We start from the raw sequence: 71475 nt of genomic DNA on the forward strand, positions 1-71475 counted from the left end.
AATAAAGAGTTGGATATGCTGTTATTGCTATTAGCACATAAGATTGTTCGAAGCACAAAGCAGTATATATTTACATAATGTACAACTGCACTATGACTGACATGATAATTAGCCTATAGTGGCACATGTGCTTTTAAAACAAGTGTTTTATTAATTTCAGTGAGTAAGCAAAGCTGACTGAATTTGTCTGAAAGTAGATGCTACATGTGTCAACCTTTAAAAAAAAAAGGGGGGGGGGATGCTCTTTTAGAGTTCAGAGCTCCATTGAAGAAAGTGTTTTGCTGTCTTCACATATCAGCCTTCATTTTCAATCTCTTTGTTCATGTTGCACCTCTTATTATCTGTGACAAGCTGGGCTGTCACTCTAAGGTACTCAGCGGCTGTGATCAGCCGTCATTAGCAGCTGCAGCACTTACAGTATACAAGTCGGCCACTAATGGAAGACACTGCTCCTCTCTTTGTGGCTTTTTATTAGCATTTGCATTTTGCACCTCAATCTGAGTGTACCACACCTACATCTAGACGTGTTCTTCACACATTACAAAAACTGAGTGCTGGTGTGTTCCTTCTCCGCCATGAAGAAGAAACAAATTCCATTACGTTACTTACTTTTGTGTGTTGAGAAACATATTCATTGGCAATTTATATTAGTGTTTACAGGTCCTATCTTTTTCGAGACGGCTTTTAATTTGACAGAGACGGAGCACTCCTTTCAGCAGTGACATGGTTCACACTCACTGGGAAGCATAATCTGTCTATGAAAAAAAGGATTCTGTCATTTTACTTAATAAAAATTCAAATTTGAACATAGATCTGTATTGAACGCCCTGGGAAACCATATCAGTGATATTTTCCAAACCCAAACATCACAGGAATCAAAACCACAGGAAACATTTTTTTTTTAAACCTTTAACCTATGTTCATTACTTTAACAAGTCAATTAGAAGCGCTGCATGTGTGAAAGGAATAACACACATCATAAATACACGTTTGTTATGTTTTCAGCAGATTCATAACCGAATGAAATGAAAAGTAGGCTACCAACCATAACACGTGCCAATCAAGCAAAAGCATATGACTATATTATTTTTAAACAAATCACTTTACAGTTGAGCTTTAAAAGCAGCTACCTGAGCTTCTGCACAAATTACAATGTTCACAAATGACAAGCCTTGTCAATAGGTGGCTGAATAATTGATAGCCTGGTATGCAGATCCTCAGCGGCCTCTGTACCTCACCTGTTAACTCTGTCACCAATAGCTGCTCCAGTGTCCAGGCAAACAAGTAAAGACATCAGTTTTAGTCAAGCAGAGACAGACAGACGGACAGGGATATCTGACTCACTGTATCAGACGCTGAAGTCCAGTTTATTTTCTTTCTTTGAGGAGAACGTGTAAATCTAGGCGCCATTTTTTTGAATATTAAGCTTGAACTTTCTTCAACGTTCACTGTGTAATATTTTAACAAAGTCCCAACTGTTTGATACTGTTTGTTTGTTTAACTTCAGCTGGCGTCCCGTCAGTTTCCTCGAAAGGTGCAATACTCTCTTTGGCCACACTATATGACTAAAACACACTTCCTATTTCCGCTCAGAGAGGCGCTGTTTCACAACTTTCACAACCTGGGACAATAAACTACATAGCCTACAAATACATCACAGTCAAGGAATAACAAAACTTTTTTTTTTGCTTTAAATAATAATTTCGGTAAAGCTAACTTGATTCTATTATATATATGAAAAGTTTGTAGTACTGTTAAGTGCAGAGTATGTCCTACATATGTATTGAGATTATATATTTAAATTGTAGTGTACTTATTAACAAGATACCATTAGACGACTATGGGCAGGGGGACTTACTGTCTGAGATGAATGCCTTGTCGATTTAATTTATTTTTATTAGGGTCAAAATTCTCAGGTTTATAGTTCTGAAATGTAAATTAGAAGATTTTAGTAGCATAATTGAGTAATTGCACTTACAGTAAGCAAAATCCTCAGTAAATTTTTATTTTTATTTTACTATATTGTTTCATGTTCAAGTCTTTTGAAACTTCTACTTCACTCGATTTCAAAATGCTGACATGGATCCTTTATTCTCCATTATATGAAGCTATATTTTAAATGGCTGAATAAACCTCAAATTAGTGATTTTAGCAATCTCTCTAAAAAGAAAAATGTTTTTTGCATTTGTAATAATATCTTCCCAGGCCTATCTAAATTGAGAATTGTGAAGGAGCTTTCAATCAAACAGTTTTAACATACCAACAGCGTCCTAGGTGGAGGTCTAATGAGGCCACAGAAGTGAAAAAAACATTTGTGGTTGGGGACTTAATTTTACATAAAAATGATAAAATAATGATAACCTCATGAAATATGTTCCATCAATATCGACACTATCCTCAAACAGTATAATAAGTAAGAATTTCTTGTACCTTTGCAGCTACAACATTGAAATGCTGCAGGCATGTACAAATCAATAATCTAAAATGTTAACAGAGTGCAAATACCGTGATGAGGATCGTTAATTTAGATGCACGAGAGAACATCCTAATATCTAATTTGGTCTTCATCAGCAATGATCACATTGTTGATTTCAATCATCTCAAGGAGGAAACCTGTTATCTAAAGTGAGAAAAAGAGTCCAAAGAATTAAGTTAGATTACAGAAATGACTGATGTTCAAATGGTGGCATTTGATGTTACTGTCAGCAGAACTCGGGAGATCAGTTGTCTTGCAAGTCAAATCTTGGCCTGAGTTTAGTCGTAAGTCACAACTGTCTGCTTTAGATCTAAAACCATAATTTTGTGACCCAGCCATGAAGCATCAATGGTGGTGGCACATATCTGACCTTTTACTGGTGTCAGCACAGCTTAAGCTATAAGTTAATTATTTCTCACTTTGATTTAAATGTATATAACCCATGATTTGCGCTGTACTGCCTGTCACCCCTACACTAAAGACATCGTTTCCAAGGCTTTTCAGTGTACAGAGAGTGGTAAGAACCCTTATCTGTGCTGTGGTTAGATTGATGTTCAGCAGGTTTATCAGTCTGCCCTTAATTTTCACCTCATGAAGGAGCTTGGACAGAAAACACCTTTTATCATCTGCTTTAGTGCAACGTGTGAGGTCAGAGTAACGGATGTAAGTCAATCAATAACACAAAATGTGGACACACACACCCACACACACACACACACACACACACACACACACACACACACACACACACACACACACACACACACACACACACACACTCCTGAATGCTCGCACAGATAAAGACTGAACTGAGAACATATACTGGAAGACATTGATACATGCGGTCCCACATACATTACACAGACGATCAATGAAGAAGTACACATTCTCATACATGCCAGCATGCAGACACACATACACACGCATACACACACAAACTGAACTGAGTGGGTTTTATCGGCCCTCTATGTCAAATCAGTGCATTCCTTATTAACGGTCTTTTTCTTCTCTTCTCTTCCTTTTTTCCTCTTTTTCTCTGCCTTCTTGCCTCCTCTTCCTCTCATTTTCTCTGTCCCTCTCTCCCACTTTCCCTTCCTCTGCTCTCCTCATCTCCCTCCCTCCCACTCCTCTGTCAGAGAGCAGATCTGCCTGAATAATTTCTTCCCCCTGGACCAGCTCTGCTCTTTAATTCATGAGCCAGAGTGCAACAGAGAGAGGATGTGTGTGTGTGTGTGTGTGTGTGTGTGTGTGTGTGTGTGTGTGTGTGTGTGTGTGTGTGTGTGTGTGTGTGTGTGAAGGAGTGGGATTGTGTCAGAGAACATGTGTGTGTGTGTATTTGTGTGTCAGCAAGTGAGAGAACAAAAAAGGGAGCTAGTGACAGAAAGTGTGACTCCGTCTGCGTGTCTGTAAGTTCAGAAAACCTAATTGTGGGGTTTCTTAGTTCCCTGCTTTCCCACTTATGTGTGTATTTTAATGTGTGTGTGTGTATACATGGATGGTGACAGAATGTGTACCAACAAACATACAAGGCTCTGTGCAAGTGTCTGTGTGTGTGTGTGTGTGTGTGTGTGTGTGTGTGTCTGTGTGTGTCTGTGTGTGTATGTGATCTTCTTCAACCACAGAAAGTCTATTTTTAACTTCGGGATGAAACTGGCTCACTCTCATAGAGAACTGACTCCTCTGAATGAATCACTTGCTTCCATTCAACATTAAGCGCCTTCCACTTCTGCTCAGATGAATCATTTACTTCTCTGCCACTCTCAAAATTAATCTTTTAGCGCTTTTTCACAGTTTCCAAATTAATTATTGGGTTTATTTCAGTTGTTCTAAATTGAGTCATTTAGCTGATTGCAAATCCTAACTGAAACGCTCAGATCATTAAAGCAGAGTTCATTTCAACTCCAATCAAAATAGTTTGAGCGGCGCTGCACGCTGCTAGCTCAGGACGTGACTGGACTTCAAAAAGAGGACGATTCCCTTTTGTTTCATTGAAAGTTTGAACAAACAGTTTATGAGTATAATCATCTTCCGTGTTACGTTAATAAAAACAAAAGATTATTAAAATGCAGGCATGCCCGCAAGGCTCCTACAAGCTGTGAATGACAGCAGGTTAAATGTTCATCTGTAACGTTTTATTGGCAATAACAAGAGCCTCAGTCATGGATCCGAAACTGATTTACAGGTTTCATTTCAAGCTGCAGTAAATTTGTCTTTACTGTCTGAAATTCATCTGTTAATATTTCAGAATCATAGTTTATTAAGTCCTTAAATTGTGACAATTTGTCAAGGAAACGTGACATGACTCTTAACTCTTATAGAACTGAGCTTTACTGCGAGCTAATATCTGCTGGTAGTAGAAAAACACGTATATATTTTTATATATTCTTCTTTCTGACTAGTGTCCAATGTCTAATTTAAGAATAGAAGTCTTCATCTTTTATTTAGGAGAAGTCTAGTCATTTGATTTCTATGAAATCTCTGCTGTCATAATCTGGTCGAAGATCTGAGTCAAACAGAAACACAAGCTTCTTACAGAGATTAATTTAATGATGAGTCTCCTGTTTTCCTGCAGCATTTAATTAACGGATCCTTCATCTGCAGGAAGGTGCTCAGCAGTTTTCAGTGCATGATCCTTAGCTGTCTTTTGGTTTCAATAGAAGTGCTGCATTCAAATGTGGGACAACACATATTTAATGAAAAGACATAAAACTATCTAACTGACATAACAATTAAGGGGATGTCGAATAAGTGAAATTTAACACATCTTCCATTATTAAAATGTGTGTCATTATGTTCATTTTCACTTTCTTTTTGGCCTAGCAGCTTACACCTAAATAACTTCTTCATCATTTTGGATCATGAAACATGGATGACCAAAAGTCCTCCTGCTCATTCAACCCCACAGCTCATTTGTTTCTACAATGGTGAGTTCAGACATTACGAATAAAGTCATAATAAAGGATCGAAATATGTTCTGAGACACACAGAGTCCAAAATGATTGGCCAGTAGTCTGTTTCCATGTGTGTGAGTAAAGATTGACATACTTGCATTATATAGCTTGAAATGAGTCAGTGCTAATAATAATAATAATAATAAATGTTCAAATCAATCAAGTTACAAAGCACTTTACATACAATTAAAAGCCAATAGGCAACAGTTGGTAGGATATAACATATGGAGATAAAACAATAATAAAACTAAGGGACTTTAAGTGGCAGTAATGTTAATCCAGATGAAGTATCTCGAGAAGGGTGAGCAGCGCTGTTATGGCTCTAGCTGATGTAATGACTCCTGATGCATCAGCATTCAGTTTACCGACATATCAGGAGGATCTAATATTTGCAGGTCATTTAGACTAATGCAAAAATCAAAAAGGAAAAATGCACCTTTACTTGCAGAAAAACTGCAAAGCAAATATAGCCTATATTTTCTGTTGTTAAAACCGATCTTTTTAGTAGCCTCTCTGACAGTTTTACCATTGCATAACTTAACTAAGCCTCAATGATATTGTTTGTTTGATCCATTTACCCTGACCTCCTCCCTATGTGGAGTCTCTGGCAGTCTACCTATGTTATTTGAATCAAAGTTCCTGTTTGCTTCCATCTCAATTTCTACAGCCTCTTTAAGTCACCACTAAAATAAACGCCCGTTTTTGTTATGATAAGTAGTTTGCGCAGTTTAACATTTTGTTTTAAGAGGACAGTTTTGTTGGACCTCAGCGGACTGAACTGGAATGTTAGACATGTTTTATTTTTTTGCAGAGCAATTTCATTTTTTGTCCATAAAAGCATGTTACACATTTCCTTGACCCTTGAAACAGCAGTTGAGGGAAATTCTCACCACAAGAAGTATGAATATGGCTATTCTGGATCTTGAATTAACATGTTTGTTAATCCAATTAAAACAACCTGCACAGCTGCTTTGAATGTATTACAACTTTTTAAAAATGATTCCCACTGTGTTTGAATTATAAAATAAATACAACTTCAGTGTGTGCCAAGTCCACTGCTTGTGGATATGATCAACTTTCACACTTCCCAACATCTCTGTAAGGCAATCAAAGTAACACACATTAATTTCACATGGATTGACATGGCTGACCCTGAGTGAAACTTTACTGTGCCAACAGCTGAGACCAAAGTTAACCACAACATGTCGATCACCTGTTATTTGAGTATCAGATGATGATACATGTTGCCTTCTATCCCCTGTTCAATGAGTTTCTACTCGCTTGACGCTGTGTTTCAAGCGACTCATCAACACAGCCAAATAGCGCTCAGACATAGTGGTCTCTGAGTACCACACTTGCCATCTTCAATTAAATAATTAAAGATAAAGATGATCTGATGAAGTTGAAGTCAACTCAAGATCCATTTGGTAGCAGCCCGGGAGCTTTTCATCATACTATCTTATCATCATCAAAACATGGTATTGGACGTTTGTTCGTTTTAACTGATGACCTTAAGGACTTGCCAATGTGGATTTCATCCAGTGATGAAAATAACTCTATGTTCAAACAGAACAGCTACAAAATGGACTAACACCTGGTATTTCATTACCTTATTAATGTTCCAATTGCTTCCAGTGTTCTGCCAGTAAAACCCACCATCCATTTCACAGTGTGGTTCAATTCAATCTTTACTGTCCCATGAGATGAATAAGTCTTGCAGATGGACTAAAAAACACAACATTGAAATAGAAAAACACCATAAAAACCTAGAAGAAGAGCAATTAAAATTAAAGAACCAAAGTAAAGCATAAAAACAAAACACATTTTATGCTTGACAGACAAACATGAGCTAATAAAACCTGCAGGGAGTCAATGGATGAATATACAGCAATAACAAATGAAATAAAAAATAGCCATCAGTGCCGCTGGTGCATCCAACAAAAAAGAATTGGTGGAAGCTCTTGTGACTGACAGTAATAAGGTTTACAAACAGCCCCAGTCACTTGTGAGAAGGAGTCTAGACTTTTTTGTTTTGCAGGAAGTGAATAATGGGACAGCCAGTTAAAGAAAAGTCCTCCTGAGAACAGTTTAATGTCATTTAAAAATAGCAAGAGTATATCTGTGGATACACTAGATGTGTCCTTTGCAGATAGAAATGTATATGAAGTAAAAAAGACAGCAAATGCAATGGTAAATTTCTATTAAACAGCAACAGTAGGCTAAACATTCTGTTTTGGTGTCAGTCTCTTAGGATTATTGAGCAAAGTGCTCCTTTCTACCGTCTTTCAACTGTCACACAAGGAGAAAGGAATCCACCGACAGAGGAGGAATACACAACAATCTCTCCACCTACAGAACCCTCCAGGGAGCGGAGTACAATACAGCCAGCAGACGAACTGTGTTATCAGTAAAAGGATACGATACTCCTTTTTTTCTCAGATGAAAAAAACATGCTCTCTTGGTGTCACAATCACGACTGCTTCTGCTATCGCTCATTACCTGAGCATAAGACACAAAGCTAACTGCAACAAGTTCACACCTGTCAGCCAAGGCTTGTGGGAAATGATGGAAAGCATCATAAATGTAGACAAGCAAGGGTTGCAGGGCACACAAAAGAAAACATTTTTACAAGTTCAACACAAAGCATGGACTGTATATAATTGACTAAGTGTCTTTTTTTACTGCATATAGTTCTGTTTACATCTGGTCACTACTGCACATAGTTCTGTATATATATATTTATTTCTCGTTTACTGCATATAGTTCTGTTTACATCTGGTCACTACTGCACATAGTTATGGTTACATCTGTTTACATCTGTTAGTCCGATCACTGTCCACTTATATCTACTCTTTTATATTTTGTAGTTTTAAGTTAAGTTTAAGCTTTAAGTTGTATTTAAATTGACACTTTCTATTCAGGTTAAAATGTTTTGTTTACTTGCACTGTTGTTAATTTACTGCTCTGTGTGCCTTTGAATTGCCCCCCCGGGGACAAATAAAGTTTTCTGAATTGAATTGAATTGATTTTTTTTTAAATAGAGAAGCAAATGCATAAGTGCTATAAACTGGCATTCCTTCCAAAGGCCGACAGTGGCAACTATTTGGTTGAAAAAAGAAGTCTGAGTGTTAAAATCATCAATAGTCTACGAGAAAATGTAATTATTTCACACTTGATTTATTCCCTCAGTAAACATTTTTAAGATTAGTTTATGATCTCAACCCCTAGTGTCAAGCTTTTTTAAAATCCAGCGGGATGTTCCATTAGTTATTGTTCCATTAAGAGGGAAAAAGAGAATAAAGCAGGGTATTTTTTGTGCGTTGCAGCCTGTTATTGGAAAGTTCTTACTATGTAAGCATGTCAACCAGGAATGAAACATTACAATTACAATCCCATATGAATTACAAAATTGGCCAAATCCTCCTCCGAAGGTCCAAGATGGAGACGGCCAATGTCACGGTGGAGATCTGCACTTCCTTATGAACATTCTATAAGAGTCAAATAATGTGTTCTTGTGCAATCATCTCAATATGTTTTTTTTAATGCACTATGGGTGCTGTCCTGCCTCAGTTCAGGTATTCAAGACAGGGAGATCATTGTCAAGGTCAGTTGTGATTCCTAGCTGCTTTCAAACATACACAACACTTCCGAAAATGTCCTGAGAGTTTCTGAGTGAGCTGCATTTAAGTGCAAAATGGACACATTTTACACCCCAACTCAACTCAGGATTTTTCCTGCCAGACTCCTAGAATAATTTCTAGGTAGAATCGGTGTGAGTGCAGCAGGAAATATTCAGGAAAATTCCCTACAAGCGCGTAAAGGTGTAAATGATGACATTCGCCCAACTGGTGAAAAACTGGTGCGATCATGGTGAATCTTATGAAGCTGCTTCATACACTTTTCTGATTTCAAATATGTTCTATGCCACTCGTCTCTTGATACTGTGAATAGATACAATCACACGAAGCATTAATAAAAAGGCACAAACTGTCACCAAAGCATCAGACTCTGTTTTCACGACCGCCACTTCTGCATTATCCTTTTTTACATCATGTGCTGCCTCCTGAGAACACTATCGCCTACGTACGATAGGGGAAGTCTCCTCTGTGAGGTGTATGTGTGAACCGACAACTCAGAAAGATATAAGGGGCAGCCTGTCCTGACATTTTTCAAGAAATGATCAGGAGTGCATACGTGAAAAAAGGCTTTAGTCTTTTAGTTTCGATGGATCTTCTCTGCCATGGATTTTTGTTCACATTGTTGCACGATGGATTAATAACAGAACCGTCTTTCAATGCAAACCAGTTTAGCTGACTATCTTTGCTTTTGTTGAAATGCAAACTATGGCGACGCACATCAGCTAAGTCAGGAAGTCTTGGTCTGTTCTCTTAAAGTCTTGAATTAGTTAATTCATAAATTAAAGAATAAATGAATTAAAACATGAATTAATCCTTTATTGCCCCTGGGGTTGGTTTGCCTTGCAGTGACACTAAAAGAGATATAAGTATTGCTGGTTATTCTCTGAACCCATTGGTTGTCGTTGCATGACAATATAGATTCATGGAGTTGTGGCCAGTTTTTCAATTCTTCCAGTGAAGTTAAAGGTGTTAAAATAATTGTTAAGAATATTGCAGGTAAACACTTCCTTTACAGTGAACTGCTTGCATATGATCTGACTAGCTTCTGGGGGGCCGAGAAATGACTTTGAAGTAAGAGATGACATGAAGCACCAGATGGTCAACAGAAGTTTAATGCAGATGTCAGTGCATAGACTAGAGGTTAACTAAATTGTAACTTGCTGTACGACGATAGCCAATGGTGTGGTTGATGTAGAGATAACATTAAGGCGACTGTGTTCAATCACAAACTGCGCAGGTAAATGCAGGTAAGATGATGGGAGGTCTGTGTCCTTTTTCAGTTGGTCACTCTTTTTTTCTTCCACTGTAAAGCTTTTTTGTTCCCTTTCTGCAGCAGGTATAGTCACCTGGGTGGGCCCGGCTGGAGGCAATCTCTTCTGCCCTTTTCTTCGCCCCTGGTGTCCTGCAGCTGCTTGACGGGGAGCAGCTGACAGCCGATGACCCACTCAGCAGTCAGCGGTGCAGACAAGGTGCTGCAGTTTGTCCTTGGAAGCAGGAGGAGGCCGAGCCAGACTGAAACCCAGGATGCCTTCTATTACCGCCTCAGAAAAATTGCGCTGCGATAGGTTGTGTGGTGTCAAGTGTTCTCAGGTGCCACGGGAAGAGGATCGACTTGTGCTTTTCTAATTAGGCAGGAGATGTTTTCTTTCCGTCTGCAAGCGGACTCAAGTGCATTCATGTGTGTGCGCGTTGGGTTTGTGTGTGTACGTGACACTCATGGCCCTTTGTAGAAAAGATCGATGTTTGTATGAATATGAAGAAGGCTGTTATAGGGAAGGGGGAAAACAGTCCTGTAGCACATGTAGTGATTTATGGTACTGCTCTCACACACACAAAGATCCTCACAGAGAGAGGGGGAGGGAAAATGAAATAGAGAGAAAGTTTGCTCCAGGCAATATTTCCCGCCTCTGTTGTCTTTATATCTAGCCTTCAGCCATGTTGTAAGGAGTTGTGTCGATATAGATTTATACAGGCATTCTTCAGCTGCATGGTGGAAGGGTGCCATGCATGACAACCATGTTATCAATAAAGATCTCCACATGATCTGAAATAAAGTCATATCAGAACGGACACACAGAGAGGATGCTAATATAGGGCTCAACGACATGTTTTTGCAGGCGAGGATGGTGTTACAAGAGTAATTTCATTGTCTCACTCTGGGACTCATTAAAGCAAACCACTAGTACTGTCATTATGTGGGCACCCAAACTGAGTTAATGTTGTCCTTTACTCTCAGAAAAACCAAGGCTCATTAAAACACAAAGGAACAAATGAGAGCCCAAAAAGAGCATGCATGTGTGACCCATTTCAGCTCACGAGTGCATGTGCCATATTCCACACAGACACACACACACACACACACACACACACACACACACACACACACACACACACACACACACACACACACACACACACACACACACACACACACGCACGCGCGCACAAACTGGCTGAGTAGTGAACTGGTCGATGAACTGAGACAGGATGTGGACGAAAGCCTCGCATGTCAAATGTGCCAAATGAAATCACATTAGTAACTTAAGTGAAATCTAATTAAATCAAGTTGAATCAGCAGATGAGGCGGTAAATCCACTGCTGGTCGGCTCTTCCACCCTGCAGCCATGACACAACCTCACGCTTGTGGTTACAAAAACTGGGTTTTCTTCATACCATTGGTTAAAAGACACCAAACAAATATTCCTCTTTTTCTGCTTTGTCCTACCCCTACCCCCCCCCCCCCCCCCCCCCCCCCCCTCCACACACACACACACACACACACACACACAAACACAAACACACACACGCCCCATTTAAAAAGGCCACAAGGAGCTCAGAGACAATTAAAAAAAACAATAGTTTGCAAATAGGAGAAAATTTGTCATCAAATACTGTGCCAGTTAAAGTCTTACTAAGAGGGTCTTAATTGACCTGCAGTATATGTAATTCAACTACAAAAAAAGGGAAGGCAAGAAAGAGCTAATAAAACAGTGTATATCAAGCCAGATGGTGGCTAAGTAACAGAGTAGCAGCCGTTTCATGCTCAGGACAATTATTTGTAAATCATTCTGGAAGAAACACATTTTCCACTATAATTACTCAGTCCGATGTTAATCAACTGAAAACACAATATTCTGCACCATACTGTTTTTCTTAATAGTGTATTTGTGTAAACTTGGTCTAATCATTCCCCCATTCATGGTTTACTTAAGCATTTTCCTTTCTGAGTTCAAACCTTGATTTTTGATTCACTGCCTTGATCACAAATTGTTTCTTAAACAAAGTACCATTGCATTACATAAACGTGACATAGTTTATTTTATCAGAATAGCTCTGCAGACACCTGCCTATTATTAACTTTAAATTGTAAAGTAGGAAGGCGAGTCTGTGATCATCAACCTTTTCAAACTAAAAATGAAACATTTCTTTTAATTTAACCCGTTCATCAGAGTTTATGCATTAGCTCAAAGTCAGGCAGTTGCTATAGAGGATTTAATTTCCTATTCTTGCTCTTAATGTAATTCCAGTTGTGTGCTCTCTAAAGATATGTACACATTTTTGATAGTACTTGACCACTAAACTAGCCAGTACCTTCCCCAGTCATCAGTTACCACTTACCTCAACTTGCACATATTGCAACACTGTCACCTAGCGGTTAAATACTTAAACTGCAATTTAAACACATATAACAGTTGTCCACGAGTGAATCCCGAATCCCCGTTATTCCTCAGAGCATGGAGTTGACAAAAAGTAATATGAATAAAAAAAAGTGGAATGCACATTCTTTACTTTTTCGGATGCTATTCTAGTAGACCAGTAATTTTCGAACAATCTACCACCTCATCTCATAGGACTATAAGAAAGAGGAAACTTTTCTGAAGTTCAGTATAGTTTAGTAATAGCGTTTGAATGTTCTTTTGGTGCCCTGCAACATAATTGGCCTGCATGTTGCCTGTCATGGAGGTCATGATATGTCTTGATTGAGAGTTTTAAAATGAAAACACACTTTCAGTTTGACCTCAAGGCATTCATGTGTAATTTGTTTGCTGCAACTACTCCATAAGAGCAGATAGTTTTGTTTAGCAGGAAAGAATGAGAGATAAACCAACTCCATTCTCTCTGCTTCAATTAACAGCTCCTCATTCAAAGTATGTATTAGACATTTTCAACATAGATGAGTTGCTACATGGTGAAAATAAATGCAACTATGCGACCTGCATTGTACTTCTGATCTCATTGTGAATAAATAGGGGAATAACATGTTATTTTTTTGTAAACAAGGTATGGCAGCTCATTTCTTCTTTTTCTTCAAAAATGTCTCATCAGTGATCCTGCTAAAACCAATACAACATGCAAGCATGGCCATTCTCAGCTTTTATACTAGTTAAAGGTGTAAAAAAAAATACCATTGTTAAAAATAGTGGACTGTTTGTTACTAAACTAGAAGTTGAACAAACATTTTGTTGCATCTTTCTGGTCGTTGATCAGTATTCATAAGCCTATGTAGAAATTTAAGTAATTCAACTGCGAGCACACTGAAAACGTAATTACATTTTAGGTGCACGACCGCAAAAAGGTAAAAACGAAAACAGAAAAGACAACACATCACATGTGATTTATACAGTGTATAGGCAGACTAGTATTTGCACATCCAAAGAAACATTTCACAGGTGCTGGAATATATCAAACTGAAGGCGAGAATCAAAAAGGATCCGCACACTGTGTTAAAACTCCCAAAAACTGGAATTGCGACAGCGCTTCAGTCTCAGACATGTTTTTCAAGCATTGTCAAAGACACGACTACAGTACCCATAGTTCCTCTCGGGATACGTGATGACGTCACGTCACACCAACAACGCACATGTGGCCTAGGCGCGCCGTTGCGGTGCTATTAGCAACAACAGGGTAATGTGGAGCTGTCTTTCCATTTGAATCACCGAATAAGAAGAACTTTTAATCAGCTATACGTATAATATACATAGCTGTATCTGAGCCAACATGCCTCCGAAGAAAGTCGCCCCACCTGCGGCAAATAAAAAGACTCAAGAGAAGAAAAAGGAAAAGATTATTGAGGTAATACTTTCACGAGTTAGCATGTCGGCGTCCTGCGATGGCAGAGCAGCTAACGCACCGCACTGGCTGGTTGTCAGTGCTAACTGCGGCTAACACAAGTGTAACCTCTTAAAGTTGAACTAGCCTACTGGTTGTTGTCATCACTACCTAATTGTTTATTGGCAGTTTGGATGAAGTAAGAAACGCTCTTACAGAAATGATCATTACCGTGAACAGTTCTCAAGTGAGTTAGCAAGCTGTCATGAGGCTCCCTGCATTTTGACAAAAGTCTGACGCGGTCAAGATGCTAGTCGGGCCGTGCTGCCTCAGTTTAGTCTGAACACTGGTCTTTGTAAGGTTGATATTTGCCCCTGAAGTCGGTAGTTAAAATAGGGGTCTTTCAAATAATGTCTTTATGGCATAAGAAACGATTGGCTTGCTTTGTTTTCATACTTGAAGAGGCATATATGGGCCCATGAGAGGCCCGGCTTTGGTCGGCCCGCAGGACATACGAGGGACCCGTTTTGTAGCCGTTTCGGTGGCTGAAAAGTAGGTAATGTCGAAGCAGGTTTTGGGATGAGTCAAAGCTTAGAGCACTTCTAATGTCGATGCTCTAAAAGCAGATGGAGATTCCCATAGTAATAAAACCACACAGGATTGATCTGTGTAAAGGTTTACGTCATGCCAGGGTTAGCCGCCTCCTGTTGTTCATGGCACAGATTGAACTGCAACGTGTTCATGTGCCGGCCTGCCGGGTGTGTGTTTTTTTTTTTTTTTGTTATGTCAAATTAGTTCACTTTTAGGGTATGTCAAAAATAAAGAATCTGTTTTCGCGAATGTCTTTATCACCTGTATTGTTACACAACAGGTTGTGATACTGATGAAGCTCAAGTTGTTACAGTGCTGAGTGTGCCACTTGTGGTATGATGGCATTTAGAAGAATGTGTTTTAATAGCCTGCAATCCAAATGAAAATACCAGAATCATCTATCATTTAATGAGCTACTTAGTATTGTGTAGGTAACTAAAAGCCTCATAAAGGTTATTCCCCCAGTGTTGTTGGGAAACAGTTGGAAATTTAGCACACATCTGAACAGGGCTATAATCTGTGGTGGCTGAATATAGTCCCTGAAAACTCATTAGTTATTGTTCATTAATGATAAATGATTGCTAAATACTATAAAGCCCAATATGTGGTTAAACTACTGAGCTCTTTTTAACAATCATCCTGTGTATTTAAATCGTTCTTTACTTTGAATCGACGGTCCTGTGGCTGAGCAGCACAGATCAGGAAGTCAAATGATTGAGAGTCAAATTAAATAGATGCTTATTGGCAGACGATTCCTTTAATTTTAACACTTTTTTCTCTTAATATTAAGATTTGTCTGAGTCTTACCACATTGTGTGGAGGCAAATTCAGGTAGAATAACTCCATATATTTTTGCTGAATTACTGCGAGAGGAAACCTTTTCCCTATGAGCACTGCAGCCTGGGCAGACAAGTTGGTGTCCTGAGAAGAGTGGTACAGATGTGTTGAACATAGGGCTGGGAAATTAATCCAAAACCGACATTCAGAAGAACCTCTAACCGACTTAATCTTTCCCAATGTCGTTTATTTCAATTGCTTTCAGAGCAGAGTCACGTTGCGACACATCCAATCCACGACATGGAAGCAATGTCCGTCGTTTGAACACATTTTGTGTTTAGGGAAGACGACGCAGAACAAAAACAAGTCAAATGTAAACACTGCGGAAAAACTGTTTGCAAGAAATGCAGGTTATTTATTTTCTACTGTTTTAGAGAAGTTCATTTACAACACAGAATAGTTCATCAGATATGCTGTATGATATACCCATAGGGCCGGTAAAATGGGAACAATCATTTTGGAACAGACTATGAATGTGCATTGTTGGCGGCATCTGTCGCAATGTCAAAACACTGGATCAACCACCAAAGATTTAGACTTCAAATACCAAAACCTCAAGTTGTCTGAAACTCACAGTGTGTATTGTAGCCATTATAACTCGCTTTCTGAGTTTCCTCAGTGATCTTTTGTGTTCTGTGGATTTGTACACAAAAAAACGTACTTATTGGATGTTAATTATGTAACTATTTCCTTTTTTTTTAGGACAAGACTTTTGGCTTGAAAAACAAAAAAGGGGCCAAGCAGCAGAAGTTCATCAAGAACGTCACTCATCAAGTCAAACAACAAGGCACCAAACCGGTTAGGAGACCACTCTTTTTCCCCTTTTTGTTATTTTCTACACCAGTCTCCATCAACTCAAACATTCTTCTCTCACTGTTTTTTTTTTCTTTTCTTTTTTTCCCCCCATTTTAAATTTCAGCTGTGAAATTGCCATATTTGTAAGAGACATAGAAGAAAACATTTTTTTTTTCACCGCCAGTCAGTAGTTTCTCATCATCTGGCTGTGGGGGTCCTGCTCTGTGTGCCATGATGTTTTCAATACATACAAAATATGGCCACCCATTGAAATATGTGTATGTGTTTGTGCAGGGTGAAACAGACAAGACCGGTAAGAAGATTGATAAGAAGAAGGAGTTGGATGAACTCAACGAGCTGTTTAAACCTGTAGTAGCTGCCCAGAAAGTCGCCAAAGGTAACCCACACACAGTCTGTGAAAATGGATGAAGGTTAATCCATTACGGGAATTACAATACACCAAAAAGTTGCTTCTTATTCTGTGTGTCAGTTCATGAAATGTGAGCAGTACAATGATTGTTTCTTTCTTTTCTCTTTTTTGAAGGTGTTGACCCAAAGTCGGTGCTGTGTGCATTCTTTAAGCAAGGCCAGTGTACTAAAGGTGACAAGTGCAAGTTCAGCCATGATTTGTCAATGGAGAGGAAATGTGAGAAGAGAAGTCTTTATGTGGACGAAAGAGATGAAGAGCTGGAGAAAGGTCAGTTTATTGTGCAGGGGACTGTGTAGTGTTGAGCAATGTTTCTGGATGACAGTTTCTCAGTTTTTTTCCTGTTTGTAAATTTCTATACATTTTTTAAACACATTTGTTGTCTGAAATGATGGTTCAGCAAAAGTAATAAGCAAATGATGTTGATATATTTTTTTTTCTCCAAGTAAAACATGTTTACACCTGACTCCCCCGAAGCAAATTGTTCGATTTCTTGCCCAAATCAATCCTGCTGTGTTCCCTTGCAGACACTATGGATAACTGGGACGAGAAGAAGCTGGAGGAGGTGGTCAACAAAAAACACGGAGGAGAGAACGAGAAGAAGAAAGCCAAAACACAAATTGTAAGTCTGTTACATAAGTCGCATTAAATAGTCAATCAAAAGTTTCCAAAAGTGTGTAAAGAATGTCTCAGTCTTGATCAAGCGGCAGCCTCCAGTGTTGAAAAAAATGAGCCTTGAGTGTCCACTTAAAGCTGGCTCCAAAAAACCCAGAAGTCCCATACACATCCCTAGGGTAGTACCCAGCTGTTCAAAACAACCCAACAGGCCTTGTGGGCGTGCTTAACATTTGTTTACCGCCGTGGTGAGAAGCAGCACAAGAGCCATGGCTTCTAACGTCTCAGATGCTAGTCTTGCCGGCTGTCCATGGCTTGTTGCCAAAGCAATAATTATATTCCTGTTTTCTTGAGCTGTTGTAATGAAAAAATGTCCCCCATGGGGGATCAATAAAGTTTATCTTTATCTTTAGACAACAGAGCGAAATATGGCATTATTTCACTTACACAGCTGATCGTCAGGGTAACCCTCGGGACACTGCAAAGCCCCTGTGTAAAAAATGTTATAAACCCACTCAGACCAAGGGAGCTAACAGGTCCAATATTGCACAGCATCTCGCAGACCGACCTTCAGACTTGTTTAAGGAACTCAAAGTGTGACGGGTTGATAAAATGAAACTGACCTGTTTTGATTTCATGAAGGACACATGTTGCATGATTAGCGGCGTGGTCTATCTGCAATCGTCCACGTTGTGGAACCCTAACCCTTAACTTCCCCTCTTTTGTAAGGTTGACCAAAAGTTTGACATAGTCAGTGATTCCAATATGGCAACCGCAATAAATGGGCTTTTCCAAAGGGCCCTTCAGAAACCAATGGGTGACGTCCCGAAGACTTTGTCCATGTTTCTATACAGTCTATAGTGGTGACCTAAAATTGAGTTAAAAGGAGCACATGAAGCTGATGAAAGGATTGGAGAGAGCCAAATCCATGGAGGCGATTAAGGGCATCATGGAGAGATCTGATCTGATCAGTCTTTCCATAAATTTGATCTCTGGTGTATTCCTGTTATCACTTTAAGCATTAGATGAGTCAGCTGAGTACGCACTGATCTCATGGTAGTTTTTCACCAAATATATGGAGTGATTTTTCAGTAATTTGAAGACGCAAAAATGGAGTCAGTCACATGCATAGATATTACTTGATACTATTTCCCCCCCCCCTGTCTGTTCTTTATGTTTCATGATCTACTCGTGTCTTCTTGTCTGCAGGTGTGCAAGCACTTCCTGGACGCCATAGAGAATAATAAGTACGGCTGGTTTTGGGTGTGTCCAGGAGGTGCCGATGTCTGTATGTACCGGCACGCCCTGCCGCCTGGCTTTGTACTGAAGAAAGACAAGAAGAAGGAAGAGAAGGAGGAGGAAATTTCGCTGGAGGAGCTGATAGAGAACGAGGTAAAGATGAGGTTTTCAGATATTCTATTCAGAAACAAAAAAGCTTCAATACAACAGCTACATGTTGTTGTGTGATGAATAAGAGTTGGATGGGGCTTCGGTAAGGGCTCGTCTCTTGTTCCACATATGTTTAAAGCATGTGGAAAATGTTTTCACTCAATAAATTCAAATCTCATAGTTTCAATACTTATTAACAACTGCTAACCACACTTAGCTTTGAGTAGAAATGTTGATGTTTAAATCAGATGAAAAGGTGAGGACAGCAGTGAACAAACAGCTGACACACAAGTCATTATTAAGTAAACAAACTATATTTGTGTTGCGTCTCTAAATAAACACACATAGTGTTTTACACATACAAATTAAAGTATAACCACAGAAAATGTGTAATTAATAAAAGACATTTGAACTGATTTGACTCTGTACTGTCCACATGCTGATGACTGTCTCTATCCCTGCAGCGTGCCGCTCTAGGACCTGATGTGACCCGAATCACCCTGGAGACTTTCCTGGCATGGAAGAAGAGGAAAAGGCAGGAGAAGGTTGGAATGTGTTTCATCATTTTATAAACAACATTTATCAGATAAGCAACAACACATTGTGTATACCCCTTGTATGAACCTCTGGAAATGTCTATTGATTTAGGACTTTGTCACACAATGTTTTATTACACGACTAAATCAGAGTTAGAAAGTTTTTGTGGGTGTTTTTGACTGATTTCTGTTTTGTTAACAGATAGATAAAGCGCGTGAGGAGATGGAGAAGAAGAAGGCGGACTATAAGGCTGGAAGATCGTTAGTGGTAAGTCTGGCCTTAGCTGGGTGTGTATGTGGACAAAGGTTTCTAGATAGCGTGTTTGTGGGGAATGTTCTCTCCTGGTTGGGAGTAAGTTGGTGCCCCAGGCTAGGAGTTAAAGGTTTCAGGATCTTATATTGTCCTGAAAGACAGATGGGCAGATCTTTTGTATATGCATCTCTTTCTTTATATACTTCATTGTTCACTTTACAGTATATGTTTGCACCTCAACAATAATACAGGATTGAATTCAAATCATGTGTATCTCTGCAGGTGAGCGGCCGTGAGGTGTTCGAATTCCGCCCAGAGTTGGTTGATGAGGACGATGCTGAAGCCACCGACACGCAATACGTCAGCAGTGAGGAAGAAGATAATGAGGAGGAGGTAATTATTTAAAAAAAAAAAGATGAAAACTCTACTGACACAAATGATGTGAGACTGTCTTCTGAGCAGAGCAGACCCAGAGTTTCTACTTGTGAGCTGGCTGCACAAAGCCTGACATTGCTATCCTGTATCACTCGACTGCTGTGTTATCTATACTTTCTGCTTTAGCTCACAGAAAAGAAGAGATTTAGGGCTTCATTTGATGCTTCTAGTGCACAGTATGGAACAATTGCTTGTTGTCTGTTTCAGTTAGACTGATATAATAGAAGATGAATAAATGGTGAATGGACTTGAGCTTGTATAGAGCTTTTCTGGTCTTCTGACTACTCAAAGCGCCTTTACACCACAGATCACACGTACCCATTCACACAGTGATGGCAGAGGCTGCTATGTGAAGTGTCCATCAGTATTACCTCATTTTTTAACTCAACTAGTTAACTAAGTGTCTTACCAAAGGACACATCGCACATGTGGCTGCAGGAGATGGGGATCAAACCCCCAACCCTCTGGTTAAGAGATCAAACTACCACTGAACCACAGCCATAGGCCAATAGGCCTCTATAGAAGTTGTTACGGAAAAAACAATACTGCTTCTCCATGAAACAGATGGTTGCTACTAGGGCTGGGAAATATATTGAGTTTTTAAGATATATCGATATATTTTCAAACAAGATATAGGGTAAGACAATATCGTTAATATCTATATAGTTTAAGTTGCATTAAAATAACGTTACAGAGGTGCCAGTTCACCTTTTTCTCATCTCACTGATGATGACTGACTGTCCCTCTTAACCCTGCTCCTCCTCTTTCTCTCTTTTATTGTATTTAAGGAACATTTTTATTTTAGAATATTACTTTTTAAATTCACAAACAGGTAGTTTATTTTCATTGTGTTTTCACTGTTAATAAAATACATATTGATGCATATCGAGTATCGCCATTCAGCTAATCAAGATCAAGAGAAGAGTTTTGGTCCATATCGCCCAGCCCTAGTTGCTACTGAAATTTGGGGGGCGGGCGGGGGGGATTTTGTACATCTGAGAAATGTAAGCTAAAGATTACTTTTCCTAGTGTGAGTGAGCCCCAAGTCTTTTTCTTGTGGATCATATCTTCAGAGTCCATGATTATTTCATTTGGCTTTGTGTTACTACATATTGTTTTTTGTTCCATTCAGTGTCTCAGCACAATAACTGCCCTCGTGTTGTCTGATACAGTTTGCTAATACACTCTATCTGCAGCATGATAAGGTTTTTAATGTCAGCACTTAAGTCTTTTACTGTTGGCCAGTTTAAGTGAATCACTTCAGTTGTGCTGTGGGGTCAGTGTTGTAAGGCTGTGGGGCCTGAAATATTCTGAAATTGTTACCCTATTTAGACAGACAAAAAATGTCTTCCTGTGCTCATGGCTGCTTTACAGTGAAAATTATAATCACTATAACAAGCTGTTATATTACTGCATGAATGACTAACAAGAGGACAAACAAAGTTGATCATTATTAGCCTAAACAGACATCAATGCCCTGGACGGCCTGGACATTACATAACCTCTTTATCTTTTACAAACAAAAAATAATGAACCATATTTTAGTACACTATAAACCCTGATCGATAAAGCAGTGATGCAGCATTCTTTGGTGTAGAATTAGTGTTTTTCAGTATTTAAATGCTTCATCGCTGCTGTCTGGCCTTCTCACATATCAAACTGTTTTGACGTTAACTGCACCTGTTGTAAAGTTATGCTGAGTAGATCCAGGCTGTAAATGTGATTTAACTACAATCAAACCTTTCTCACTTTATCCCTCTAATTGTTGTAAACCTGATGAATCCTTTTGGTGATACATTTCTGGTCGATGCGTTTTTCTCAGCTAATAAGACATTTTTGTGCCTGTGAGTTACTTCATGTAGTTAAACTACTCTGTTGTGTCACTTCTAATTTAAATCTTGTTTTCAATTTTCATTTCAGATCAATACCGCTGAGGTCCAGGACATAGACTTGTCCCGTTTTGTCCCGCAAGAGGTCGACAACACCGGCATCACCGTAGCAGCCACAGACCGTTTCAAATCTAGGAGCAAGACTAAGCCAAAGGAATCAGATAAAGGTAAGAAAGCACTTTGGAATATCTAACTAATTGTCTTAATGAAGATGAATACTTGGTGGACTGAACACAAATCTGTAACCATCACATACATTTTGATCACCCTAAAATGAGCACATTACGAGCACTTTTAAACACAAATAAACAAAACTTGATCAATTCAATTGTCCCTCTCTCCTTCCTGCCTCTGCTCACCTTCAGAGGAGCAGCTGAATGGAGCCTGCGGTGGCGCCGAGGCCAATGGGCTGTCTGGAGCAGAAGGAGGCGGGGAGGACGGAGAAGGGGAGGATGCATATGAGGAGGAGGAAGATGAGGAGGAGGTGGTGGAGGTACCGGTGGATGAGAACCTGTTCACAGGAGAAGATCTGGAAGAGCTGGATGAGGAGCTCAACACACTGGCGCTGGAGGACTGAGAGCGAGCGTGCGTGCGGAGTGAGGAACGGCGGACGTAAGATGGACTTAGTGACAAAGGAGGGACTGATGGATGCATGGAGTTTAACAACCAGGTGTTTGATTGATTTTAATTTCAGAGACTCCAGTAATAAAGCCTGACAATATCATCACATCACTGCCCATTCTGTTTTCTGTATCATCCTTCACGTCATCTGCTGTCTTTCCATTGGGTGTTCAAATTTCTACAAAAGGGCCAATCAAAGTTCACCAGGGCCAACTCCACATGAATGTTGCTTCTCAGTTTTTTTCTTGAAAGAGAATTTGGCTGCTGTTGTGCACTTTTTGTCGCTTAAAATAATGGAGACTGTCGAAACTGAAATTGTATTTGAGAAATTGGGCTTCTATACTAATTCACAAGTAAAATATTGACCATGGTGATTTTTAGAGTGAGACATTGTTAGGGCTTACAGATTAAAGCACTAAACAAGTTAGATGGGACTGTGAGAAGACTTGATCAGCATTATTGATGGATGTTTGAAGGAGCTGTTGTAAGCTTAAGTGAAACAATGTGTCAAATGAACAGGAATGATTCTGTTGTAGGAAACTGAATCTGTTCAGAGTCTCACCTGCACTCATACCAAAATAAAAAAAAAGCTTCAGGTTGTACTGTTATCATTATGGACAAGATTGTTTTATCACAATAAATCCATTTAATTTAGCTCAAGTTAAAGCCCTGTTCATGAATATTTTGTGTTGGCCCTGGATCCAAAATCAGATTTATACTATAATTTCACCCCAGCAGGGAAACCAAATGGTTCCATTGCCAGCCCAGTACTGTAAATAAAGTTCTCATGAGATGCCTCCTGAAGAAATAAAATATTATTGTACTTCCAGTTTGTGTCTCTTGGCTGATGTAGAGTCACACATGAGATTATACACCCCTTTCTGTAAAGATTTTTTTGTCCTGCACCCCACTGTTTTGGTTGTCTGTCAAGGCTTTCAGTGTGTTTTATTTTTTTCCAATAGCAACTGACCCCCCCCCCCCCCTTCAAAAAAAGCTTTAAAAAAAAAAAACAGTTCCTGACCGGCTAAACATCCAACATCAGATTGAGATAATTGGTTTGTATTTAATAGGAGTTTGTAGAAACCAAAAAACAGCACAAGTAATAACTTAAAGTTGATAAAGAATTAATAATTCTGACTTCCCAAACTCCTGAAGGCTCTGGTAAAAAAAAAAAAAAAAAAGCCATTTTCAAATTCATGCACTCTGCAATTGTTTTTCTAAATTGTGCCCAGTGATTTAACTGAACAATGTTTCAAACTGGGTATGGTTTCATAAACTGCCCACGGATTTGTACTGCAGATACAACCACTACTAACCTGTTTGTGCTAGCCCTGAGTTGTAGGCGGAAAAATGATACCAGGTTTAAAGGTAAAGACATTGGTATCATCAACTGTGTTTAAGAAAGTGTATACTTTCTTCCTCAAGCCGTGTTACGGTGTGTTCAACATCTGCCACAGTTGGCCATCTTTCCAAACTGATTATCTAGTCCAAGTGATGTTTCATTTCAGAATTAATTTGAACTACATATTTACAAAAATGTCAATGAGTTCATGGTAAGTATCCACAATGCTCAATTCATCTAAAGATATTTTAAGTGTCCGTTGAGTGTTGAAAGGCACAGTATGTTGATTCTGCCGCGAGGGGGCTCTATATCAATACAATGACGTTGATGCTGGCAGGAAATGATGGGAGTGATTCTCTGCTGCTGATAAGACACTTCCTGTTACAAATCTAAAATTAGGGATTTATCTGGCAATGATAAGTTTTTTTTTTTTACTCAATTCAGATATTTTAATACAAAGCTACATATAGTAATGAACACATTTACCATTAAAGTTTGCAAACTGAAACATTGGTTTGTTCCATAAGCTATTAATCTCACACTAATGCATCACATGAAAAACAGATAGGCTTGTTGAGCAGCATGTCATTATTCTATATTTGAGTAATTAAACTTAGAAACATTTTTTTCATTTTAAATGTCCACAGTAGTTTCTACTGGTTACAAATGTATATTAATTAACACTTGGTATGTCACTGTATGCAAACTGGATCCATGCCTGATTTTAACTTTATTGAAAATGCAGAAGTTGCAAAGCCTTTAACCATGGTTTTTATGAACCAGTCATGTGAAACATAATTATTGTCAACTGTAAAGTCATTCATCAGGTAGGTCCAGGAGAAGAAAAGACAAGACAGGCTGAATGTGCAGTTGAGCTTTATTTTTACTGAGACAAGAAAATAAAAGTTCACAGTATGATGAACACATTTGATCTTTAATCAACATGTGATAACAAGACATACCATAAAGAAAAACAAGAGACAGATCCTGAAGAAAAACAAGGTTGATCAGATCCAACTTTACAAATCCTGTGTTACTCCCCACACTCTTTAAGGAGGAAGATGCTGTCTACATCTTGAACCAAAACTCTTTAGAATCATCTAACTTAAAAAAAAAAAGAAGGTTTCTTCAGAAGTCTCCAGCAGTGTTGGGGAAGAATTTATATACTTACAATAAGCAGAAAAGCAGGACATTGAGCACAAACTACACATGACATTGTCATTGCTGCTCACAAACTGTACTTAAGACTCCATTTGAGTATAAGATGCTACTGTGCACTCAATACTGTTTATCAGAGAGTACCAGCATGGTCACTGACCAGAAGGGTTCTGTCAGACAGGTGTCAAAGGTCGTGTCAGAGGTCTGGAGATGGTCTTGATGTCGGTCGGTCTGTATGTCAGGTCAGGTGTCATTGTGTCGTGACAACAGTCGCCTAGGGAACAAGAAGCTACAGTGTTATTCACAGGAGCAGAAACAACTCTACTGTCATCAGACACTTGTTAACATGTCAGTCAGTGGTGCTTTCCAACCAAACAAGTGTGGAAGACTGCAGGTGAACTCGTCCAAAGAATGTACACTTAAGGAGGTAAACATTTTAGATTGTGTTTTGTAAAGGAAAGGTTATGTAGTATTTGAGGACTACTAACTATTCTAAAATGGAAGTGGATATTCCACAACCTCCGCTAAGAACATGCAGCGTGAACTGTGGAATGGATCAACTCCACTACTAGAAAACAATCATTTTTAGATAACTTTCGAATTTTACCTTCTTACCAAACATCTTATAATAACTAATGATTCCCTTTGAGAAAATTATGGAACTCTTATGGTTTATGCAGACTGCAGTTCCATCATCACCCGACTGTCAGAATTTCATAAACATGTGGCTGTTCATGGAAACCACTGTACAAGACTGTCAAGCAAGAGTCTGTACCTGAAGTATACTGTACTATAACATGCCATATCAAAACAAATGGCTTCATATTTTTAAGTAAGTTTGTTATAAATGTATCTGAGATGCTTGCACAAACCCCATAACAAGCTTAGCACAGAGTACAGTTACACTATACTGTGTATATACTCCTTGGCCCATCATTATACAAAATACTACTGTAGCAGAAAACTTGGTACTTACCGGTCTTTCTGTCTTGCAGGTCCCTAAGTGGTCCGAGGCCGTTTGTGAGACTCTTCTCTGGGAGGATCAGCCAGCATAACCTTCATCTTCACTCCGTTGACAACCCGACCGTGGAGCACTGCCATGGCTTCGTCTGCACACTGAGAGAAGGACGTGATCATACAGAGGGACGTTTATTGAGGGAGAAATCACTATCAGTCCCATTTCTTCTCCTGTAAACATCCAAACTTTTCATCTAACCCCCATCCATGTCCTTATTCTGAAATCAAATTTTGAGTTATTTCAACTTCACATCCTTAATTTGAAGTTTCACCTGGCATTGCTTCAGAGTCTCACCTGTTTGTCTGCATACTTCATGTATCCAACTTTCCTCCCAGGAACCAAGTGCACCTCGATCAGGGAACCAAAGCGACTATAGTGAGACAAGCACAGAGAGACAGAAGAAAAATAGAGGTTTAAAGCAGGAACCAAAGTTAATGCTGCCTATCTAGAGAATGATTCGAACAGCAACTTGACTCAGTATTAAGATTAATGCTCTTCTCCAGAGTCATTTGTCATAACACTAGACTTTAATGCAAAGAGGGGAGAGAGAGTGGTGAATAACATGCAGGAAAGGAGCCATAGGTCGGATTCAAACCCCCGCTGCCCACTTGTAGGACTACAGCCTGGGGTGCGCACGAACCACTAGGCTACCGATGCCCCATTTGAATTCATTTTTGACAGACATAGAAAATACACATTTACAGTTTCATACTTAATATAATATGTGTAAAATTTACCAGAAAACATCCTCCAGCACATCCAGCGGCAGCGGAGAGGGGCTGAACACGACAAACAAGCGCTCCTTGGACTTGCTGTCTGGTGGAGCAAGCTTCTTCAGAGGGGGCAGGTTGACGTCCGTCTGAACCCGGGACATGTTGGAGACGGCAGAGTAGCCCTGCTGTTTACAGACAAACACACCCAGGATCAGTGACTCACCTTAAAAACTTTTTTTCTAACTGCAAAAAAAGTAATGGGTGAGATGACGTGTTGATTATTGTGTTATTACCAGCTTTAATTACATTAATTATTCAAACTGTAAAAAGCCAAGGGTGGCAGAGGAGTCCTGGAAGAATAATTACCCAGAACAGTAATTAACCATGGGGGTTATTTACAGGAGGAATAGAAGGCATGAAAGGTTACAGTGTGTGTCTCTAATGTAAATCCACAGCACGGAATCATTTAAATACATTAGGATTTAACCAATAATTCAAATGTGTATGACCATTTTCTACGTGATTTCATCATCGGTTCCACTGTGTGAGTTCAGACATATTAAACACTTTTCACAGACATTAACAGATTGTACTCACGTGAGGTTTCATGACTTGGTTGGTGGCGGGTCCGTTCCACACTGCAGACATCATCTGGGCTGCAACCAACTGCATTGCCATCCGACTTACAGGACTAGAAACATAAAAAAGGAGGCAGGTGGTTGCAAACTGATCATCATATCAAAACGAATATGTTGTTGCTGTGCGACCAAATTAGCTTAATGTGAGGCTGTATACAGACAACCCCTTAAAGTTAACCAATGTCTAATTACATGACTTTCAAACCGTTTATGGGGTACTCAACATATGTCTTCCAAATGTGCAGATAAGAACTCCATTTGTACAAAGACATATCTTAAAGTGTTACATCTTTTTTCTGACAAGATCTGGACCAGGACCAACACCCTGAGCACAACTTAACAGGGGGTTAAGGGTTTTTGTGTGTATTAGATAGGACAGCTGAAAAGAGACAGGAGACGCTGGGAGGAGAGAGTAGGGAATGACATGCAGCAAAGGGCTGAGGTCGGACATCCACTGCGACGAGGACTAAAGCCTCTGTACATGGGGCGCACAACATAACCGCAAGGCTATCGGCACACCCAGGGTGTTTTTTTTAAAACCATGATGGCTCCGGGTTGTTATTGTCTTTCCATCTCAACTGTTTGTTGCCAACAACTTTTACTGCTTCATACGAGGAGCTTAGCTTTTCAGTAAACAAACAGCGTGCTCTTTTTGTTCTTCATCAGGGCTCCAAACTAAACAACTGCCTGGTCACTGAGGCCCACAGGGGGCAATACTCATTTTATCCCATGAATATTAAACAACCAATAAAACGTAACTCTGAAGGCGTACAAAGAAGGTTGATGTTAAATATCCGTGGCATTTTGTTGGAAGTAACTTTAAAGGGCATTTCAGCTCCATGTGCTCATTAATTGTGACCCATTAGCAAACACAGAATGAGTGTTTGCTGTGCGCATTAAAATGTTACTTCATCCCTCAGGTCTGAGCCCAAGTCCACCAGCTGCAAAATTTAGAAGAATACTAAAGCAAGCGATGGTGAGGAGATGACTGGAGGGGGTCAGCATGCATAAGTCAAAAAGTGCATTAATTAGACAGTTTAAACATTTTATGACCGATGTGTGTCAGCAATTGCCTTCCAATAGCTGATTTCAAACAGTAGATGGCGTGTCAAGTCATTTTAATTCACATGCTTTTGGTAATAAATCAGGCTCTTATCATTTAGATCACAGCTCCGAAAACACTTTTCACTGTGCAGTACCGCTTCACTAGTATACATAGATGTGTGTGTGTACCTGCTGCGGTCCTCTCCGTCATCAACAAAGTTTACCGCCAGTCTGTTTCCAGGCGGATATTCAAATCCATTGAGCTTCTCCTTTGCGTAAACAGCTGATCCCAGGTTATTATAGCGGACCAAAGCATGACCTAAAAGGCAGATGAAAGAAAACTGTTAAATATCACAAAGTAAACTAAGTAAGAAGTTGGGTTGCATCACTCATGCTGACTCATTTTGCTTTGATTAAGGCAAGATCCCCAGTGGGGAAATTCAAGTGCTGCAGCAATAAAACACAACAAGAAGAACACACAGGAATAAAAAGATATTACATATTTACAACTATAATTAAGTAAACTCTACACCAATTAAAATCTTAACTATACACTTCCTAATGTACAGCAAAATAAAGCACATCCTTTGTGTTTTTTTAGAACCCACCTTTACTCATCCCATAATTGTCTCTCTGAAGCTCACAGTATTCCATGCCAGGAATGAGGTCAAACAGAGAAAAAATCTGCTCCTGGCTAAGTGCAGCCCGTGTTGATATCATCAGGCACCGTGTGAAATCACCAGAGCGGTAGTCCATCCCCTGATAGTTTACAGGTTCAGCTGTTTAGGGAGAAATACCAACGTCCATTAAAAAGAAAAAAGGGTCAACTGAAGGAAGCAAACACCAAAACATATCTTTACAACACACATCTGCAGCTTTGAGCTGTCCATTTCAACAAGAAATATCACGTAGGGGGAGAAAAAAAAAAAAAAAAAAAGCAGAAATTAGTTTTTAAATGCAGCTTGAAGAAATCGTTCATCACATTATCTAAACCTGAGGGAATTTGATAAAAACAACATTTCTGCCCCATCAAGCGCTTCTATCTTTCTGTTTCTCTACTTAAAAAGACGACGCAGGAGCTATAATCTGCTTCCTGTCTGTACTTGGGTAAATGGCTCACGATATTATTGCAATTCATTTTTCAGAGTACCAATGCGAATCTTGACACCTTCGAATCGATTTTACAATTAATCTTTACATCCCTAGTATCCATGGTTACTTGGTAGCTGTCGTCCTCCTTCCTATGCTGCTGTATTGATATGTCATGTACATCAGAGGGACAATGTCAAAGCATTGACATATGATTGGGCACCGACTCAGAAATATTGGTTCACAGTGCTACTTAATGTAAAAGAATAATACATAAAACAGAGCAAAATTTTATACTTGCAGCTTAGTCTGAACAATGCAACAATAATCTGTACCACTTTGAGTATTAAAATTACATCATAATAACTTGAATAAATAACCTGGCCGATTACAATATTGAATATGGAAGAGAAAACAGTGCCATGGAAAAAACATTCCCAAAAGCAGCTAATAGGAGCAACATTTAATCTATTAAACACAGAGACTTCATTTTTTAGCCATATAGTCAAGCCCTTTGTCTGACTGAATGATGCAAAACAAGAACGTACCCATAGGGAAGGCATACTGGTTCATCGAGTCATTCCCGCCCATGTATTCACCTCTGGACATTCCTCCACTGTACTCTTCTGTTACAGTGGTCTTAGTGCGAGGTTCAGCTAGGATGGCCCTGTAAGCTACCAACATAATCACCATCATTAATGTGCCTGTTCTGAGTGACAAAAAAAAGGGTTAAGAAAAAAAAAAAACTACAGAATTTGTCACCCATCTTACTTTTGTCACAGTTCTCAATAGCGTGGGCAGCTTGGGAAGGTTTGTGGTATCTCACATAGCCCAGTCCTTTACTTTCACCAGTGGACTTATTCTTGATGATCACACAGTACTCGATTTCCCCATATTCCTGTAAGACATTGACAGAGGCAACAGGATAAGGAAAGGATTTTAAATGTTCAATAAAAGCTGGTTATTTGGGACTGTATATCATTTAATGTCTCCATTCGCATATTAGAGACAAAAAAAAAATAATATAGAGCTTGTACATAATTAAGATAGACTTCTATTCATGTGTGGATTGTTTTTAACCAATTTAAAATAATGTATAGCCATGAAGTACGGTAAAATCCAGTTTACAAGACGCGCTTTTAATTCCTATTTGAAACGTTGGCTGCGTCTTGTATTCAAGATTTTAAAATGGTACATCCTTTAAGTTTTGGTACAACATGCACACAAAAAATTAATACAATTGATGTGGTACATTGAACCTGCAAATCTTCATCTGAGTTCCCTGACATGTTCTGTCTTTCTTTGTAATCTGTGTTATTAATACAGGCAATACATAAAGACAGGAGAACACAGAAACACAACGTTTTAAAGCAGAAACAAGGGACACAGTTTAGAGCGAGGATACTTACTTTGAAAGTATCTTTAAGGTCCTCCTCTGTAAAGGTTTTGGGGATCATGACGAAGATCCTGGTGAGCTCCTCATCCTCCACATCTCTGTGTCTGTTTGAGGAACGTGACTGGGCAATAAAAACCTACAAAACCAAGCAGAAAATAAAAAAAAGGAAAATGGTTACAAATGCAAAATGACACAGTTTGTGCTTTTAAATTTAAATACCATTTGTAATCCCAGCCATTATGCTGCTTCTATGTAAACATGACAGCTCAATAATTAATATTTATTACATTAAATTCCTGTGTTCCTTATAAGCTCTCTCATACACACATTTTTCTATACTATATTTGATATTTACAATCCAATGACAACACAGCTTTTTAATTTCAGCACAAACTGAATTCACAAATTCATAAACATTAAGTCTACGTATTCAGCTAATGCTAACATGCTAACTGTTGCTGACCAGAACTTTGTTTTGTTTTTTTTGTATTTCTTATTGATTGTTTTACGTCGTTTTTTTTATATATTTAAACTTCACTAGCTCCGCGATCTCAAAAGCTAACTTTACCTTGATAGGTTTGGTCCCGTCCATCAAAACCTTGCCGTGCATTTCCTCCATAGCCAAACAGGCCTGCGACGACTTGGCGAACTTCACGTAGGCGATTCCTTTGGACTCCTTTGTCTGCTTGTCTTTGACAACCCAAACCCCCTGGACGTCCCCAAACACAGAAAAACTGTCCCGTAGCTCATCTTCGGTTATGGACCGACTTGTGACCGCGAAAAGCCGGCTGTTTGGGGGGTCGTCGAGGTTTTCAGTGGATTGTTTGGAGGGGTACTCCTCCATCTTGATCACCGCTCAAGTAAATGGTGCTGGATTTGCCGTTGGTGCTGCCTTCAAATGCTCCTCGGAACTACAACGATTCTATCAGTTATCCGTTCGGTTTTAATCTATTTTGACACTTTAACTTTTCAAAAGTCGATGCCCTTTAATTGAATTCAGTCATTAATCTTGTGGGGTTTTTTTTTTATGAGCTTACCCCGGGTTGTTTGTTGAGTAAGATCTACTGTTATCTTGGCAGAGAGTAGTAGGTTAATGAGGTAAATTCCTACAGTCTTGAAGCTATCAATGCAGACGAAGAAAGGTGCTCAAAACGCCACCTACTGCGCTGGAGTGCCAATTCACTAACGACGCACTTAACATACAGTCTATAGTTACTAAAGACTTTTGAAATTCATCAATAATGAGCAAGGTGTTTCTCATATTGTGCCGGCCTCGAGGTTGGCCTCGTCCTGTTTGTCTCCCTTTGCTGGCTGTGTTCTCTTTATTGCAGGTAGATGTGGGTGGAGTCAGAGAGGACTCTAATGCAGCACACCTGTGCAGGCTGGTTTGGGAGTCTAAAAAGCAGACCTGCTCAATCTACTCGCTCTCTTCTCCCCTGCATACTGCTGTTAACATTTGTTTGTTTGTGCGTTGGTTGGAGTTTCTGATACTCATTTATTAATCCACACACACACACACTCTCATCACTGCATACACACTGACCTCCGCACAGATCTAACACTGTTTAACTTAATAAGTTAATTAAACTCCTTTGAATAGTGTTGCCGACTATGTGTGGTCTCCCTCTTGTGTCACTGCTCTGTTGAGCCAGGTTGTGACAATATCCGCAAGAAAGGGAAATGATCAAATGATGTACAAACAGTGTCCTTTAGGTATATTTACAAGTAATTATATTTCAAAGAAAAATGTCAAATAACCATGAAAGGGAATGCCACACAAAAAAAAGTAAAAAGAAAACGCCAATGTAAGGCTACAGGAGTTATCCCTTCGAAGATGTATTTTGTATAACGAAAATCAAAGCAACCTTATTTTCCTTTGATTGATTACACAACTTTTAATATATATATATATATATATATGTCTTTGAGTCACCATTAAGTTGGCCTGTCAAATAGAGCAGAGGGCTTCATTGTGAAGTATATGTGTGATCCATGATATTCAACAGACATTGAATATTATATAGGCTCTAAACGGGCTATCACAAATATATATTTTTATCTTTTAAAAAACTGACCACGTAACACACACTGAGTTTACGACAGTCAGCTGATGATGGGACGTCAGAGGGACGTGTGACTTGTATGTCATGTCATGTTGGGGTATGAGGGTCTCATGAATAATTTACAGCCGTGGCACTTGTGTTGTGTGCTGCTCGAACCCCATGAGGACAAATGTTTGGATTAGAATAGCTTTGTCGTCGTAGCATACCAGTGTATATATAGGCCTACAACTTATATTCGTATATTAGTGGGCGAAATTAAGTGTGGAAATGAGGTGATCCTATTCAATTTCTCACGTCTATTTTGAATAAACACACGTGTGTGCCCCAGAAGAACCAGAACATTGAGCTATAGGTCTATGAAAGCACACACGTCTTAACTCTAAACAGTTTAAATGCAATACAGCACAATATATGATGATGTGTAAAACTGCCTGCAAGTTCACAATTCTGTGAGTGAAACTCTAACCTGACGGATACTTTTCTTGTGATAAAGACATTTTAAATCTAATGTAGGCGTTTCCAATATGTCCTTAAAAGGCTTCTCAATGAAAGCGAGGGAATGCGACAAGTTGCTGGGACCAGTCCTAAAACAGTATTCTGGCTTCCTTTGTTAGTTCCTTGTCCCATCTGCTACAACAAACCAGCGACATTATCTTGTTTTTTTTATTATACGTGTTTTAATTGTGTATATATATATATATATATATTTTTTTTTACATGTATAACCCACGAAACAAGCGATTTAAAAAAAAACAATTTGAAGATAATAAATCAGCGAAGGACACTTACATGTTGCGAAATGAGACTAGGGCCATATTGTAGAGGGACCACGTCACGATTCAGAGGAACTCGCGCAGCACGTGATTGGATGATGACGTCAAAAGCCGGTGCCTCTAAAGTGAAGTGACCTTCTTACCGACCGTCAGAAACCGTTCACCGGCCGCGAGAAGCATCTTAACGCCACACCGGAGGCAGTTTAGCTCCGTATATTTTCATCAAAAAGGTAAACTTCTACACATCATTTGTGTGTTTATACCAATTACAGGTGGATTTATTTATTTATGATGCTTAAATAAAGGACAAAAGGACACAATGTAGCTAACGGGATCTCCAATGTGAACAGCTCGGTTTCTCTCTTGGCGTAAACTGTAAGCGCTATCCAAGACGATTTGCGTTGATAGTAGGCTATGTTGTGTTGAATACTTACTTGAAGGATGTATGAAGGGGGGTTTCCAGACGTGCTCGGTGCTTCATTGGTTGTGTAATGTGTTAGACAATAAGCAGGACTGTAGGGCGATATAAGGACGCCGACATTGAAGCATCCTTGACAGAGCCTGGGTGGGTAACACATCCCGTAGATAATCTAACTAGTAGGATGTCCAGGGGTTTGCTTCTGCTCACGCTGTTAATCATGCGGATTATCTTCTTATCAAACGAATATGGCCATACTTTTTATATTGTTATGGAAATTGCTAAAAAAGGCTTTGTCCTTGATGCCTTACGAAAGGATGTGTGGCCATGTTTCTGTCTGCCCAAGCTGAAGCCTTTAAAGCTACTTCAAATTGTCCGATGTGCAGTCTGTAGGCCTACTGGGCTCTTTTAAGATATACAAGAGACATTTTCCGTCATAGGCTATATTATGTCATTTGAAATCAGCATTTTATTGACACGCTTAGAGACGATAAGCAGCCATTGTTCTTGTTACACTATTAGTTTATTTAATTCAGATAAGACTGTTGTTAATTGCTGTAGGCTCGAAGCATATCTAAGCAATAAATGTCACATTTTGGCAAGCAGACTCTCTCTCGCCCTCACTACTGAGGGTTTACACAGAGGTCACGTCAGTTCAGCGCAGCCCTCCTCGTCTGTTATTTGAGGACATAAACGGGGAAGGTAACACATGTTTGGAGATATGTCTCACCTGCTTTTAGTCACCTTTTTTAAGTGCATTAACGTCGGATAGCTTCGCACTCCACAGAAGCGATACGAGCTTAACCCTTGAACTGGACGCGATCATGACAAACCTTTTAATTACCGTGTCATCCGGAGAGTTACCTGAGAGGTGTCAGTCTGTCTGTCTGTCTGTCTGTCTGTCTGTGCTCGGAAAGAATGAGCCTCTGTTACAGAGACTTAACGGGAGCTAGGCTAACGCTGCATTGTAAAGGTGTATTCATGAGTATGTATGTGGGGTCAGGCTACCAGTGTACAGGTGGATGTCACGAATGCAATGTTAGATAAGAGCGAAACTGAACGCTGCAAAAAAAAAAAGTTACCACCTTAGACGACCTTCGCAAAGATGGCGTCCGTCGGGGGGGGGGGGGGGGGGGGGGGCTGCAGAGGAGCCTCCTCCCATAACCATGGGCTATGAATAGATCCTGTAGATGGGCAGTTGTATTTAAGGATCAACATTCACACATGGAGTTAAAGTCATGGTGTGTACAGTTTAACGTAGCTGTATATGTGACTTATTGTCTGTCCTGTCTCCACTCTGTGTTCTCGCAGCTCACCATGGGAGACATTGCCAAGGGAAAGAAGGCTTTTGTCCAGAAGTGTGCTCAGTGTCACACAGTAGAAGAGGGGGGCAAGCACAAGGTGGGCCCCAACCTCTGGGGTCTGTTCGGGCGTAAGACCGGACAGGCAGAGGGCTACTCGTACACAGACGCCAACAAGAGTAAAGGTCAGTTCTGTAGTGGTTAACTGAAGTTTACAAGAACTCACAACGATGTCTTTTCTGTGTTATAAGGCCACATATCCATAGTATGTCACACTTCTTAGTAATACTTGTCGAAGAAATTGAGTATAAAGTTATAACAGGGTCTAAACTGTTTTAAACTACTCTGTTAACAGAATCTATTATTACAAATATGCAAAAAAAATAATTAACTTAAGTGAATATTCATTTATTTACACTTTGTTTTATACAAGTTGAAGTTACTTAGAGCTGCATTTATAGTTATTCCTTTATCAGTAAATATGTTTATAACATTGTTAAGTATAATCACATCGTCAAATGTATTTTCTCTCGAACAAACATGTCAAGATCTGTTGAGATTCCATTAAGATGATAACACGTAAATAACAGCAGATCCCCTTAAAGGATACACTGAAACCAGAACATGTTTGTTATGTATTCTATTTATAATGAGTGTTATCAGCTGTTTGTCAGCCTCCTGTGGTGAACCCTTTGAGCTCTAATGACATTAGCAGCTCATACTGAAGGTTTAAAAGGTTGAACTTGGGCCCTCTGATATCTGGAGTGTTATCCACCTAACTTCGGGATCCTTCTTAGTTTCCTTGATCAGATTGTTCAAGTCTGTCTTTAATCACCAATTATGTGTCTGGTCTCAGGTATTGTTTGGGGAGAGGCCACCTTGATGGAATACCTGGAGAACCCTAAGAAGTACATTCCAGGAACCAAAATGATCTTTGCTGGCATCAAGAAGAAGGGAGAGCGCGGAGACCTTGTTGCATACCTGAAATCTGCAACATCATGAGCCAGTCATCAAAACCTGAATATTTAATGTCATTTTACTGTATTTGTTTGCTTTGTTTTTAGGCATGCACATTCTTAACATGGTTTTATGTTGAGTCACTTTTTCACATGGTTACTTAATGTTGTGTACGGTACGAAAGGTGCCACTTGCGATCAAGAAAACCCAAGTGTCACTTTCTCTGTATGGTGCTGAAGTGGCTAAACATAAAACCACAGTCTGTTCTTCTTCGGCTAAGCTGTTCTTTTACTGCAACAAGAGGAACAAACGAATCATTATTTAAAATGTCTAACAATGAGAGATTTCCTGTCCGTTATTCTGTTTTTCAAAACAACACTAGTTTGGTACATTCTGTTTGCAGAGCCATGCCTTTACCCTCCTTTTTTTAAAGTTATTGAGTTTAAATATCATACCATCGATCACATCAAAGTGATACAGGGTGGAAAATGGAGACTTTAGGTGGCTGACAGATGCTTGTTCTCTAACTTTGACCAGTTTTCATGCCAACTGGAGTTTCTGACCTTTGACCTGGGGGATGCTGCAGTGTTAACATTCTGCACTCCCTCTCGTCTACCCATATTTATCTGTGTTGAGAAACAATCACTTGCCATGAAAGCTCTTAAGCAGAATAACTATTTGTCTTTTAAAATGTTCAACAAAACCTCATATTGCATTTTAGTACTCTTAAGCCGAGCCTGATCTGTACGGTTGCTGAAGCAGCCCCTTTTTGAGCTTCTGTTTGTATCCCCTACCTGCCATCACACTCTGTATGAGTTTTTAAAAAAGGTTTTAGGGTCACACACTGTTTTCTGCCTTCTTACAGCTAAGAATTGTGGGTTGTTACTTGCATATTGAAGCTGTAGAGCTGCTGCACTGGGTACCATCTGCAGCGAGGGAAGATGTTATTTACCTGGTTTCACAGGCCCGAGAGATGTTTTAACTTATTTTACTGTAACCTGAGAGACTAAGTCTGTAACATATTATGAAGGGGCTGCTTGCTGTCTTCATGTACAGCAATATTGTATGCGAAGAGACAATATAATGTGGAAGCTATGGTGTGTAGTTGTAGACAGGATGGATGAAGGATCAATAAAAAAAAACATCTTCAATGTGAACATGTCTCTTCATTTTAAGGTGTTCCAAATTCTGTGAAAGTCAAAACATGATATTACAAGTATTTAATGACAATATTGGTGAATATTTTACACTTGATAAGGTTTATGAGATTAAATCCAGTTACTTAGTTGTTATAACAATGAAGACCCAATGCTGTATATTATTTAGCTGGAAAAAAAAAATCTGTCAAAATAGTGTATAAGCAAAGAAACAGTATAAATTGATACCTCTAAAAAAAAAAAAAAAAAAACAGAAATCCAATCTAATTTGCTCAATTTGATCTTGTTAAACAATTGAATACTATGTCTCTGCAGATGAAGTGAAGTTAAAGAGGTTTTGCTGAGGGTAAATGAGCTTTAATGCTGAATATTCTTCACACAAACCATGAAATCCTCCAAGAGCACAGTTTATCCTGTAAGTATGACTTCAGACCGGCCTTAATCGATTATTAGAGTGTTGTCTTCAGTCTCTTGAAGTGAAGCTCATCCTCTTAATGATGAGGGCAAACACTTTAATTTTGGTTTTCCCTGTTTAAATAAGTCAAACAAGGTCTATTCTACAACCAAGTTAAATGTAATGTTCTGTCACTTTGTCCTGTGCTTACACAAATCATCACTTCAGGCTGAGTATGAATGACATACTGTGAGAGCCACGCCCACTCATACACTGCTGATGTTATATAACCCTGCACTTGATGATTTCTTTCTAGGAACTGAGCCAGCTGAGGACAGCTCGAGCTCTGCTGTGCGACCTGTCACGTTTCGATCAAAGCTCAGCTGACAGCAGTGGTGTACAGTAACTGGATCAATCTGGATCTGTCTTCATAAAACCTGATAAAACACTGCCTGGCAACAGAAGGCTGAGTGAAGGTGGCTGTGTTGCTAGATCTGTACACTCATAAAAGATGAGAATAAAGTTTGCAATAAACTATAATTAAGATTAACAGCTGTTGGGGTTATTCCTCTAAAATACGGCAGGTATACTTGCAGTTATTCAACAAGATGTAATTCTTATGTGTAGTTGTAGCTATCACTTAAAAGTCTCTGGTATTTCAATAGAGAAGAATCTAGAATAATGTCAAAGACAGATTCATGGAGAATTAGTAACACCTAGTGGTCAAAGTTGGCATTACAAATTATCGAGTATTTCGTAACACCAACTCTTTTACAGGGAAAGACAAAAGAGCACAGCTCCCATACCGGGCAAGGACAGTATTACTTACATGAAGTTCATTTAAGTTCCAGGGCAACAGGAGAAGGGAAGCAGGGACAAACATGTAGACCTACTGGTACACATAAATCATGGCAGGAATGGCAAGACTGTACAGCTGCATGGCAAAGCAGACAACCTTAAAGAAGAGGGTAACCAAGGACAAAAGTCAGGTTACTGGCACAAGCAGGACTGCATGACGAATGTCAATAGCAACCATAAAGGTACAAATATGCGTTAGACAAACATTTGATATCAGAATAAAGACGTTTTATATCTGCAACATATCAGATCACAACATTGTTACAATTACAACTTCGGCACAGGAAATATCACAGGAGAAAATGATCTATTAATCAATCAGTCTTTATTTGCATAGCGCTAATTCATAACAATGTTATCTCAAGACACTTTAAGAGCAGGTAAAATACCTTACACATTGTTATATAATGTTACTAAAGACCTTACTCAGTGTTACAATATCATAAGATTAAAAGGAAATATGCGTGATAGTTTGACTGAAAACACATGAAAACATGGTCAATGGTAGGAGTTAACATTTTAAAATTAGTTTTGAATTTGCCTTTTTTTTCCAGGTCAAAGAAGCCCCTGAAAACGTTTTTCAATGTGCATTGAGACTAAATAATAGGTTTTATGCAGTAATCAAATGAAGAAGGTAAATGTACAAAAATATAAACAGGGGTGATTAATTTTCATTGGTATCTGAACACAAAACAGAACACAGTCCAAGACTTGAAAATGTTCAATGAATTGAGAACTGAAGATAAATAACTAGACAACTAGATAAACCCAACTAGACAAATCAGGCTGGCAGGGATCCTGTGAGGACAGTGGATTTATAGTACAGGTAAATGGGATTACATAGGAGTAAAGCACCAGGATTAGTCTTACAACATTTTATATTGTTGGCAAAGTGAACAATCTGGCCGAGTTACTAGCGCTGCAAAGGCTCCAACATGAGTAAAATAATTGCAGGTGCCAAGTTTGGCAGAATGAGTGTAATTGATTGCCAAATCCGGAAAACTCTTACAGACTGAGAAAGGACAAACAGGAATTGTTTATGTTTGAAAGAGGGACACACTTTTTTGGCCTGGTTTATATTTAGGAGCTTGGATCTGTTGAAGGTTAGGGTCAACATGTTGACCCAGTAAAGCAGGGCAGAGAAGGTGTCCTTCTTGACCAAGAGATGCCTTTGTACCAAGGAGAAAGCTGGTTCATTTGAAGGGGAACAGCGGTGACTGGCAAACCCACTGAGATTTAAAAAAAATGTTCAATCAGTTCAGAAAGTTGTTGGCATATTTATTACAGGTAGACTAAGAGCTCCAAGAGGTTTGGTTAGTGCACCAAGAGCTTGACAGAATGCTTTAGAAAACTGTGATTTTGGCTGGATTCCCATATGATGGAAGTAAACCAGTGACAGATCAATATGAAACCGGTGAAATGGAACAAAGAGAGACAACTGCACAGCTAAGTATGGGATAACGCAGGATTCAATCAAACATGAGGATTACTCTCTGACATGAGTTTAATTTGACCTTGATGTCAGCAACATGTTGGCAAACTGACCATTCTGTCAAAGAGGTGTGTAAATCCGGGGTTTAAATACTGCGGAGACTGGATAAGCGGATGAATTGCAGGTGATTGGTTTGATTGGGTTGATGGGTGGAATTGATTGCATGACAAACACACAGACAGAGAGGACAAACAGGACATGCATGGAACTAGAGGGAGGCACATTTAAGACAGTGAAAGTCATGAGTCATTCCAACTCATGGAGATATTCTGACCCCTGGTGGTCAAAGATTGTATTTCACAACATAATTCATGACAGTCATGTCACGTTTAGGGCAAAAGGACGAAGCACAGATTATGTTGTGTTGTGAGTTACGCCAAAGTTTTAAGCGCATAAAAAAATGGTCATGTTAAGAGTGAGCTCTGCTTTATTATTCTGTGATTATCTGTACATTTAAGGGCCAAATACACTAGTGATTTGTGCCACCAAGATATGATGATTTATTGATGTATTGCTGATGATGTATTTTAAGCATATTGTGAAATGCAGTTCATGCTATTTTTTAAATAGAAATAATACTTGTAGTTAATGGTGACATTAATAGTACATGGTAAATAAAGATAACAAAATATAAATATACTTCCCCAGAGCCAGTTGTAAATGATGGCCGTCCTTTTGAGATAAAATAACAGTAGACACATGACAAGATTATGGATGACTAACTGGTGTGTTGGTAGGGGCGATTTTAGGATAAGACCGTTAGGGGTGCTCAGCTCCTAAAGAAATTGTGACAGAGAGTTCCTGTTAAATCCTCCTGCTAAACCACACACTTCTAAAACAAGAAAGATTTTACTACATGATGAAGTACTGTGATTTGTATTAAAAACAATATGAAGTAACATGAAGTAGCATGAGTTTTACTCCACAAAACAGTTTGTAAGGAGAGAAAAAGATGGAATATTTAATGTTTCCCAAAGTAGGCTATAAATTAATACCGTACAGGTATTATTATTATTAAATTATTATTTGTATGTTATTTTGTAAGAGAAAACAGGTGTGCAGACATTCAAGCAAAATGCATAAAGCTGCAGGACAAACAAATGTATTAACTGCAGAAAGAAGAGAAAAGTCTGCACCTCCTATGAGCAACTTTTATTTTAAACAGGGCAACATTTCCATCCAAAAGATCTTTCTCAGGCAAATGTGGCTGAAGACGAAAAGTATTTTCTAAAGTGAGGCAATCAGCAAAAAATCATTATAACCTTTTAAAGATTTATGAATGGCATTAGTGACGGATTACATTTGACTTAAAATGTTATTGATTATTACTACACATTATTCAAAATGATCGCAAATTTGGACAATTTCTGTAAAATGTCAAAAATCCCCTGTTAATGTTTTAAGGGTGCTGAGATGAAATAAAGAGTTGCTGAAGCACCTCTAAAAGGTCACATGAGGCCTTTTTATGTCGCAATATCATAGTCCGCAATGAAGATGGATTATAAAGCACTAAAACCGGATTTGACAGTAAACTGTAAACAGTAAACTGCTTTGGCTACAAACATGCACACACACCGTTTGTTTCTAAGGACACTCCTTGACATTACTCGTTTTTCTTTACCTAGCTCCTGATCATAAAGCACCTTTAATCAATGCTTTATAAAACAAAGGATCAAATGATAATTTGGAAAGGGGTGCTTGGCTTGGCGTGATGATGTATAGGAAGTTAATTCATAAATCTGCTGCTACTCTCAAGCTTCAGATATTTAGAGTTTCCTGCAATTTCTTTTTTTTACCTGGGTTCAACCTGTTTAGGTTCCCTCTGAATGCTTCCTCGGCACTTATTCCGTCTCCAGTGAAAAGCTCTGATAACCAAGTGTATATTAAATGCTCACTACAAAAATAGTACACAGTTTAAGTTAATGTCTATGCTAAAAGCTCATTACTTCCTCCAGGTTGGATTAGACCACAAACAGAGCTAAAGGGTGTGTACTTTTTTTTACATTTAGTTATCATCATTACAGAGAAGACTCCAAATGATTATTATTGTATATTCAGATGGACATTTAATAAGCAGCTGTTGGCTAACTTGTCATTTCTTCATGCTTAAAGGGCAATAGTGTCACAAGGTGTTAACACTCTTTTCATGTGGGCCCAAAACATAAAAAATACTTCTGGCACTTCAGGGTTAATAATCATAAATGTCAACCCCCAGGCAGAATCTTAACCCTTTATAGGCTAGAGCTTAAACACAATCAACATGACTAAGGTGTTTTTAAAAGACATTTGTTCTGTCACTGACCTGGACGTACATTTACCTCAGCTGAGTTAACTCTTATTTCATGCTATTTATGGGCTATAATGTCCTTTGTAATTATTGTTTCAGATTGTAAACAACAAACTATCGAACCTCTTCAACATCACACAAAGAATAATTAATTCAATGTTTTTATGCTGTGATACTAAAAAACAGTTTCATCGCACAGAACGTGTTCATTTGAGCACTGAAGTTATATATTTGGTCACAAGAGGGCACCCTTGTCCACCGACGACATTTGACTTTACAGCATATTTTTTGGAGGAACTGTGATTTACAGACCGCAGCAAAGATGCCAATTTTTGCATATCAAATTTAACTTTGTCTCTATACTATTACTACTAAATATGACTACTATACTATTACCACTCATAGTTTTTATGTTTTTATTATTTTATTATAAAAATCTTTTGCATTCAAGTTCAAGCAAAGGTTTTCATTTTGACCCTATACCAAATTGCCATTTCACAAGGTCAAGCTTAAATAGCAGATCAATCAATTATAATTATATTATTATCAGTGATATCCTCTGTAAATGTGTCTCTGAGTCATCACTGTCTACAATGAGGTACAAGCCCGAGTCCCGTCGGCTGTACCATTGTCGAAGCTGTGTTTACATGGATATATACCTTGGTTATAAAGCTGTTTTAGTCAAGAACTAGAGAAAAGAAGAATAACATAGCTTACTCACTGCTTATTTGGATGTCATATAAGTGTCTTTAGATCACGGTCATTCTGTGTAAATGTATGTGCAATGTGAAGCTACGAGCTAACTAAAATGTGCTAGCATTAGCCTGCTAACACGACAATGCAGGCCACAGGAAATTGCAGCTCGAGCAAAGGACACTTTTGTCCACCGCTTGCGCTTAATATTGCTTAATTATGGTGCATTCTAATTGATAAATCCTTCGTATGAACACGAGGAGAGAGGGGTTGGAGGTGTGTTGCTGGAGGAGAGCTGAGGCTTCAGTATGAAGGAGGTGTCACCTAACAGCAATTTGTTTAATGTAGGTGCCCAAAGATGACGTCTACTGGATCAAAAAGTTGTACATTCTTGTATTAAATATGAAATGATTATCTCAAATAGTAGAGTCAAAAATAATGTTTGACAACAGATAACCATTATTTGTTTACCATCTTTTCCTGACCTCAAACATTTGACTTATTGGTTAAATGATTGTCAAGATACAATATTAATAACTTACTGCCGTTTTATTTTTAGTAATCTATTTAAATAATCATTACCTATCAAAAATAGTAATCGCCTCTGTTTTAAAATTAATTAGCTTATAGTTTTCCATTCAACACTGTAATATAAATATGGCTGCATCAGATGGGAAAGAAAACAGAACCCCTTCAGTGTTACAGTTCCCAAACATTCCTGAAGTGAACCAAGCTGGACGTTTGCCATGGGAATCAAGCAGTATTTAAAGAAATTTCCCAGAGTGCCCCCTTTTATTTTTACTATTTTGCATCTCTCAGCAGTCAACTGTCTGGTAGGATGTTTGTCTGTCCTTCACTAAAGTTCTGCCATGTCCAGCTCTCATTGCAGTCTAATTTGGATATATGAAGGTGCTTCATACATTTCAATCTCTAGTGGACATAAAGATGGTTCACAGCAACAGTGGCTGAGCAGTTCTTAACATACACAACTGGAGTGAATTGTATCTTAATGTGGGGACTCAAATTATTAATGTGTTACAATAGTAACTTTGAAGTCACAGATTGTTGTTGAAGAGGAGAGTAATTCCCTTCAAATATAATTATTTTGTCATTTCATCAAAAGATTTCAATTCCATGTCTTTTTTAACTTACATGATCAACAAGAGCAGTGTTTTATTGTATTAAAGTTTACACATTAATCACTGTAATCAACAGAATAACTGTGATACTGCTGGGACAAAAATATTAGAAAGAATAAATTGCTCAGAAAAGGAAAATCAAATGTAGGCCCACAATTAACAGGGGAGGTCACACCACTATCGTTTTGTGATGTAAGATGCTTGAAAATGCTATTTAATAGGTTCATTATATTTCTTTTATGTGATCAGACCAGGAATGGTAGCACAGGTACGACTACCCCGATGAGCCTACAAGTAGCCTACGCCATATAAAAGTCTTGCATTCAAACCTGTATGTCGGTGTTTTCTTCAATTTAAAGTTCTTAATGTTCTGATTATATAGAAAACTAATTCCTGTGAGTGTTTCACTCTTATATTAAAGGGGACATAATGAAAAATCCACTTTTACGTACAGGGATTTTGAACATATATTTGGGTAGCCTGAGTATCTACCGACCCACAAAATGGGAAATAAACCCATCCAGTCTTTTGTCTGCATTTTACAACAAAGAGAAAAGTGCTCTGTTTCAAATTTGCTCTCCTTGTGATGTCACAGTTGGATTCTGGTAAAAAAAAAAAAAAATCCCCTCCCCTCCCCTGATATCTCCACAGATGGACTCCTAGAGCAAAAACGTTTGCACTGGTCTGCCATTTTTATTCTCGCTAGTTAATGAGTGATTTCTAATGGGAAAACTCAGGGGGGGCTCATTGCATTTAAAGAGACACACACACCAAAACGGAGCATTCTGAGAGAGCTGGTTTAAACAGGGTCACAAACCTCCTCTGGTGCTTGATTCATGTTATATTTTGACCAAAGCACAGCACAGATGTTTCATTTAGACCACAGGGGACTGTTTGAAAAGGTGAAAAGGGGATTTATTATGTCCTCTTTGATATCACAGGTCAAATATTTGGATTTTATTACTTTTGATGTTTATGGTTTTGTTTGTGTTCATGAGTTAAAAAAAAGACAACCTGGCATAAAAAGTACAGTATTTACTTGAGTATAAAGTTTATAAAGTGCCAAAAAATTTAAAACCTCAAGTAAAGTATTTAAATTAGTTATTAAACACAGTGTTTGAGTGTATTTACCTTATTACATTAAATTGTGTCAATGCTTATTAAATGTTAAAATCTTATAATGAATTCTAGCTGAGTTTTTATTTTTTGTATACTTAACTTACTCCTTATTCTGCTCGAGAAAGGACTCAAAACTCATCACTGACCCATGAAGTCAGTAGAGGGAGAGTGAATTAACTCTGTGCATGTGTCTATGGCATGGTGTACTGGTGTGACATGTTTGAAGATGTTCCCTCCAGGGGTTACTAAACTTAAAATTCCCAAGAATGGGATGTACTTTATGATGAAATTGCGGATAGACACACAGATAAATAGACAACCCAAAAGCGAAAATTGTAGAGGCGTAACAACATCAGGGGAGTTCATTTTTTGACAGCAGTCATGTGGGACATCACACTGTGAAGCTGCTCAAACCGCAGCCCATCTGATCACTTTATTATACCCATAACTGCATGACCAATGAAACACTTATCTAGAAGAATCTCTTCCTGATTCTGATGTGAGTCTGCTAGCCATTCAGATTGTGATTTCAAGCTTTGCCTACAACAAAAGTGGAAATATGTGCAGTAAAAAATACCAATTAAAGTAGTGACAAGCGCTGGGGGGATATGTTTTATCATGCCCCATGTTTAGCAGTCACATCACTGAAACAGCATCTTAAATATGAAACTACAAAAGAGGAAATATCCAACAATTTTTAATTACCATTAACAGTAGCAATCACATAATGATACCTGGCAAAATGTGCCATCTTCCTGTAACCACAATGTTGAAAAACTGTCTCGAAACACTCAACCTCCATTCAAAATAGCAGAGATTGCAATACACACAATGGATGTAAAATTGAAATAATGTGAAATCCTAAAACAGTGCAGAAATTCATGAGTCTATCTAAGAAAATCATTGTCACAAGAAATACCTTTAAAAAAAATTAAAACATAGATTGTGTAAAGTGAATAAATTGTAAGAACAAGGTGGTGTGAAGGTGTAATATAGGCAAACTCACTCAAGCCCAAAACACGGTAGACTCTTTGATATAAAGTCAAATGACAATGACAAAAAAAGTGTTCATGTTCCTGTTAATTCACTTGATAATGAAGAAGTCATCTTGTCCAATAAAAATTCCTTTAAGCCAGCAAATCAGTGAGTTCAGACTCAGTCCACAGGTCAAACTTTCATGGCTTTAGCTGTCAAAGTATTTCCAACATGACCAGCGTTGGGACTTTCACAGGCTTAGGATTCGATTTCTTTGGTAGATTCAAGTACTGCCAATCAGTCGGACATAGAGAAGAACCGTTTGCTTAACAAGACGCTAAATAGTATAAAAGATCCACCAAAATGTGCCATTGAAACTGTATCAATAACTGTAATATTAAATCACTTATATTTTGAATATATTGCAGGTTTTTATCTCAGGTTTGTAGGCATTCGACTTGCAGATAATGGGTGATCGATTTCTGCAGTTTCTTCTTTCTGATTAAAATAAGTTCTACAGCAGGAAGTCTTAAATTGGAAAAGTCAAATAGAAGAAACAATGTAACATTTTGATAATGTAAAACAGAATTTTACAGATGTGCACTTAATCTCAACGTACAGTTTCCCATGTTGACTTAAACACCTGAACTTCACATTATTGTCTGATTACTGTCAGTCAGGGGAAAAGTACAATCTTAAAGCCTGCTGTTTTCCCCCCATTTAATGAAAGCTCAACAAGGACAAATCTCCTCATCTAGTCATAGAGTGGATTTCACTCATTTTAATGCAGTCAAGACAAACCAGAAAGAAATTCATATGTAACGGGTAGGCTCAGATTCATCCTGCTGGCTTCTGTTAGAATTCAGAATTTATATAGCCGGTATGTGAATACGTTTTTTCCTACACGGAGAGGTCGCCTGCTCTTGTTCTGCTGCTCGTCCCGCTCGTTTTGCTCAATCTTCTTTTGTCCTTTTGACAGAGCCCTACATTCGAGCAAAGCAACAACCCGTCCGGGCTGCCATTTTGGATCTTAGGACAGCTAATCTCCCTGCTCCCGGGGCTGAAGCAGTTAGTGTCAGTCCTCAGGTATCCACCATCTTGCATCTGGGTGTTACTTCTCTCCTGCCATCCTGGGGAGTAACAACTCATCTGAAGAAGGTTGACTTCTTCCACAGCGGCGGCCATTTTGTGCTTCTCGGTTGCCATATTCTCAGAGTTTTGTTGGTTAGCCAGGCGGTGGTTGGGGAAAGGGAGGGGCAGGAAGTGTGAGGGTCCAATCACGCACTGGTTGAAGTCCGGAGGTGGGGTTGATGGTGGTGGAGGAGATAGAGAAAGCTGTCTGGCTAGTGAGGGATGAGGGGGAGCGACAACCTTCCCTTTGATTAAGAAATGCCTGCAACAAGAGTTACATCAGTTAGCAGATTTGATACAATCGCTCCTTTAGAAAAAGAAAAGTGATAAAAATCTGTAACTGTGCCAAGACCTTCAGCGAGATGTTTTGAAGACAGAAATGGTCTATTAATCTATTTCTGTTTATAAGCCTGACTGCAGTGAGACTCTCTGAAAAAACAAGCTTGATTTCTCTGATTTACTGCTTTGTTCTCACTTACATCACTCTACCTCTTCAGTTAACTCCGAAGCTCTCCCAACCACTAGCCACAACTGACGCATCCTTCTCATTCTGCGTCTTATGTTCTTGCTATTGGCTTTTTTATGAGCGGCATTTCAGATCTTCAGTGCTTCCTTTTCTCATGCAGTTGGCCTTTAAGATATCATTTTTTTGGTCTGAATTAATAAAGGGTTTAAAAAAGTTAATCTTAACCATAATGTCAGAGATATTTTTCAGCTGTTTATTTTTGATTGAACAGAAGTGAATGTACTTGAACAAGTACATTCACAGTACAAGTGGTTTACTCGAGAGGATGAGTTCAGCGACTCAATTTACCCAAGGTGACGCGTAGCAGACCGACCTGTCACTCAAAATAACTACACTATTACCAACAATCCAGTGGGGCAAAGACAATAAGTGGGGGGGGGGTTTGTACCAGGCTAAAAGCATTTTAATTTCTTCTGTAAAATATAGGTGTTTATGGGGAATGACTCACTTTAGGAATCAACCTCTAGTGGCAATTTAAAGGAACCGTAAATGTACGTGTGGCTATGTTGTTCTGATTGATCAGCTTCAGAGATATCTGCTTGGTTGTCAACTTTTTTTCTGCAGGCACAGTGGCGTCCACCCAGGATGACTTGGTTTGTTGACCACTAAATTGGATGCCGAATACTCTGAACTATGAATGAAGTATCTAGACGAGAGAAGATGGTCAGGTGATCAACACACACGCATAAAAGACACAAATACTCCCAAATGTCTTACTGAAGGTTTTGCCCTTAGGTTCAAGCCGAAAAACTTTAACAGTGTCTTTTTGTTCGACCCTATCCTGTCTGCTAAATAGCCATGTCATTCCAACTCTGTGCCCCAAGGTCTCAACACAGACTTCCTATTGGAGTTTTGAAGTCAACAAGCCCAACCCGAGCCTAACATCATCTGATTTAGCTAATAGATTTAGACTCCAAGCCACACACAACACTTAACAACTTTTTCAAACTATAAACAGTACTTTTTGTGATTAGAAATCTACATTGCCCCATAAAAAGGATATTTATCACATATGACGTTTATTTGACACTTTATGAAAAGCAGCCACATTTTCTTAACTTGTAAATCAAGTCACAATCAGCTCGAGTTTTTCATTAAAAGAGATCATCTTTATTTATTCAGCTAACAAATAGACCTTTAATACTTTCTACGCACAACCTCTGAGACTTCTGCAAAACTTGAAATATTGAAGAAGCAAATTTAAAGCATTTGTTGCCAGTCAGTCAGTCTTATTAGTTTTAAGTGTGACACTCAACTTGTTTTTCATGAACTCATGTTTGTGCTTCCTACCTGCAGCAGTGCCTCCATGCCAGGTGATGCAGCTCGAGCACGCTGAGGACCAGAGAGACTGCAGACACGGCCAACATGAACACTATGAAGACGTTTTTCTCTGTTGGTCGGGACACGTAGCAGTTGACCGGATGTGGACACGGCCAGGCCTGAGAGATACGAGGAGAATATTATTGTAGATCTAAAAGTCATGTTTTCTACATAAAATGTATGTAAATGTGATTGTATGTCTGTTTTACCTTGCAGACATACAGAGGATGGAGGAAGATCCCATACAGAAAGTACTGGAGACACAGAAACACCACCTGTATGGGTGTGCAATCAAAGTCACTTTAATAAAAACAGTAGAAGGAGTATTCAGATTACTTATTCCTGATACTCCGCTACAATTCATTTGGAATTACAATGGAAACAACACCAGGTATTCTAAGGGCCATTGAGCATGAGTCACTAAAATAATATGTCTGTCAAGGCAAAGGCTTAGCAATGTATATCCTCCCTATCTCTCTGCAGCAACTAAGAAACATAAAGGCAACTGCAAAAACCCAAACTGGATTCTTCTAAAAGCTAGTACACAAGCCAACTGGTAAAGTCAGGATGGCAAAAACGTCTTTAAATAAAAAGAACAATATTTACCTATACAGTGTAATAGAGTCGAAGTAAGAAGTTTTACATAATATAAATACTAAAGCTCAAGTATTGTAAAACTTTAGTTTATAGGAGTCAATGACAGATTTTTACAAGTGGAAATACAAATTGACAGTTTTTCTTTTCGTCTTTTACTTTATCTCCTTCCTGCTCCGTCTTGTGTGCAACAATAAAGTGATTTAAAGGGTTTTGTAATAAAAAGATATCAGCATACATCAGGAGCTTATCTATCACAAGACCAACAGGAATCAGCAGAGACGGAGAGAATACGGCCGACCGCTCCTACCCCTAATATAAACTGCTTAAAAACACTCCCCTCAAGCAAGCTGCTGCGGTTCATTGAGTCCAAAACTTCACAGTTTATTCTAGACTCTCCTCATCAGCAAGGCCTGGGGCACCCACTGACTGACTCTAGTCCTAAACCAACGGACTCTGCATGTTAGGGTGACTTAAAAGCTCTCCTTGTTTTTTTTTGTTTTTTACACCGAACATAAATATTTCATTTCAAGTGTTTGATGAAGCATGTTGTTCCTTCAAAAGAGTTATGAGGTGTAAATAACAGTGTTGGCGTATTATTCACAAAATACTCGCACAGAGTGATGTACAGTCCTGTTAGCTCCGCCATTTACACAGACACAGATTTGGCTTTGATGCCACCTCTGATGCCAGAAAAACATCCTGCCTTTGAACCTTTTATACCCAGCAGCACTGTGGAATAACAGGGCAACAGCCAGCCTTGAACAGGCTTTGTAAAAAAGGTACTTCAGTCTCCATGACTAACTCGATGTCATGTATTAAAACAAATCGTTATAGGTCAAATTGTTGCATTCTTTCTTTCGTTCTTTGGGGGGGCTTTTTTTTTACGCCTTTATTTAGATATAGGACAGTAGAGAAATCCGGGAGAGAGAGAGAGAGACAGTGGGGAATCTTGCCTCTGATGAGTGTAAATCAAATCTCACAGCACCGACTGTTCAATGAAATGTCTTGCTTTATGCTCTTCTTTGCTGTCCAGCTTCTCTGGAGGGAAACATCTGGCTGTTCAGATGAAGTTTTATTACAGGAGCAAAGAAGTCAGATGGTGTAGTGTAAAGAACAAAAAAGTCGGCCTTATGAGGAGGTAAAGGTAGATGGATATGTGTAATAAAACCAGAAGACGCTATTTTGTGTCCCATGTGTAAACCAAACATAAGTCACATTCTTCAAATCAATTATTAACCTTATAGCTACTACACTAACTCACTTTTTTGTGAGATTACTTGGCTGGTTGTGTACAGGAGATTCAATTTTAATTATTTGCAAACAACAGCTGCTAGTGCTGGTTAAGTGCAATAAAACTGAACCAAACCGTTCATGTTCATGAATTAGATAAACCCAAAACAATTTACTGAAAGATGCTGAAAGCTTCATTAAAAGTGAAGCGGTGCTCAGTACCTCCATGATGCTTCGTATCAGTATACTCAGTACGTAGGTCTGTAGCAGCGCCCCCCTCAAATGGATTCGACCTGCTGATAGGCCCTCTCTTTTTTCCTTTTCTTCATCTTTCTCTCCTTTTCTCCCTCGTTTCTCTGCTCCTCCTCCTCCTTCACCTCCACCTGGGTCTGCCTCTCTTCCTGCCCCCTCTCCTGCCTCCTCCTCTTGGCTCCTCCTTTTCTCCTCTCTGCGGACAGTGTGCATGGCATGTCCCATGTAGATCAGACTGGGAGTGGAAACAAAAACGATCTGGAGCACCTGCAGGGACATCGGTAACATTAACGTTAAAGAACAGGCGGTATTAAGAATATTGTGAACACATTAGCAAAACCACATCACAAAAGATGAGCTTATTTATACTCCTCCCCAGATATTTTGGATAATTTCCAGTCTTGCACATTTGTGTTATTTTGTGTGTTCCATTTTGCGTTGTTCACTGAATGTGGCTCCACACCGCCTCGTGTTTGGAAATGTTTTTATAACAACCAGTCTGTCATTCTAAACAGTTAGTATTAACCACAATTGACACATTTCCCCAAAGTCATCACATCACATGACATACTGTAAGTCATTCACATTACCCAGTATCGTATGTGTGCGATAGGAAAAGCCCGGTCATAACAAACGTTCTCGCAGCCCGGCTGTATAGTGTCACAGTCGAAATCTTCCTGTTCGTCCCCCCATGAAGACTCAGCAGCAGTCCCCAGCACCAGGATACGGAAGATAAACAGGATGGTCAGCCACACCTGTGGAGCAGACAGACAACAAACAAGATACACAGACAGACATGACACCATCAGAAACAATAATGTGGTGAATCTTTGTTCTGGGATTTTTTGAACCGTATAAAGTTGTTTAAGTGTGTATAATTATATAAAGACTGACTGCAAGAATTTAGGACATGCCTGCAGGACAAATATTTTCTTAGTGTATCTATTTGTACTTGTAATATTTCTATTTGTATTTCCTTAATTATTTTTATTTTATGAATCTTTTGACCTGGGAAATTCCTAATACGTTAAACTTCATTGAAACATGTCTACCACAAAATTTGACGTGCCCATTACTGCGTGACACATTTTCAGTCATTTGTCTCACATAGGAAGTCAAGGCTCTAAAACAAGTGAATATGATGATAATTAATGCAATCCTGAAGGAGTTTTAGATCTATTAAGTAAACTTTCCATATGAAAATGTCTAAACTTAATGTCAAATTGAACTAACGTTGTAAGAGCAGATTAATGCTTGCGTTAAATAGATTTTGTCATTGAAATGGTGTTTGTTTAACAATGGTGAGATCCAACGCTACTTCATGACATCTTCAGATTACGTCTTCTATTATTGTTGTTGGATTGAGAGACCTCTAGGGACAGAAGCTACAAACTGATTTCTTCAGTGGTTGTAAGATGCAAACAAACCAACATGACCTGAGATTAACTTTATGTCTCTTCAAGATATTCCAAGAAAGAAACCAGGAAACCATATAAACAGAAAGATCGGGAAATAAATCAATGTGTTATTTTGAGCGCAAATAAAACGTCTGTTTACCTTTTTTTTCCCAGAGGAAGTTAGTTTGGTGGTCTGCGAGCTGGTATGTAATGGGCAGTGTGTACATGTATGTGTGTGTTTTTCTGTGTGAGTTTGTGCGTCACTACCTTGCCAATAGAGGTAGAATGCTCCTGTACTTCCTCCAGGAAGTTTCCCAATAGGCTCCAGTCTGCCATGACCTATCACAAGTTCAGCACTGACTTTTCAACGCACCCAAAGATTGTCTCTCAGCTATCGGATTGTAGATTCAAGATTCACCTGAAAAACATGTGCAGGTTGAACATTTCAGGTTTATTTGAACAAAATAAGTTGTATGAGGTGATAATGTCTGAAAAAAAAAAGACTTCAACCATGTTTAAATTTTTCAGCATAATCGTGAACAGCTTAAAAGAAATATTTGGAGAACAACCTCCTTACATAGCCTATACTATCATACATATAAGTGGTTTTTTTTTATTGTCAGTGATTTTTACAAAACTAAATTTTACAAAACATGATATGTTTCTGTTGGATCTAAATTCTTGTTCTAGTTTTGTCTCATTTTGCTTCTGTAAGTTATTTTCTACATTTAGAGAATGATTTAAAAACAAATCTCAATCAATGGGTATCAAAGCCTGTCATTGTGAACCATGATTTTTTAATAACCTTAACGTATATTTGATTGAATATCAATATGTCATATCAATAACAGTAGGATCATGTGCATTATGGATTACGTGCAAAACGCTGTTTGATGTTTTGGAGTTTTTCACTGGTATGTGCTTCTCTTTTGTTTGCTTTTTATTTTAGTACTGTTATACTACTGTAGAGGCACCTAAATGTGCATTCCGGAGAGCCTGTGTCAGAGTTGTGTCATGCGACCCATTTGAAGAGGCTGTTGTCCTCATTACAGGAGTAGGTTTGGGACATTGACCCTTTGCTGCTCTAACCCTGTCTCTCTTCAGCATTGGGAGTGTACCATTCTTCAGAGTAATCATGGAACCAAAATTAATGCCTGCTTGTTTTTTTGTATGAAGTTTGACTGCAACTCTTGTGTTTTTCAAGTCTTGACTTGACTTGTGTTTGACTTGTGTTTTAATTTTCCCATTTTTCGGCCCTATTTTAATGACACTGAATGATACAAAAGCCCCACCACGTGTTTATTTCAATTAACCTAAGATATTCATGGAATAAGTTGCATGTTATTTTGTCTATGTTAATATCGGCTTAAAATACGACCTTTATGAGAATAGCATCTAGACGACTAAAAAAGTATTTCAGTTGTACTGGTTGTTGCTGTAACAGCTTACTTTGCGTGTTATGTGAGTGTGTGTTCTTGTATTATCTTGAACCTCTTGCCCTCTCTCCACCCGTCCTGACCCCATTTTTAAAAAAAATGTCTGTGCCCATTTCTTAGTTTAGTCTCACTCTTGGTTCCCACACTCAACTCTGTCTGTCTCAGGGGAAAGAAAACTAGATGAATACTGTAAACACACACAGACGCACACACAGGCACACACACACACACACACACACACACACACACACACACACACACACACACACACACACACACACACACATACACATACACACACACACACACACACACACACACACACACAAACACACACGTTTGATATTTATAACGTTAACAAGGGACAAGTAGAGTCAAACTGTTTCTATTCAAAACTATTTTATAAAAAACTTTTTTGTGGACAATCTTCTCTTGTACCTAGAAATTGCATTTGACAGAGGTTTTATTTTCGGTGTCTGAGATGGATATTCCAACATTCAACATAATTTCTTTGTAACTAAAGGGTTTGAATTAAAATAAATGTATTTTGCATAGAGTCAGAGGTGTTGGGTTTGAATTAAAAGAATTCTACAGTCAGTTGTCGCCTATGTTCTCTGATATGGCACAGCTCCCTGAAACTGCAAAATCGGTAGATTTCTAGTCACCACTTTCTGAACTTTTACACATTAGTAATAAAACTACACTACAAACAATTGAAATGTCACTCTGAACTATGAGTGCTGAATATAAGATAGACAAATATACATGAAACAGTGTTTTCCACAGGGATGCCTCAAGGGTCAGTGCTCGGTCCCCTTCTCTTCTCCATATATACCACCTCACTTCGAGCAATCATCTGCTCTGATGGCTTCACATACCACTGCTATGCTGATGATAGCCAGATCTTCCTGTTATTCCCGACAGACAACGTTACAGTCTCATCAAGAGTTTTGTCATACCTTGCTGATATCTCTAAATGGATGAATGAATGCCACCTGGAACTCAACCTTATAAAGACTGAGCTCCTTCTCATCCCAGCCAGTCCCTCTATGCAACCACAGATCAATATCCAGCTTTGTACAGCCACACTCATGCCCAAAAATTCTGCCAGAAAACCTTGGTGTCATGATTGATGACCATCTAACATTTAAGGTTCAAGTAGCCTCAATTGCCCGGTCATGTCGATTTGCCCTATACAACATCAGGAAGATCAGTGTCACTGTCAGAGCATGCTACACAGCTCCTGGTACAGACTCTTGTGATATAATGCATTGACTATCTATTGCAACCCCCTACTGGCAGGTCTTCTTACATGCACTATCCAACATCTGCTGATGATCCAAAACACAGCAGCATGACTGGTCTTCAACCAACCAAAAGAGCATATGTCACTCCGTTGTTCATCTTGCTCCACTGGCTTCCAGTTACTGCTAGAATCAAATTTAAAATCATGTTGCTTTCTTACAAAACAGTTACAAACTTAATACCTTCACTCTCTCATCGAGGTCTACACTCCCTCACGCCCACTATGCTCTGCCAACAAGAGGCATCTGATTAGGTGTGATTGTATTTGATTTAATGCCAAGATATTCTGGCGATATCCCTTGTTGACAAAAAAAATGTCAACTGTAGATTACCTTGATCCACTTTGTCCAAACATTTCCACAGAGCACATATTTCTGCACAAGGGCATATTATTTGCTTCGGAAACTACGGCCTTTCAATATTCATATCATGTTTGTACAACTTTAATTTGTACATTTCGGCATTCTCACAGCATCATTCAGTGTTTTAAGTCTGTTTCAGAAGATGTATTCATCAAAGCTTAATAATTTCAGATGGAAAACAGATAAAATTAACTCAACATGCCAGGGGGAGGGAGAGGCGGGGTCATAAAAACATAAAACCACATCTTTAGTGAATGAAGGAGTATGTATGTAAGATTATGATTTTTTTTTCAACTTTTCCATTATTTGCTTCTTGTCGCTAAGATGCCCCTCCCTTCCTGTTTTTGTCAAACTCAGCTATACATGTTTGTGTGTGTGTGTGTGTGTGTGTGTGTGTGTGTGTGTGTGTGTGTGTGTGTGTGTGTGTGTGTGTGTGTGTGTGTGTGTGTGTGTGTGTGTGTGTGTGTGTGTGTGTATTTATGTCTATCACAAGTGCTCCCATCATCATTAATAACAATATTACTTCCTTGTATAGACTCTTGCCTGACCTTTGCTTGCATTTGTGTGTCTATGTGTGTGTGCTGGCCCATTATCCAGCATTCTGTATTGTTCTCCATCCTGTCTAGATAATGGACACGCACACACACACACACACACACACACACACACACACACACACACACACCGTAAATCTTACAAGTAATTCAAACTTTCCAAATTCCTTCAAGCCGTGGGTAAACACAAATCCTACCATTAAAACAAAAATATATTAACTGAAAGAAATTCCTGAAATGACAACAATTTGATTTTAGGAACTTGTTGGTTGGTTGTTTTTTCAGCACATTACGTATCTACCTTAACGCGCATTTAATGAAACTTTGTTTAATGAATTGAGCCTTGTTAAACTTAAAAGATTATCTGTATTAAGATCTTGGTTCATTGGACTAACGATATTCAAATCTTTTTTTAGGAAGTATAAGCATGTTCCTCTGACCATGGTCACAAAAATCACCTTCATGGTTACGTAAAACAACGCATGTTTAAGCAATATCACTCAACGGAGAGTGTTGATACTTAATATCAGCAGTGATTCGATCATTCTGAGTTTGATTTTGCTTTTATACAACAGCTCTACATGTTTTGGCACTAGTACTAATAGAATGAACGAATAGAATGTCCTTGATAGAGTGAACTTGTAAAATCACGAGGAAAGCAGGACTGTTGTTTACAGATTGAGACGATGTGTTCTTTCTGGTTAACCCTCACCACAGAACCGCCTGGAGTACTCCAAAAATCATGAGTACTGCCCCATTTCTTGTCCTAAGCTCAGCTGATTACAGTATCTATTTTTATTATTAAGGCAGTCATACTACTTTTGATATTTTTTTACCTTTCCAAAGTAACCTAACTCTATAAAGTTATAATTTTCTTAACATTCAACTTAAAGAATATTAAAGAAATTACATGAAATAACAGTAAACCACTTGGCCTTACTAAAAGTGTTATGCCATAACGGAAAAGGAGAATGGTGACCTTTCAATAAAGTTAACCATTACGTCTGCTTCATATAAACAAGGTACCAGTGCACATCCAACCTACGTTCTCAGGTGCCGGTCAGTTGCAGGTTTATTTCTTTAAATATAGGTGACTTAGCAGATGCCTGGTCAAAACAAAGCAAACGGTGGTGACTCGTTAAGACTAGCTTCTTGTTTCATGTTTAATGTGTTCGTCAAGTGTTGCTGTCACAATCTATCAGATGGATTTGTGGATGTTTGTACTTGCACACATTTTAAAATGGACACATTGTATGTTGATACATAACAAGACACTCAATATACAGACAGTCAACATACCAACCTTGATTACAATAGAGGAGCGTTAAACAACTTTCCTTCAGTAATACGACAATCACAGTCACTATTTGTACACGTCAAAATACAGATGACTTGACTCAGACAGCTAGGCTAACCACTGTCTGCGCAGATGTAGCGCTTAGTGATCACATTAAAGCATAACCTTGAATCTACCCTACTGTGATTGGCTGAATGGGAAGGAGACATCTGATAGGCTGCCTACAGGCAATTCCCTGCTGAAATAAATGCATTTGGATTTCTATTATGCTGCATAACAATAAATATTTGTGTGAATCAGAAATATGTTTGTGAACCTTGTTTTTTTACATGTGTATATATTTTTTTAAATGCATAGGCATATACAATGATAAACACTACGGAAGAGGATTAGGGTAACTGAAAATTGAATTTACTTTTTATTTAGGATTCTGACTTTAAATCTCAGAATTCTGAGAAAAAAGTCAGAATCAAATGGTTTTTTTTCAGTGGCCCTAATCCTCTTCCGTAAAATACTGTCTGCATTGAAAAATATTTTTGTGGATAGAGTCATTCATAAATCACAAAATACATGAATCCTTCTGTGTGCGTTCATGATGATTAAGACCCATCAAACTCAATACGTATGCTGTTTGTACTCTCCTACATCAATAGATGACACATAGTGAGTCAGAAATCCACAGAAATACATCAATCCACTTCTCATGAGCTAAAAAAAACCTAGTATGGTGTGTTAATCTTCAGAAAGATCATTTTTCAAACAAATATATTATGTATCTATATAGTCGATGAAGTAAATCGTCCCCTTTATTTCACAAAGTAGCTATTTGAGTCTTATCATATATAACAATGCATGTATGTAAACATTTGGAAATAAGACATAAGAAATAAAGTCTGAAGGCAAAAGTAGTACATTATGTTAGGAATCCAAACTTTACCTGTTTTAAGATGCAGAGGCAGGGATTATCAGACGGCCTAAAACTTTCTGAAATGTTGGTAAAGTGATGTTGAGGTGCCTTTGAACAAGGCTATTCGTCCCCTTCCCCTGGTCCTTGACACCAGAAAGTATTTGTATGGTAGGTGGTCACACAGATCCAGATGTCTTTCACTTGTTTCGTATGTATTATTATTTTCCCGTTGTGGAACTTCAGTAAATTGTGTCCAACTGAAGTTGAGATGACAACCAGGGTCAGATGCCTAGAGAGCATAAATACAGACTGATGTACTAAGAGACCAAATCAGTATTCCAGAGTTATAAACACGAAAACATTCCTATGTTGAGTTGACAGTGAGAGAGTAAGTCCAAAAGAAGACAAGAGAGCAGTATGTGTCCAGAAGGCTGATCTGAAATATCAGTAATATTTCAGTTTGTACAAGCCTCCCTTCTCCCTACTTCCCTCCCTATCGCTCTCTCTCTCTCTCTCTCTCACCCTCCCTCCCTCCCTCCCTCTCTCTCTCTCTCTCTCCCTCCCTCGCCCTCTGTCTCTCTCCATCGTCTACATCTACAGCAGGGGAAGTGGGCCTGGTGCCTCCCTGCCTGCTATTCAACTCTTATGTATGTGCATGTGTGTGTTTGTAGTTTCTGGCATCTAAAGGAAGCCTGATATTGTATTAGGACACAATGGCTGCAGGTCCCCGTCCTGCATTCCTTCATGTCACTCTGTTTGGCTCTATATGCCAATCTTTGTCCCAATCTTTGTTTTTTTCCTCATTGGTGAAACTGGTTACAAATTTAAATCTAGACTCAACAAACAACAATTTGCTTCTCCCTTACCCGCAGAGTGGTCGCATAATGTCTGTACTTAAATTGCACATAAATGTTGACAAAAGTTTAAGCTTGTTTTTTAAGTACATTACCAGCATCACAAAAAGGGTAATCATTAGAGTGTTGAAGTCTACAATAATCTATACTCAGTTTATGAATTATTTGCATTTCACAACTTCAGAAGGTCAACACTTTTGTTTTTTTATATTCAGGTCTAATTACAGATTGTTTTCCTCAACTGTTTATAGTTTCTTGTTTAAATTGCACATATATTTTTTATTCCTGCACAGGTTATGTACATTTCTTGTAAAAGTCTATTTTTAATTGCACAGGTTTAAGTTTGATTCATCTAGGGGTATTCTTTAAATCTCTTTTTTTCGGGTTAATATATATTCGAGGGGGGCGTCGGTTTCGTGGCTAATTTGTAACAAATGTTTCATGTCATGTACGTCTTTGTAACCTGCTACTGGATGCTTTGAATTTCCCTCTATTTATCTATCTATCCATCCATCCATCCATCCATCCATCCATCTATCTATGTTACTCCAAAAAGCGAAGCCCTTTATTAGAAATTTGGTGAGGATATGGAATGGAGTTTCTGCAGCCAGCCCCCTAGTATTTTTTCTGCATAAAGTCAGAGAGTGCAGGATACAACCAGTATATATGCATGACCATAAACTGTCTAGCCGTGACCGCTACGATCTCTGTGCACGTAATTACGTAAATGGCTGCATTATATTTTCTGTTCACCAGTATGTTCTTCTATATTCTAGTCACAGCGTCGTTAAGTGTCCACTGCATCCTTTTTACGTCATGCCTTTTCTCAGGAATCCTCGCCCATACTCCCGTCTGACGGGGATAGTCTCCACTGTGAAGTGCATATGTGAACAACCAGGTCAGGAGAGTTTCAGGAGCAGTCTTCCTGAAAATGATCTAGAAATGTTGAGGAGTGCACTTGTGAAAACAGCTTTAAAGTACTTTACCTTCTGACTATTGAAAGTGTGCTCACTCTTTCACACATTTATATTTCAAAGGATGATCTTCAGTTTCAGTGTCAAGACAGCAGGGTCACAGTTAGTTTCTATCCCATTGGAAAATTTGCGTATGTTGTGTTTAATATAATTTTCTCCCAAGATGTACTGGTGAAGGAGAAGGATCAGCTATCCAGGCTAAGAAGTCCTAAAATAAACGATTATTTCTAATAATTCCTGGGACCCCACAAGCCAGGACCCCCAGCTAGCCCATAACAAAAGAAGCAGCATGGCCAGCTTTGTGAGTAGCAGTGGGTTGGGGAGAGTTGTGTTCCCCACTACCCACTCAGCAGAGCTGGCCAACCTTTTGAAAAAGCAGATACATGGCAATCAACAGGCTGGGTTTCCTTTCATACTTTTGTTCCCTAAGCAGGGTTGGGGACAGCGTCAAGTTCTGGACCTCAAAAAGTGGCTCAAAAAGTTCCTATGTTGATGGTTTCCAAGATAAAGTAAACCATCTCTCTAGTTGACTGGTTCACATGGTCTCAGAGGAGTAATAGATGCACCACGCTCCTCTGCTTTCAGAGCCCATTCAAAGGCTAGGCCTCACTTAGACGACTTAAAAATCAAGCTACTACTCGGATGACCATATTTCTTGGCATGGTCCTCTTTCCATTGTGCAACGACTGTACTGGCTCTGGAGAGTCACAAAGCCTTGAAAACATGGACCATACACTTTCAGCTTCTTTCCTGGAAGGAATAGGGAATTTTACTTTAAGAATTTACTTTATTCACCCCTTGGTTGTGGTCCCTCTCACCCCCCTGGTTGGTACCTGCTGAGCTGGAGCTTGTGTCAACAGTGGTCTTTGTAAACCAAGGAAATGGCTATGCTCACACTGGTCAAACGAACTGGACTTTAGGGGCGAAGCGTGCTTAGGCATGGCACGGATTACCGGTGTGACCACGCCCTCATACAGCCCTTCCAGGCAAAAGGACTCAGCCAACACAGCTGTTAGAGTGTTATAGGACCAGTGGCCATGAACTGGCCTTTACAGATGACTCAAAGTAAAATAAAGCTTTGGGTCAATTAGTGTTGTCACTCCAGATGCCGCCTCATTTAGTAGATATTTATATGCAGAGCCATCCAATGTCCATCTACATAGTACCATCTGGCACTCTTATCTTCCACATTACAGCCTTCAACAAAGTATGGCGCTTGGCTCGCTCCATGTTCTTCTTTTCCAGTGCCATACATGGAATTGGCCTGTTGAGGCGATGGATATCTTATTTAGAGGGTGATCAAACCCATAAGATTCCTTTTGTAGTATATAAGGTCTGACTTTAGCAGACAGGAAATGATTTGTTTGCCTCCAGAGGGTCAACACAATGTTATCTTTTCTTGTACTTGAATAATGAAGATCAGCATCTGGGTTGGGAAGTTTGTCACACCCAAGGTGTACTCTAAAACTTTGAATTTTTACTGTTTGGCAAAGAGTTCAGGAAACTCAGAGGCTGGTTTTTGTGGATTATCCTTTGCCCCTCATGCTGTTGATTTCAGAGATTTCTTCTATCTTGGGCAGTTTGCTTCAAACGCTCCTGCTTTGGAAGGACCTAATGTGTCTCATACAATGCGAAACGATACAATACAGTAAGATATTGTCCCCTTGGAAATCTGTCTTTGACTCCAAGTGCTGCACACATTCAACTGCCTCCACAGTCCAATCAATAAATAAAAACAATAGAAACAAACACAATCTACATCTTAACAGAAAAGCACATACATACGTTAATGAGAGCACAAACATTTTCCAGCTAAACAGGTTATCTATGTATACTAAGATATCTGTGGAAGGTAACCTAATTCATTCAAATGTTATGATGTACCATTTGATAATAAAAAGATTTAAAGTCACCTGAATCAGTTTTCTTAACAGCAGATAAGGCTCCAACATATTAAAAGCAGAGCAAATATCAATAAACAAGAGGCGTTCACGGGCCTTTGGGTTATCAAGGTGTGTTAAAGACAGATGAGTTATGATGTTAATTGCATCCTCTGTACCCTGTACCCTGCCTGTAGGCGAGCTGGTATGGATCGAACACAGAACTGACCTCTGCTTTCAATATGGACAGCAAGTATTTTTCAAAGCATTTCACAACCACAGAAGTTAAAACCAAAGGTCTCTCATCATTATTTTCAGTTGGACGAGGCTTCTTTGGAATGGGAATTGTAGTGAATTTGCTTCCCCAAGAGGGCACCTTGGCAAAGATAATGTCCTTTTTGGTCAACACACACTCTAAATGTAGTATGTTATAGTGTCAGCGACCTCCCACCCCCCCAGAAGGGACTAATGTTGTGAATTTAGTTTGAGGCCTCTTCAATAAGCATGGAAGATTTTTTCCAGAGAACTTGTGATAGTGTCAAATGCGGTCTAATTTCCTCCAGGCAATTATCAGTGTTTGATTCAAGATTCAAGATTTTTATTTGTCACATGCTCATACAGATATGCAGTGAAATGTAAGGACTGTTCCGCAAGGCCATGCCATAAACACTCAAACACGCAAATTACTAATTACTATTACTGAGTGTGTTGTAGTTCAAATTGAGTGAGAATTCCCCTTTATTCATCTAAAACAGTAGTTACACCATGTGACATTTGTGGTATACAACAATACAATACCAGACGGTCTTTAGTTTTTGCCTAATGTATGAACACTTTAAGGAACATGCTTTAAGATTTGTCTTTGAGACTAAATTAACACCTTGCAGACGTTTTAACATTAACAGGATGCCATTAAGCTCAATGTTAGCACATTTTGTATAAAAGTATTCAAATGAATGTAATGTCCCTAATAACACAGGTAGTAAAACACTAAAAGGCTGCAGATATTTGGAGAAAATAAATTGTTGAAACAATTTGAAGATGTCCTATTGGATGCATGAAACTTGCCTTTTTTCCACATACAAAAAATATATATCATTATTTACATAAAAAAACAAAAACATAAACCATTACATTTAAATTTGTATTTTGGCCTTAGATCTTTGAAATTGTTTTTTTTGTATTATTTTGGAAGCTTTGTAAATTAACAGATAATCTATTCTGTTCTGAAGACGTAATGATGTAAAGACACAAAGAGAGTGTGAGACTTTTAGTTCATGTCATCATCTCCTCTTGTGCTCTCACACCTCACTTAAGTGTGTTTGTATGTGTGTGTCTGCATGCACATTTCAATGTGTGTTTGCATTTATCACACCTCTGTTATCATCATGAAATACCATTCCTTAAAAGAGCACACACATACGCACGTACAAACAGACACACACACACACGCATGCACAAACACACACACACACACCAATGTGCACAAATACTGCCTGACCTCGGTGGTCTAATTTTAGGACATGCTCCATGGTGTTAGGGTTATGATGGTAGGATGATTGGTGTTGGCGCACACACCAGGACGGAGGATTTATCAGAACCTCAGCACGTCCTCTGACACAGCTGACAGCTCAGAGAGTGTGAGGCAAAGGAGGGGGGTAAATTTTAGGGCTGAATTTGACCACACAGACAAAACACAAGATTTTCTTCAACTGATTTATTTAAATTGTAATGTATTAAGTGAAATCTAAATTTATATATTACATAAGGCACATGTTGTATAAGATTACAACTATTCTGAATCAGTGTTCAGTACAATTGATCACTCCAGAGTAAAACTAAACGCACTGTCATGGCTGTCATTGATTTAGATGGGAAAAGTGACTCAATTACATTTGCAATCTTAAAGGTCAGATATTATCCTCCTTTTCAACCAGTTTAAATAAGTCTCAGAGCTCCCCAAAACATGTCTTTGAAGTTTCTTGTTAAAAATTCACTCTGATCCTGTATTTGATCATGCCTATGAACTCCTCTATTTCAGCCCTGCTCAGAACAGGCTGTTTCTGTCTCTGTAGCTTTAAATGTAAATTAGCTGGGTCTGACCACGCCCCTTTCTAGAAGAAAATGGGGCTCGAGCTTTCTTGCACCATGAATTAATGTTTACAGTGAGAAGACAGACTCCGAGGGCAGAACAAACAACTAGCTGTGCTTACTGCCCTTTGTGATGTCATGAAGGGAATATCTCTAACAGCCTGTTTGCGCACACATTTCCTGAAAAGTGGGGCAGGCAAAAGAGAGAGAGGATGGACTTTTCTCATAATTGGGGGGTTCGTAGACAGACTGGAGACACATATTGGTGTTAGAAAAACATGGTAAAGTGTATTTTGAATAAATATGTGACCTTCAAATCAAATGCTGATGTTATGCAGCAGGATTATCCTTTTTCTGATAACATCATAAGTCATACAGGAAAACCTTTTATGTTTTTATGATATATAACAAAGCTTATTTTCATGAGATAATAACTTAAATTACCAACATAATGGCTTTCAAACCAAACGTATGCTTCATCAGATCGATATTTCTGTTTATAATGGAAGAGGACAAAATCATTTTGCAGGTCAGTAAAAGATGATTGGAAATAAATGTATCTGTAAGATATTGATAGTGTAAACATTTGGAATGTAGTCTACATATCCCTATCTCCAGAATCTTATTTTGAACATTTTTTGTATATCCCTTTTGTTCTGAGTTAATAAGATAATTATCTAAGAATGATCTTAGACTGCCAGGAGCCAGTTTGAAGGGGCTCATGCGATGGACAAACATGAGATAAAGCCAAAAAGGCATTTTCCCTGGTTCAATGGGAGGAGGGGGAACATAACAGGGTGGTCCAAAGTGGTCAACAAGTCTGGGCTTTCTGCAAGATTCAAGGCATGGGCCTACCAGTATTAAGATCCTCCACAGAGTCTTCTAGCCCCTGTAGCTGCCATTGTTTAAGACATGAAGAAGTTGTCATGAAGATAGAAGAGGCTAACTGACTTTTTATAATAGCTTAAATGTTGTTGTTTTTTATAAAACGCCTGCTTGAATCTTATTTTGGTTATTTTATCGACTCAGAGTGATTATGTGACTGCAAGATGAAAAAGTGGAGGAGGCAGGTTACAGGAACAGGGTAAAGGTGAAGGAACTCCAGGAGGTCTGCTGCAGAAAATAATGGAGGACCATCATGTGCATGCCAGTGGAGGTAGGCAATTGGGGCGTTGCCTTCCATTCCTTCAACAAAAAAACCCCCCAAAAACATTGAACCCAAAAGGGGATCAAGCAGGAGAAGAGATATAGCAACCATGTGGAGGTAGCTGTTGATGGTTGTTACTGTTAATGGATGTCCAGGTCAATAGAGAGCCACTGATCTCTTCGTCTGTTGTATGGAAGTGGACTGATGATGGGTCCAAGCAAATAGAATTTATTAAAACAGCATTTTCAAGGAACAAAAAATTTGTTTTGCCAAATTAAACCAAATTATATAATTTCTTACTGTTACATGCCAAATAATGTTAGCTCAGTACATCTGTTTCCAAGCAGGTGACATTTTATCAAAGGATTTTGAGCATTTGCTATTTCAGTAAGACACAAGCAGAAGTTATTTTCCCATGATAACTTCATTTTTACACTACTGTACAATGCAAGCTGAATCAGCCTGACATTTTACCTGATGATGTTACAAATTGTAGCTGTCAATAATAAATTACATTCAAATTATTTTAATAATGTTGAATTTAATGAAAATATATGATCAATTCAACCCCAGATAGAAACTATGAGGTGAGTCTGTCCTCTGCTGGTGATGGTGTGGTACTTCAAACTAGTCTTCAAACTGCTGTCAGAGGATTAGAGTTACATTTATTCTTCTCATCTCATACAACACAACAGTCTCCGTTTCTGCTTGCCCAAAAAATACTCTCGATGTGGCAGAAAGTAATCAACTTCCTTATTTATTTTTTTAAAACACATTACATTACTGTTTTCACTTGTTGAGATATTTCTGCATCTATGAGGTAGTCTTCTTAAAGTTCATTTTATCTTCTGGTTTTAATTTTTCAGTTGCAAATTTAATGGTTCCAGGTTCTTAAACATTGGTGTTTGTGTGTTTATTTTTTATTACTTAAATGTCTAATAAATTATTTTTCAAATTAAACTGGTTGTTAAACAAACAAACATTTTGTAGGTGTCATTTTGGGCTCTGATCACAATACTAAACTTTATAAAAACCAAACAATAAATACATGTAGAAAAAAAGATGAATCCATGGAGGAGAAAGCCTCTTATACAAACAAACATTCGGCTCTTTTTCATCTGTAAGGGTGAAATAAAACACAGGTGAGGCAAAGAAAGACATTATCTGCTCTACGAGTGCAGGACTACAGTCGCTCTCTCCCTCTGCCTCTCTCTCTCTCTCCTCTATGGAGGTGAAGCTGTGCTCGCACTGAGCTACCCTCCCTACCCGTCCTCTCTACTCTCTCTACCCTCACTCTCTTCTTTACCCACCATGTCTAGTCTTCTCTTTCTTTTCTTGGACCTGGGTTCTAAAAGTTTTTCTCATTCATGGTAATAGTGTGAGTAAGACTTTGCTCTGATGAATTTCAGTTGAACGATTAAACACCCAAGTGAAGTAAAGCTCAACTAAAAGCCCCAACGACTGCAATAAACTCACACCAGCATACACTGAAGCAACACTGACTATATCTGAAAATATCTCCACAATATCTGTAGCCTACTTAACCCATTCTTATCATATGATACACACAAAAAGATACCTTAACTGTGATGTATTGCTCAAGCTGTAGTTTAAAAACTTTTAAAGCCTCTATGAGGACCTTTCAGTCCCGGTTGATGAGGACAAAGTCAAATGCCCCACTTATCGAGAATCTTAATATGGAATATGTACTGTATAGAAATCTCCTGTTTACAGTGTGCTAGTCCTGGCAATAGCATTCTGTAGGATTTAGAAACATTATACTCTGTGTCATAACAAGCAAAAAACTCACCCGAGCTTTAACGATAAATTGATATAGATTTGGGGTATTGTCTAAGAATCCACATATACCTCCTGCTTCATTTAGATGTACCTTTCGGTCTTCTTGTTTATTTGTCTGTATGTCCCCCAGCTTTCTGACTTCTCGCTGTGCAGGTCATCACTCATGATGTCACAACTCCAGGAAGTTCAGAGGTCACAGTCTGACCTCACAGGAAACCTGGAAGACAGACCCTCGTCCTGTTTGTCTCACACACACACACACACACACACTGCTGAACTGCAGGGCAATCAGAGGTGATCAGACATTATCATTGAGCCTGTCTGGGACCTGGAGGCAGAAGTACACAGGCTGTCTGTGGACTCAACAACCCATCAGGCCTAAAAAGAAATTGGTGTCAAGAAGTCTTCTCACAGACTTCAACGGTGCGTTTGCTTCTTTTAAAGGTCCAATATGTAAGATATGTGCTGAATTAAATCATAAAGTGACTTTACTATATCATCAGACATTAAGGAAATATTCTATGGTGAAGTGCTGGCTTCTCTAACAACAATTCAGAAGCCTGTATGTGCTCCTTCCAAGTTTTGATTCCGGTGTTAAGAAGCAGGCGGTCTTACACTCCTTAGTGTTCCAGGCAAACCATCAGGTGTTGCAGAGATGGATGCGGGCAAGCGAACTGGTTCATATATTACATATAATCCCTGTGTTTTTAACTATTGGCAACTTTTTCTAATTTGGGGTTAAGGTGATTTTTTTTTACTTTTTTATTTTTATTTATATGGTGATTACAAAACAAAGATCCACAAGCTCGAAAAACTCCATAGTTTTCATTTGATGAGTTTTATTTTGTAGGCACTTTTAATTCACACAAAGAAAACAATGGTGGAAAAACTAAGGAATAAGTCACATCATCTTTAGTAAATATTCATTGATTTTGCTTTCTTTTTTTTCTGTCTAGCCGACACCTACCAAAGAGTTCTTACAAGCTTATGGAGTTCCTGAAAGGAAAAAGACATAAAAAGTGTGCCATTTTTCTACAAGCCTGGTTCAAATGGAGTCCTGCCTTCTGAAAGGCAGCAATGTCACACAGCGGAGAAAATCCATACCCACCCTGAGAGTGTGTGGGTTTAAGAATATGCACCATGATGCAAGTCAGAGTAAACAGAAATCCTCTGTAATGTATTACAAAACAGAAAAAATAACAGCATATAAATAACTTCTTAACTTCCACCCTGCTGAAATGCCTTTAAATCTGACCGTCAATTACCGGTCAGAGTTGCATTACTTATTTACTTATCATATACATTTCCATTCAATTCCCATAATTCTGGAAAGGTAAAGGCTCCATGGTCTGTTGAAAACTCGTATGATGGCTGTCAGTTCAGTAATTACAGTTCTGCAGGTCCGACCTACTAGCAAATTAGCTTTTTCTTTTCTAGTCCATTTAACTCAAGAAAGTCTTTTTGGATGGGTATACGGATAAGGTACTGAACTTCTGCCCTGGTGTATTTAATCAAGCGTGGTGGACACATCCTACTAAAACACTGTCCCTACTTGACTCCTATTAGCAGCATGCAACAATTAACAAGCACAAAGGGAAACAGGGGAAGAGGACCGCAAGAATCACAAAGGGACAGATGTGTGACTATAAACTAATTTTGGCTTCTCAGTGCTACAGAGAAGGAATGGGGGGGGGGGAGCAGAATGTACAGAAAGTGACAGAGAGGGTTTTTTTCTCTTCACGAGCTCTTGTCTTCAAAGTAGCTCTGTTCAATGCGTCTGCAGAAGGACAGTAGGTTGCTATAGCTCTTGATCCTCTCTGCCAGCTCGGTGCTGGTCAGTCTGGTGGTCAGGATTGTGAAGAGGTGACCAAATACTAATGCATCCAGCTCTGTAGGCCTGCAACACACACACACACACACACACACAAGATGAGTTTCTCTATATTAAAATCAACTACAGATTTTTAGTTTCATGCTTCTAATTTGTAAGCTATGATTAAGCGCAAAATGTTTGTTTCTATCCAACATGCTACTCATTCATTATATTTAACATATTAGACAGTCTTAAACTGCAGGCATTCGCTTATCTGCTAATACTTGGAAATTTCCTTTCATCCATCAATTGTTTCAGAAATAACTTTGAATCAGCTGTAAAAAGGTCAGAACTGAAGGTTAAAGAATAAACATGAAGTACATAAGAAAACGGTTTGGTTGATTTTTTTTATACCATATGATGATTGGGAGATTATTATAACGTAACACCACAAGGTGGTGCTAAAGAAAAGCCATCAAGTGCTTGGAAACACTTTGTGCTTGTACCACTATGTATAAGGTCAGAGTAGAATCAGCAGCATACTGCTGACTTATAGAAGTATACCACTGTACAACCTTAATTATGTTATGTATCTGCTATGAAAGACAGACATTCACATAGAGGAATACTTACTGTTTATTAAAGAAATACGGTTGTGTTCCCAGCCGTTGGGAGAGAGCCTGGCAGCACTGACTCACATCTTCATAAACCTAAAACACACCCGAGGACAAATACAATTTGAGCATGTGTTTGTCAATCATGTCAATACTTTGTGAGCCAGCAAAAGAATAAGTAATATCTTTGTTAGCGTGAAAACTAATGGGAAGCATTCGAGATATCATAAATAAACTCCAACCTGCTCCAAGGTTTTCCCTCCCCAGCCGATGGCGTTCATCTTCCTGCGGACCTCCCACTGCTTCTGATAGGAGAGGAACTTGCAGAGCGGCCACGAGAACGGACTGCTGTACCTCGGACGGGAGATCTACACAAAGAAACACAAAAGTCAATGAAAACCTACTGCCCACTTTATAAACCTACTACTCACTTTATAAATCTGAAGCCAAGTAGACACACCTCAGCAGCTGTAGCGTCGTCACACCACTGGATGTACAACTGCAGAGAGAAAAAGGGAAGGTGAAGACAAAATAAGCCCAACACAGTTTCAGAAGATTAATGTTCAACATGAGTCTGGTTTTGCTCGAGGTTTCTGGCTGTTAAAAGGAAGTTATTCCTTCCCACTGTGACTTTGCTAAATGTTGCTTAGTGCTCAAGATGGATTTACATCTTTGTAGATAATATAACAATAGTAAGGTTTTTTTACCTTCTGTTTGTAAAGTGTCTCGAAATAACATTTTGTTATGAATTGGCGCTTTACGAATAAAGATCGATTGATTGATTAAAAAGTGATCCGGTTCTATGACCAGGATATTGGTTCAGCTCTGTGGCTTTTGTTAGCTAGCAGTGAATGTTTGTTTGGAAGTACCTCAGCAGTAAGCAGCATGTTGTTGACCAGCTCCATGTAAGCTTTCATTTCAGCTCGCTGTACATCATCTAGGCCGTCGCTCAGAGAATGACCCTGAGAAAACCGAAAACAAACTGCATTTTCATTTCAATCCCACTTTTCTAGAAAACTACAAGAGGTTTCCTTACATGAATAACATGAATCCTATTTCTATGGCGTTAAATATCTTTATGTATTTCATGCGTGATACACACCTTAGCTTTGGTGAATTGCACAATGGGTCCCAGTTCTGACACCACTTGGTTCCCGACATGGATGAAAGGAATCTTACCTACAAAAGGGACAAAAACACAAGGAAAGAGAGAGAAAGGGGATATATATGCTGTAAAACCCAGAGCTCAGCAGTGAGAGGTACCTTGACTCTTATTTAGTGAAAAACATCTTTATTTTTATCCCAAGTTTGATCCAAAGGTAACTGGAGTTGGTTGAAGACCTTGAAATGATTCAAAATCTTCATCCAAGTCCAGTTGCCTTTTGGATCAAGCGTCGAATTTATCATGACCTGGATGACTGAGAACCTACTCAGACGTCTAATGTTTTTACGCTGCATCATT

General features: G+C 38.8%; 5 protein-coding genes across 6 annotated transcripts in view; 2 read left to right on the forward strand and 3 right to left on the reverse strand.

Moving 5' to 3' along the window:
- Positions 1-13924: 13924 nt before the first annotated feature.
- zc3h15 (zinc finger CCCH-type containing 15) lies at positions 13925-23331 on the forward strand. The gene is made up of 11 exons (XM_020645641.3): positions 13925-14138; positions 16245-16340; positions 16632-16734; positions 16882-17034; positions 17292-17386; positions 18589-18771; positions 19233-19313; positions 19507-19572; positions 19840-19950; positions 21913-22048; positions 22247-23331. Exons 1-11 carry the CDS (start codon positions 14064-14066, stop codon positions 22456-22458), a joined length of 1311 nt encoding a protein of 436 aa, XP_020501297.2. The 5' UTR covers positions 13925-14063; the 3' UTR covers positions 22459-23331.
- A 1372-nt stretch (positions 23332-24703) lies between these two features.
- rbm45 (RNA binding motif protein 45) lies at positions 24704-32168 on the reverse strand. Of its 2 annotated transcripts, none has more exons than XM_065959250.1 (11): positions 31469-32168; positions 30914-31036; positions 30276-30402; positions 30053-30178; positions 29024-29194; positions 28605-28734; positions 27331-27424; positions 26758-26915; positions 26315-26390; positions 25979-26118; positions 24704-25276 (listed from the first exon to the last, which is right to left on the reverse strand). In XM_065959250.1, exons 1-10 carry the CDS (start codon positions 31742-31744, stop codon positions 26002-26004), a joined length of 1398 nt encoding a protein of 465 aa, XP_065815322.1. In that variant the 5' UTR covers positions 31745-32168; the 3' UTR covers positions 24704-25276; positions 25979-26001. The 2 variants fall into 2 exon arrangements, with proteins under 2 accessions (XP_065815322.1, XP_065815321.1); XM_065959249.1 differs by having other exon boundaries at positions 26758-26918; positions 31469-32163.
- A 1637-nt stretch (positions 32169-33805) lies between these two features.
- Positions 33806-37569, forward strand: cycsb (cytochrome c, somatic b). The gene is made up of 3 exons (XM_020645659.3): positions 33806-33966; positions 35466-35640; positions 36312-37569. Exons 2-3 carry the CDS (start codon positions 35472-35474, stop codon positions 36455-36457), a joined length of 315 nt encoding a protein of 104 aa, XP_020501315.1. The 5' UTR covers positions 33806-33966; positions 35466-35471; the 3' UTR covers positions 36458-37569.
- An 8663-nt stretch (positions 37570-46232) lies between these two features.
- Positions 46233-59303, reverse strand: LOC109992872 (gap junction alpha-5 protein). Its single transcript, XM_020645642.3, has 7 exons — positions 58871-59303; positions 53247-53397; positions 52173-52337; positions 51553-51849; positions 49713-49778; positions 49474-49622; positions 46233-47919 (listed from the first exon to the last, which is right to left on the reverse strand). The coding sequence occupies exons 2-7, from the start codon at positions 53313-53315 to the stop codon at positions 47427-47429; spliced, it is 1239 nt and encodes a 412-aa protein (XP_020501298.1). The 5' UTR covers positions 53316-53397; positions 58871-59303; the 3' UTR covers positions 46233-47426.
- A 9219-nt stretch (positions 59304-68522) lies between these two features.
- mtx2 (metaxin 2) overlaps positions 68523-71475 on the reverse strand; it is a 5733-nt gene continuing 2780 nt past the window's right edge. The window contains exons 5-10 of the mRNA XM_020645656.3: positions 71116-71192; positions 70883-70975; positions 70474-70512; positions 70256-70381; positions 70033-70109; positions 68523-69483 (exon numbers count right to left, since the gene is read on the reverse strand). Coding sequence (XP_020501312.2) covers positions 69324-69483; positions 70033-70109; positions 70256-70381; positions 70474-70512; positions 70883-70975; positions 71116-71192 — 572 coding nt within the window. The 3' untranslated portion in view covers positions 68523-69323. The remainder of the gene's footprint in view (positions 69484-70032; positions 70110-70255; positions 70382-70473; positions 70513-70882; positions 70976-71115; positions 71193-71475) is intronic.

This window comes from Labrus bergylta, chromosome 10 (assembly GCF_963930695.1).
Source record: "Labrus bergylta chromosome 10, fLabBer1.1, whole genome shotgun sequence".
Taxonomy (NCBI): Eukaryota; Metazoa; Chordata; class Actinopteri; order Labriformes; family Labridae; genus Labrus; species Labrus bergylta.

Excerpts from the sequence above, each read along its gene's own strand:
- zc3h15 (XM_020645641.3), top strand. The coding sequence starts at position 14,064 with ATGCCTCCGAAGAAAGTCGCCCCACCTGCGGCAAATAAAAAGACTCAA. Across the intron at positions 17,035-17,291 it reads AGATGAAGAGCTGGAGAAAG|ACACTATGGATAACTGGGAC; the intron begins GTCAGTTTATTG and ends GTTCCCTTGCAG. Across the intron at positions 19,573-19,839 it reads AGGCTGGAAGATCGTTAGTG|GTGAGCGGCCGTGAGGTGTT; the intron begins GTAAGTCTGGCC and ends GTATCTCTGCAG.
- rbm45 (XM_065959249.1), bottom strand. The coding sequence starts at position 31,744 with ATGGAGGAGTACCCCTCCAAACAATCCACTGAAAACCTCGACGACCCC. Across the intron at positions 29,195-30,052 it reads CCAGTATGCCTTCCCTATGG|CTGAACCTGTAAACTATCAG; the intron begins GTACGTTCTTGT and ends CTCCCTAAACAG. Across the intron at positions 26,119-26,314 it reads TGAAGTATGCAGACAAACAG|TGTGCAGACGAAGCCATGGC; the intron begins GTGAGACTCTGA and ends TCCTTCTCTCAG.
- cycsb (XM_020645659.3), top strand. The coding sequence starts at position 35,472 with ATGGGAGACATTGCCAAGGGAAAGAAGGCTTTTGTCCAGAAGTGTGCT. Across the intron at positions 35,641-36,311 it reads AGACGCCAACAAGAGTAAAG|GTATTGTTTGGGGAGAGGCC; the intron begins GTCAGTTCTGTA and ends GTCTGGTCTCAG.
- LOC109992872 (XM_020645642.3), bottom strand. The coding sequence starts at position 53,315 with ATGGCAGACTGGAGCCTATTGGGAAACTTCCTGGAGGAAGTACAGGAG. Across the intron at positions 52,338-53,246 it reads ATTCTACCTCTATTGGCAAG|GTGTGGCTGACCATCCTGTT; the intron begins GTAGTGACGCAC and ends TCTGCTCCACAG. Across the intron at positions 49,779-51,552 it reads TGATACGAAGCATCATGGAG|GTGGTGTTTCTGTGTCTCCA; the intron begins GTACTGAGCACC and ends ACACCCATACAG.